Source organism: Phyllobates terribilis, unplaced genomic scaffold (genome assembly GCF_046119375.1).
Source record: "Phyllobates terribilis strain yellow unplaced genomic scaffold, ASM4611937v1 Scaffold_7__3_contigs__length_470593459, whole genome shotgun sequence".
Classification (NCBI taxonomy): Eukaryota; Metazoa; Chordata; class Amphibia; order Anura; family Dendrobatidae; genus Phyllobates; species Phyllobates terribilis.
The window spans coordinates 102,403,909-102,475,997 of record NW_027362767.1 but is presented as its reverse complement, the minus strand read 5'-3'; positions in this window follow the sequence as shown (position 1 = coordinate 102,475,997).

The following is a 72,089-nucleotide window of genomic DNA, read 5'->3' as shown; positions in this document are numbered from 1 at the left end:
ATCCGCACATGAAGCAAGCGAGCAACCTACTAAAAGATTAAAATAAACGTTTCTTGGGAGCCTGCCATTTTAGGATAATAGACAGAATATCCATTTTCCACTGGGCCGTGGGTTACTTGGTAAGAATTATGACTCCAACAGTCAATCAGATATCTTCTGATGGCACATGACTTAAGTTATACGTCTTCATTCAACGTTGTGGGTTCTGGCGAAGTTGCTATTCATTTAGATCAAGCCAGCGGAGTGCTTCCTTAGGATTTTCAAAAAAGGAGGTTCCTCCCAGGGCGGCCACTCTGAGTTTCGCCGGGTAAAGCATGGAGTATGGTATTTGTAGCTGGCCTAGCCGGCGTTTCACATCCACAAATTGTGCCCTGCGTTTTGACACTTCAATGGAGTAGTCAGGGAAAAAGGACACCTTTTGGCCGTTGACGGAGATGTCCCCTTTATCACGAGCTGCCTTAAGGATGCCGTCACGGTTCTTATAGTGGAGCAGCTTCATTAGGACTGGCCGCGGCGGTGCTCCGGGTAACAGCCGAGTAGGAACTCTGTGCGCCCTTTCCACAGCAAATAGAGGGGTCAGGTGTTCTGCCCCAAACAGGGAGAGCAGCCATTTCTCAAAATACTCAGTAGGGTTATTGCTCTCGGTTTTTTCAGGGTTGCCAATTACCCTTATATTATTCCGCCTGAGTCTGTTCTCCAGATCGTCAGTTTTAGCTAGCAATGCCAGGATCTGTTGGTCATGTCTGCGATAGTCACTGATAATTTGGGGCTGTTTATCCTCCAAATGACTAATTCTCCTCTCAGCTGCTGTGGTGCGATCTGTGACTTTCTGCAGCCCCTGTCTCATATAGGAAAGTTCTTCCTTAATCTCACCCATTTGATTACTAAGTGAGGACAGGACAGATCCATACTGTGTAACAACCATGAAAACATCCTTAATTGTAGGCTCTTCTGTCTGCTGGGTTTAGAGAGTGCTGAAGGGGTTAACCTCTGGCCGAAGCTGCAGGCTGTTATCTGAGGTGTCAGTATTATCTGTATTGTCCCATTCTCCTGGGAGAGCAGAAAAGGGATTAGCCATCCCCTTCATCTGTGCCTGCACTGTATTACTCAAGGGGGCTGCTCTGTTTGTCCTAGCATAACTAGCTAGTTTAACTGCAGGGTTCATGGAAATAGACTTGCCTGGTGCATCTGGGTATGTAGAAAGCTTCAGTTTCTCAGCGCCATCTTGAGATTGTCTGTCTGCTCCTGCAGTCACCTCACGGTGCCTTCTGCCTGCTTTCCCAGGCATAAAAAAACTCCTCTGTTGTGCACCGATGGTTACAGGAGCTTAGAGGAAGATGTTATCTCTGGTTTTATTCCCATTTAGGGCCCAGTGGAGACTTTTACAGGCTATTGCTCCAGGAGCTGATCTGTCCTGCAACCGCTCACATGTCCAGCCAAGCCACGCCCCCCCTGTCCTTTTTTTAAACAAAGAAAAATCCAACTGCCACAGGCGACTTAGAAGGTCTAATGTGACCAGCAGCCAGGCTAGTCTCTATGTACTCCTCCAAGGCCTTGCTTTCAGGGATAGTCAGATTAAACAAGCGAATCTTGGGAAGAGTAGCTCCCAGAACAAACTCAATGGCGCAATCATAATCCTATGAGGAGGTAAAACTTGCGACTCCTCCTCTGAAAAAACCCTCCAAAAATCATGACTAGGTACAGGTAATTCCCCTTTTTCCACAGCCGCAATGCGACCATTACAACATTTATCATAGCACTTCGAACTCCAAGACTTAATCACATTAGTAGACCAGTCCAGTAAAGGATTGTGCAGTTTTAACCAAGGCAATCCTAGAACAACCGGAGAGGGTAAATTATCTAATGCAAAAGTCCAAAATTTCTTGGTGAACTCCATTGATAGTGAGGGGAAATGCAGCAACCTTGTGAGTAATACATTTCAAGGGAGTGTTATCAATAGCAATCACAGAAATAGGTGATGACAAAGGTTTGGATTTCAATTTAGATTTTTCCAAAAACCCTTTATCAATCACATTAAGTGTTGAACCACAATCCACAAATACTTGAAATGCAATCAAATTTTCTGGCAAAGTAGTACTCCCTGAAAGAAATACTCCTGCAGAGCGTAAACAAGCTATACGGGCGTAACGGACCTTTTTTTTTTCTTTACTTAAATGAAGCTCACAATACTTAATCAAATGGTCAGCTTTACCACAATAAAGACACAATCCCTCGACGAATCTCCGGTCTCTTTCCTGAGAGGAGAGCGACTTCGCCCCAACCTCCATTGGTTCTCCGCCGTCAGAGCAGATTTTCTGGGGACTAGGACCTGGCATTACAGGAGTCTTTACCTCATTCTGCCTAAATCTCTGTCTCCTATCCACGCGAACAGCTAATTGCATGGCATCCTGCAGAGTCTCAGGTGCGGGGAATGCAATTAGCAAATCCTTAACACTTTCACTCAGACCAGCAAAAAATAGACATTTCAGAGCAGGATCAATCCATTTAACTTCAGAAGCCCATCTTCTAAAGTGTGTGCAATAATTTTCAACATCACCTGACCCCTGAATCAAACGCCTGAGTTCTGCCTCAGCAGATGAGATTCGATCAGGATCGTCATATAATAGCCCCATAGCAGAAAAAAATTCTTCTACAGACCTTAAGCATGAATCATTAGGTTGGAGAGAAAAGGCCCACCCCTGTGGTTCATTGCACAAAAGTGACATAATAAAACCAATGCGCTGTTATTCATTCCCAGAGGACCTTGGTCTCAAACGAAAATATAACAAACAAGCATTTTTAAAGGAAAAAAAATCTTGCTGTTTACCATAAAAAATATCAGGCAGTCCTACCTTGAGTTCCACAAAATGCGCTCCGGAACAGCTACTCACGTGTTGCTGGAGCTCGGCCACCTCCAGAGACAATCCCTGCAAGCGTTGAGCCAAATCCTGGACGGAAACCATGCTGATCCCCGAATTTCTCTCCTTTTAGTTTTTTGGGCTGGAGTTACTGTTATGATCTGCAACATGAACTAAGGAAAGATAGGGGAAAGCTGTCCCTACATTAAGACTAAGCTGAATTCCTACGATGTAGCGGCTGCCTGTTCTTAGCGAACAGACCCGCCGTAGTCCTCGGCTAGTCTGAACGAAGACCTATAGCATAAGGGAAGGGGTCCCTAAAAGGACTAAGGACTGGAACAAAAATGGGACACCTCCTAAACAGAGAAGTTGTTGCAGAACACAAAAAGACAAACTGACAAAAAGGTACTAGAGGTCCCAGAAGGACCAAGCGAACTGACAGAGATAAGCACTAGTGTTGAGCCACCACCGTAGTGTTCGAGTTCGGTTCGGTTCGTCGAACACCCGTGTGTTCGCCGAACTGTTAGTCGAACTGTTCGTCGAACACCTTCGAACACCGTTAAAACCAATGGCAGGCAAACAAAAACACATAGAAACACATAGAAAACACCTTCAAAGGTGTCCAAAAGCTGACAAACTGCTCAGAAGACACAACTAACACATGGAAAAGTGACAAGTACATATAGTCATGCGAAAATAAAAGAGGTGGAGGAGTAAAAGGAGGGGGAGACACAGATATAGGCATGTCATGCCCTTCTAAAATCCAAAAAGTGAGAAGCCGACACGGCCAGTCCGCTCCTGCCCGTGCCACCTCCGTGTCGCCGGGTTTGTGCCAGAGCCGCGGTGAACCCGGACGGCCAGCCCCCCTCTCCCAATACTGGTGCCTGTCCGCTTGTGGGTCGAGCGAGCCCCCCTGTGGTGGAGGCAGCTCTAAGCTTTTTAATTTAAATTGTCTCTCTAATTTGAATGAATACACTTTAAATCCATTTACAAGGATCTATTGGAGGGCAAGTCTCATGCCAGCAGCCGCGGTAATTCCAGCTCCAGTAGCGTCCACTAAAGCTGCTGCAGTTAAAAAGCTTTTATAAGGATCGAGCTCGGCTGTCCACCGCAAGGCATCCTACTGCCAGTCCCAGCCCCTATGCCTTGGGGTGCCTCCTGATGCTCTTCACTAAGTATCCCATGGTCCCGAAGAATTTCCTTTGAAAAAATTAAGTGTCTAAACTACAGGTGGTGCAGCTTGCTTAACAGCCGGGATAATCCGCTGACTAGCAGACACTGCTACTAGGCACAAAGTATTTCCTGGGCTAGATGCAGTTAAAAATTTGTAATTAGATACTCTCGTTGGATGCTGAGAAAGCATTCCATAGAGTCTCCTGGCACGCCATATATGATTCTCTTAAAAAGCTTGGGGTAGGGGTCTAGGGGACCCTTTTATAGCCAAAATCACGGCCCTGTATCGCAATACGTCACCTAGGCTGAAGATAAATGGAACTGTAGCACCCTGAGGGCTCGGTTGCTACAGACGTATTGCACCTCACCCAGAGGTGTGATATCTCACTCTCAGGTAAGGATGGAGTGTGGATCAGGACCCGACACCTGCATGCATTACACCACATTGCCGTGGGGCAGGGCGACCAATATGCCCCTGAGATGGGCACGACAGTCCCTGTCCCTGGCTGGAGTGGGGGGAGGGAACACTGAGGAAGGGGAACCCTGTAGTGCAGGAGCAGGGAGGAAGCAGTTCCTGGGTGCATTGAGAAGGGAGTATAAAAGGTGGGCACCATCTTAGTTCAGTGCAGAGAAGTCTGAGCAGAAGTGGCAGGGAGCAGGGGCTCTGCATGAGCTCTGCTCCGGAGGCGGGCCTAGTAACAGAGGCCCAGGCCTGGAAGAGGGAGAAGGAAGGAAGAGGAGCGGAGAAGGCTCCAGGAACGAGGAATGAAGGGATCCCAGGGGTGCGGACGGGCGAGTCGCCACCGCACGCCCGAATCCACCTGCGTGGAGGGGTCAGGCCAAAGGGGGAGACCGGTCCCCGAACTAGTGGAGGCAGGAAACGACCCTCAGCTAGAAACCGGAGGCTCTGACATTTTATGTGGCGCAGCCCCTCGCTACACCCGCTAGGAAGGCACCACATAGGGTCAGGGAAACTGGCGCCAAGTTTACCAAGAGGAGGCCCGAGGCAGCCGGACAGAAGTGTTGGTAAGAAAGGCCAGACAAAGGACACACAAAGGGGGTCCTGTGAAGTGCTCCAAAGTTATCTGGGAGTTGTCTGAGCCCCTCACCTGGTGAGCACAGTACGACGTGGGCAGCCGTTACCTGCAGACGTGGTCTGGATAATAAGAACTGTGAGTAAAGGCCCTGGACTGCATCACTGACTCCGTGTCGTTACTGCTGCTGCCCTGCACCATCACCCCCATCCTCCGCATACACTGCCCTGAGGCTATACTCCTCCCGTGGGGAGTTATGCTACGCTCTGCTGCACCCACAACACCAGCCTCAGCGTTCTGCCCTGTAGCGGCGGTTCACTCTGACCGCAATCCACGGGTGGCGTAGTCGGACATTTAAACATCAAAACCACATAAATAGTTCCGCCACTGGTTTGACCGCCCTGAGCCACGGAACCGGGTCGCCGCCACGAAGACCAGCATCCACCAAAAAGGGTCCGGCTCCGGGTGTCCCAAGGCCCAGGGGGTGCGTCAGAACATTTTCATCACCTTTCACAATCACCAATGGGACAAGGCAGGGATGTCCTCTGTCCCCTCTCTTATACATCCTAGTGACGGAGCACCTGCTCTCATCAATTCGCCATAACCCCAATATTAGGTGGATTGAGGTGGGAGGCACCGAGTACAAGTGCTCTCTATTTGCTGATGATGTCCTAGTATATATCACTCAATCACATATATCCATCCATGCTGTTATGGCTGAAATAGATCACTTTGTTACATGGTAAAATTTTAAAATCAATGCAGCGAAGTCTGAGGCCCTCGATGTCTCCCTCCCCAAATCCATATAGGATTCCATCCAGTCCAACTTTCCCTTTGCCTGGCCCTCACAGGGTATCAAATACTTAGGAATTCCTATTCATAGAGACCTCTCCCATCTATGTTATCTTAATTTTGGGCCCTTTATTGAACAATTCCATACAGACCACGGTTGGCAAGTTAGAACTGTAAGATTCACTACGTGAACCGCTGGTGTTTTGTGGAAAAGCACATGTACACCGCGTTCCAAATTATTATGCAAAAAGTGTTTAGGAGTGATAAGGGAAGAATTTGTTTGTTTGTCAGTTAAACTCATTGATGGTGATGTGTGTCAGGGCTCTTTATATCACTGTAAGCAATTGCAGACACCTGTGCTAATTAGTTTGGCAGGTGTGTCCAATGAAAGGCAAGACTACTTAAGAAGGCTCTCTCACATTATTAAGCAGCCTACATTTTCTGCCAAAATGGGAAAGAAAAAGGATGTGTCGGCTGCTGAGAAGCAACAAATTGTGGAGTGTTTAGGTCAAGGCATGACTACAATCAACATTGTGCGATGATCAGGATGAAGTGTCTTGGCAATCAAGAAGTATGTAGCTGATTCACAGTACACACGTGTGCGTGCTGATAAGGGCAAATTGAGGACTCTTTCCTACAGGCAATTACGTCAGGTTGAAAGAGCAGCGGCAAAAAAGCCTTGTCATAGCAGCAGACAAGTTTTTGAAGCTGCTTGTGCCTCCAACGTCCCCCGAACAACAAGATGCAGGGTCCTTCAGAGGTTTGCAGCTGTGCATACGCCATCCTGTCGACCTCCTCTATCCACTTCACACAAGCAGAAACGGCTCCAGTGGGCCAAACATTACATGAAGACTGATTTCAAAACTGTTTTGTTCACGGATGAGTGCCGTGCAGCGCTCGATGGTCCAGATGGATGGAGTGGAGGATGGCTGGTTGATGGACACCCCACGCAAACACGGCTACAGCGCCAACAAGGAGGAGGTGGAGTAATGTTTTGGGCTGGAATCATGGGGAGAGAGATTGTCGGCCCCTTTAGGATCCCTGAAGGCGCTAAAGATGAACTCCATAATGTATGTGGATTTTCTCAAACAGCACTTCCTGCCATGGTTCAAGAAGAAGAACCGTGTATTTCACAGCAAGATCATTTTTCTGCATGATAATGCACCGTCTCATGCTGCACATAAAACATCTGCATCTCTGGCTGATATGGGCATAAAAGGGGACAAACTTATGGTGTGACCCCCATGCTCCCCTGACCTCTACCCCATTCCGAACCTTTGGAGCATCATTAAAAGGAGTGTCTATGATGGCGGGAGGCAGTTCACATCTAAGCAACAGCTCTGGGAGGGTATTCTGTCCTCATGCAAAACAATTGAAGCATAAACCATCCAAAACCTGACAAATTCAATGGACGAGAGAGTTCAGAAGCTCCTTTCGAACAAGGGGTCCTATGTGAAAATGTAACATCACCTAGAATAAAGTTTTGAGTTGAAAACTGTTTGATTTCAGTTTCTAACAACCTGCTAATGCTTATAATTTCAAAAATGACCATTTTTTTGGTCTTTATTAAAATGAAAAGGTTGATCGAAAAGTTTGGGGGATCTAAGAGTGTGGCAACCCAGTAGTCATGATTACTTCGAATTCTGACAATATGAGGGTCATGCTGCAGGTAGTGCAGCAAGAAGGCACTTATGTGTCTTGCGCATCTCGGAGCCCCAAAATTATTTTCCGGGCTAGATGCAGCTAAAAATTATTTTTAATTTTAAATCTGGTGGAGCTTATTATAGATGGCCTAATAGGATCAGTGCTGCACACTGCTACAAAGCCCAAATTATTTTCCAGTCAAGATACAGATAAACATGATTAGTAATTTGAAAGCTTAAAACGTTTGGTAGGGTGATTTTAACCAATCATCAAGCTTTTACTCTCCCCAGGATGACACAGGGGTAGAAAAGTCGTTTCGGATCCATGATTTGTTCATCTTTATGAACGTGAGTCTGTCTACATTATCAGTGGAGAGCCGCGTGCGCTTATCTGTCAGCACACCACCAGCAGCGCTGAACACACGTTCAGACAGAACGCTGGCTGCGGGGCATGACAAGATCTCCAAGGCGTAAGTGGCTAGCTCCGGCCATTTATCCAGATTGGAAGCCCAAAAAGAGCAAGGGTCCAGTGACACAGTCGTGGCTTCAATGTTTACTTGGAGATACTCCTGTACCATCGGCGTTGACTATGTGTCAGACTTCTTGTCTCCTGTGGCCTTGCAAAGGATGGGCTAAAAAAGTGGTGAAATGATTCCGCAAAATTGATGTTACCAGCAGATACTGTGGTTCTGTTACGGTTTGAGTGCTGAACACTTGACGGTCCCACGGTTGGCAAGTTGGAACTGTGAGATTCACTACGTGCACCACTGGTATTTTGTGGAAAAGCACATGTAAGATTCTGCAACAGTCTCTGCTGATACTCCTGCATGCGTGCATCCCTTTCTATGGCAGGAATAATTTCTGCAAATTTACTTTTGTACCGGGGATCTAACAGTGTGGCAACCCAGTAGTCAGGATTATTTCTAATTCTCACAATTCGAGGGTCATGTTGCAGGTAGTGCAGCAAGAAGGCACTCGTGTGTTGCGCATCCAGGAGCACCAAGTCCCTGTTGTGTTGGTGGCGAGGTAACAATCATGCTTCCTTCCTCTGTCCTCTCCCCCCAACCTCGCACAACAGAAATGTGATCAAGGTCTCCCTCATCTGATGAGTCTTCCATCAGTTCGTCCTCCACTTCTTCCTGGGCTCCTGCACCTTCCTCACTAGTTTGGCTGCTACCATGCGCCCTGGTACAACCATCTCCCCCACCCTCACATGCCTGCCGCCTTGGTGCTGCCGACCGTCTGGACCTTGCAGATGTTAGCCCTTCCGCATACAACTCCTCCTCCTCTACTTCCTCCACCTCCTCTTGTGCCACCACCTGACTCCGAATTCTGTTTAACATGTGCTCCAGCATGTAAATCACCGGAATAGTCATGCTGATAATGGCATCGTCAGCACTAAACATCTTCGTCGCCATTTCAAAACTGTGCAGAAGGGTGCATAGGTCCCTGATCTGAGACCACTCCTCCAGCGTGATTTGCCCCACCTCTGAATCTCGTTGGCCCAGGCTATACGTCAGAACGTATTGCACCAGGGCTTGTCGGTGCTGCCACAGTCGCTGCAACATGTGCAGAGTTGAATTCCACCGGGTAGGCACATCGCATTTTAGCCGGTGAAGTGGCAGGCCCAACGACTTCTGTAGAGATGTAAGTCGCTGAGCTGCGGGATGCGAACGGCGGAAGTGAGCACACAGCGACCGTGCCCTCTGCAGAAGGCAATCTAGTCTGGGATAGTGGGCTAAAAATTGCTGGACAACCAGGTTCAACACGTGAGTCATACAAGGCACGTGTGTGACATTGCCCCGGCGAAGGGCCGCACCCAGGTTTGCAGCATTGTCGCACACGGCCTTCCCTGGTTTCAGGTCCAGTGGAGACAACCATTCATGAAATTGGTTCTCCAGAGCTGACCACAACTCCTCAGCTGTGTGACTCACATTTCCCAGACATTTCAATGTAAAAACCGCCTGATGACGTTGAGCCCTACTGCCAGCATAGTAAGGAGGTGTGCAGGATCCCTTCTGCGCAGTTAGAAAGCTTGTGGCATGACCAGACAGGCTTTGGGTGCAGGTGGAAGACCGAGAGGAGGTTGAGGAGGCAGAAGCAGTGGAGGAACTTTGACATAAAGAGGATTGACGCACAACTCGTGGGGATGGCAAGACTTGGACAGCAGCCCCTTGTCCTGCTGTCACCATAGTTACCCAGTGCCCAGTCAGCGACATGTAACGCCCCTGTCCATGCCTACTCGTCCAAGTGTCTGTGGTGAAATGCACCCTGTCACACACAGAGTTTCTCAAAGAAGCGGTGATGTTGTGTGCGACATGCTGGTGGAGCGCAGGCACACCTTTCTTTGAGAAGTAGTGCCGACTGGGCATCTGGTACTGGGGCACTGCGACGGACATAAGGTCTCGAAAATCCTCTGTGTCCACCAGGCGGAAAGGCAGCATTTCTGTAGCCAAGAGCTTGCAGATGGTGAAATTCAACCTCTTAGCTTTCTCATGGCTAGGAGGAAATGGTCTTTTACTTGTCCACATCTGAGGGACCGAGGGCTGGCTATTGTGCTTAGACGGGGTTGATAAGGGTGTCCCCGGCAAACTGCCGGTCTGTGAGGAAGATGCAGGCGGACATGTTAGGTTGCCTTCATCCAAAGGTGGTGCTATCGATGTCGGACACCAGCTGGTGTTACCACCTCCAAAGAAAATGATGACCTGCCAATCACGCTGGCTGTTGCGGGTAAAGAGGTGGCAGGTCTGCGCCCCAAAACAGGTGTGACTGCTGTCCCCCCAGTCACAGAGGATGAAGAGGCCGCGGATGCACAAGATATGGCAGACGGTGGTTGGCCCGGCCGGCTAGGCCGCATTGTAGCACACTGAGCTTCCCACTGCAACTTATGCTTCATGTCCATGTGCCGGTTCATGCATGAAGTACTCAAACTATGTATTTTTTGGCCTCTACTTAGCTTTTGCTGACAAATGTTACAGATAACACGAGTTGGGTCATCTTTATCGATCTGAAAAAATGCCCAGGCTATGCAAGGCTTAGCACCCATGCGACCTGAAGAGCCACCACGACTTGTGGTGAGAGGCAGAGTTGTGTTTGAGGATGCAGTTGTTGACGTGCTTCCAGTACTACGTCTCTGTCCAGGAAGGCGCAACCTGACCTCGTCGTCACTAGCATCTTCCTCCACCTCCTCTGCTGACCTCATCTCTTGGCTGACTGTGGGTTGACAGTAAGTGGGATCTCCGACCTCATCATCATCACCCTGTGCGTTATCACACCCGTCGTCCTCAGAGCCAACCTGTTCCTGCCCTGACAAAAAACAAAAGTTGTCGCTCCAATCAGGTATTTGAGTCTTATCATCGTCTTCCTCATTGTCTCCACCAACAGGAGTTACAGTTTGGGAATGAGGGTCTACATTATGGTCAGAACCTTCTGCGTCTGGTCCTGGATCCGACTCATAAAGATTCTGGGCATCAGTGCAGATCATTTCCTCGTCTGGATTCACAGAAGCGCTGGAGTCGACCTCTGATTCCCAGGCTATAGTATGAGTAAACAGCTCTGCAGACTCAACCATCTGTTCTACCTCATACTCAGACGGGCAGCTGGAGATTTGGGAGCTGTGAGGAAGCAAGTGCGATTTGGGTGACACCTTTGAGGACTGGAGTATTTGTGATGTTGAAGTTGATGTGGAGGAGAGCCCACTTAAAGGAGCACTTGATATCCGTTGAAGCACCTGCTGTTTTTGTGCCTCATCTGGAATTTGTAGCGATTGGCGTGGCCGTAAGAAAGGGATCTTATCACATTGTCCGCTAAAAGAAGTAGACATTTTAGTTTTTCTGGAAGATGGTCTTTCTTCTGCAGATGTTACTGTTGCTTTAACACCTACCCCACGGACACAACCTTTTTTCCTCTTCCCAACACGCCTATTCCCCTTTCCACCAGCAGCAGGCCTTTTTCCACTCATTTTGGTGGTTAACTAATTCACAACTCTGGAGTTGTTTGCACAAAAAAACAATGGATGGTAACCGAGCAGAGCTGAGTGGCCAAACTGTGGTATTAGGCCAAAACTATTGGCTGGGTTAGATGCAGAAAAAAATTATTTTGAATTTGCAACCTGATGGAGGTCAGTATAGATGGACTAATAGAGAAAGTCCGACACACTACTAGAAGGCCAAATATTTTTTCAGAGGTAGATGCAGAAAAAAATATATTCAGTTTGCAACCTGATGGAGGTCAGTATAGATGGATTAATAGAACAAGACCCACACACAGCTAGAAGCCCAATATTTTTTCAGAGGTAGATGCAGAAAAAACTATATTCAGTTTGCAACCTGATGGAGGTCAGTATAGATGGACTAATAGAACAAGTCCCACACACTGCTAGAAGCCCAAATATTTTTTCAGAGGTACTGTAGATGCAGATAAAAATTAGTTTTAATTTGCAACCTGATGGAGGTCAGTATAGATGGACTAATAGAGAAAGTCCGACACACTACTAGAAGGCCAAATATTTTTTCAGAGGTAGATGCAGAAAAAAATATATTCAGTTTGCAACCTGATGGAGGTCAGTATAGATGGATTAATAGAACAAGACCCACACACAGCTAGAAGCCCAATATTTTTTCAGAGGTAGATGCAGAAAAAACTATATTCAGTTTGCAACCTGATGGAGGTCAGTATAGATGGACTAATAGAACAAGTCCCACACACTGCTAGAAGCCCAAATATTTTTTCAGAGGTACTGTAGATGCAGATAAAAATTAGTTTTAATTTGCAACCTGATGGAGGTCAGTATAGATGGACTAATAGAGAAAGTCCGACACACTACTAGAAGGCCAAATATTTTTTCAGAGGTAGATGCAGAAAAAAATATATTCAGTTTGCAACCTGATGGAGGTCAGTATAGATGGATTAATAGAACAAGACCCACACACAGCTAGAAGCCCAATATTTTTTCAGAGGTAGATGCAGAAAAAAATATATTCAGTTTGCAACCTGATGGAGGTCAGTATAGATGGACTAATATAACAAGTCCCACACACTGCTAGAAGCCCAAATATTTTTTCAGAGGTACTGTAGATGCAGATAAAAATTAGTTTTAATTTGCAACCTGATGGAGGTCAGTATAGATGGACTAATAGAATGATGCTATGCCCAAAAGATTTTACTTCACTAGGTGCAGTAAAAAAATTGCTATTCTATACACAGGTGGTATATCTTGCAACACAGATAGGCTACTCCACTGACTAACACACTCTGCAATAGGCCAAAAAGGATTAGCTTTGCTAGATTCAGCCAAATGCTGTGAAAAAAACTTGCACAGCACTGGCACAGACCTGCCTGGCAAAAACTGATAGGAACTCATGTAACCTAGTCCTGAAAAGGACTGCAATTACAATTAGTCTTTACTCCCACAACCGATCTATTTAAGAGCACAGACCTCCCTGATAAAAGTCGTAGGAAATGCTGTAACCTAGTCCTTAAAAGGACTGCAATCACAACTATTCCCTACTCCCAAGCTATCTGTATATTTGTGCGAAAATTGGCTTGAAATTAACAAGGTATAGCGCACACAGCAACAGCGGTGCCGTCTAACACGCAGCTGCAGCAGTGAGAAAATGGTGGCGACGGGGAAAATGGCTTGGTCTTATAGGGCAAGGACATGTGACATACACTGCCAATGACACATGCCCTTGCTTTTGTGAAAAAAAGCACTTCGCTCCGTGTGTGCGCTGCTGATAGGCTGACAGATTGCACCTCCCCACTGTAAATGCGGGAAAGAGAAAAAAAAATGGAGATCTTCATTGTTCCTGCAGAGATCCATCCCCTGCCCCTCCCCCCACCCCGCTGTACACTCAAACTGCGTATTAACATTAATTTTCATCATTACTGAGAAAAAATCCAGTTATGATTTTGGTGCACGAACAGTTATCGAACATAACCTCGAACAGCCGAATTTTTCTCAAATTGTTCGTGTTCGCCGAACGGCTCGAACACCGCCCAAAACAGCTCGAATTTGAGATTGGCGAACAGTTCGAGTAGAACAACGCTCATCTCTAATAAGCACCGAAGCACCTGGCTAGAAAGACAGTCAAACAACACTGAAGTCCAGCACAGCCAGAAGGGCGGAGCTGGAATATAAAGGCAGGTGGTCACGTGACAGCAAAGCACAGGATGGGAAAAAAACAAACAGGAGGGTTCTAACACCAGAGGGTAGAGCAGAGTGCAAATTACCTACAGAAGCGAAAGTGTGCTGAAATAGAAAGAGATCCCACAGTGAGTAATCAAACGAAGAAATACAAAATAAATGATTACCGTATATACTTGAGTATAAATCGACCCGAGTATAAGCCGAGGTACCTAATTTTAGCACAAAAAAACTGGGAAAACGTATTGACTTGAGTATAAGCCTAGGGTGGGTGCAGCAGCTACTGGTAAATTTCCTTATCCTGGTAAGCATTGCTCCCTCATCCCCAATCCTGGTATGTATGGCCCCCTCATTCCCAATCCTGGTTTGCATGGCCCCCCTCATCTCCAAACCTGGTATGCATGGCCTCCTCATCCACAATCCTGGTATGCATGGCCTACTCATCCCCAATCCTGGTATGCATGGCCTCCTCATCCCCTAATCCTGTTATTTATGGCTCTCCTCATCCCCCAATCCTGGTATGTATGGCACCCCTCATCCTCCAATCTTGGTATGTATGACACCCCTCATCCCTGAATCCTGGTATGTATGGCCCCCATCACTGCACAAATAAAAAATAAACACTTATACTCACCTTCCTTCCTCACCTCTGTATATACTCACTATAGTCACCTTCCTTCCTCACCATCCCTCTGTGTGATGTTCTGCTGCAGCAGCTCATATCAGCATATGAGCAGCGCATGGTGTCACTGCCATGTGCTCTCAGACACTAATGTGAGCTGCCGGCATATTCACTCCTCTCCACGCCAAGACTATGGGCGTGGAGAAGAGTGAATATGCATTCTCTTTAGCAGCGAGCACTGTCAGCAGGAGCTGTGGCTGAGCGCTCCTCTGTGCCGCTACTAAAAAGAATGAATATTCATTCTTCCATGGGAGTGGAGAAGAGTGAATATTAATCTCCCTATAGCAGCGGGCACACATGGTAGCTGCAGCAGCCAGCTACTGCGTGTGCCCAGCTCCTCCGTCGCTGCAACTCCTCCCCACCATTATCCAGTATATTTCTATATACTCGAGTATAAACCCGAGTATAAGCCGAGGGGGGCTTTTTCAGCACAAAAAATGTGCTGAATAACTTGGCTTATACTCGAGTATATACGGTAAGTACTTACTGTTAAGAGAATATGCCACCTATTTCCTAAAAATAAACAGAAGATAGGTGCAGGATAAAGAACATAAACAGCAGAGAGATAAACCATAGCTGGACTTTCACTGACTGGCTTTAACTAAAGCAGTATGGCTGGATATCCAAATGAGACTATGACCAGCAGGAAATACCAGCAGGGGAAAAGTATATAAAGCCGCACCTGAAAGTTGATAGGGCAGAAAAATGAGTAAATGAAAACACCTGTTACCCTAAAAAGACTGAAGCAAGGATTTAATAAACTAAACACCCAGAGAAAAGGTGTATCTGCTGTGCCTTTGCGGCAAAGAAGCCTACCACAAAGCACAGGCTCAAGGGTTCAAATCCAGACGTATGACAGCCGGAAATAGATCTCCAGGAAAATCTGCCTCCAGAGCTTATTTTAATTAGAAAAGGGGAATTACCAGTGTGAGACATGGAATGACTGATAGTCTACTCTCCTGATCTACATGACTCACACTGGTAATGCCCCTTTAATGTAAAATAAGCTCTGGAGGCCGATTCTTAGGGAGATGTATGTCTGGCCCATAGATCTAAACAGCTCATTTATATATTAAGAAAAACATGGATTACTAGTGAATAACACATTGGATCGCAGATATCAAGGAATCTTTGAATTAACTTCCTATGACCTACATGCCCATATAGATGGCTTAGGAGGGTTGATGCTACTGACAGATTCCCTTTAATAATGACATAAAATGAATTAATCACTTATCCAGTGAGATATATATTCCATGCATGTAATATTGAGAAGTAATCAAAATCAAATCAATTTGAGTAGGGTCTCAAGTGGGGTGTATCCACTACAACAGCCTTAGGTTCCAATAGAATTATGGAAAAAGGCAGTCCTGTTGCTCATCATCTTACTCCTTAATATGTAATACTAGGGTTTGCTAACCGATTTAGATCAGAGTTCTGATTTTCACTATTTACTCATGAATAACTAAAGTATAGTAATTTTAAGGTATCTCAAATATTTAACAGATTTGAGGCAAATGCCTTGATGCAGCCTCATCATGAGACCCAGTGAAAATTCAAATTAATACTAACTTTTATTTCTATAGCGCCAATATATTCCGCAGCACTTTACATTTCAGAGGGGACTTGTACAGTCAATAAAGACATTACAGAGTAATAACTCAACAGATGCAAGAGGAGTGAGGGCCCTGCTGCTCGCAAGCTACAATCTAGGAGGAAATAGGGGAGACACGAAAGGTAAATGGTAAAAGGTGCTGTATTGTATGGTCCAGTCATCAATATAATAAATAGGGTATTCATAACGCTGCATGAACGGGTCATCAGCCAGTGTGTGTACAGTACAGATACAGAGGGCTATTAAGGGCATGGAGGGTGTGTAAATAGATGCTACCATGGTCCTGATTTTGAAGAAAATTTTGTAATGGCAATATGGGAATAGTTATATAAGTGAGGCGAAGCGATAGGCCAGCCTAAAGAAACGTGTTTTTAGGCCACTCTTAAAACTGTTGCAATTGGGAATCTATCGAATTGTTCTGAGTAGTGAACTCCAGAGAATTGACGCAGCACGCGAGAAGTCTTGGAGACAAGAGTGGGAGGTTTGGATTATTGAGGATGTTAGCCTTAGGTCACTAGCGAAACGGAGGCCATGGGTAGGGTGATTGACAGGGATGAGGGAGGAGATGTAGGGTGATGATGAACCGTGGAGAGCTTTGTGGGTGAGAGTGATAAGTTTATATTGGACCCTGTAGCTCAGAGGTCCCAAACCTTTCTGACCTAGAGAGCCACATTCAGCTATGAAAGAGGGTCGCAAGCCACAATTAGCTCTGAGAGAGGGTCACAAGCCATATCCAGCTCATGCCCCACTCACAGTTGTGACGTCCAGGGCCCCCTATTACTGGTATAATGACAGCCAAAGCTTTTCTACTGAGATCACATCAAGGCAGTATGCCAAGCCCCATGGTTTCCTTTCTTACCCCATTCAAATCTGCTCTTCTGTGCAGGGCTACACACAAGAGTCACCATCTAGAGATCTATTATTAATAGCTATTTTCTACACCTAGTGCTAATGCACCAAGCTGGCAGACAGCCACACATTACGGGCCCACGAGCCACATGTGGCACTCGAGCTACAGGTCAGGGACCCTTGCTGTAGTGGATGGGCAACCAGTGCAACAACTGGCACAGTATAGAGGCATTAGTGTAGCAGTTGGAAAGGAATATGATCCTGGCCACTGCATTAAGGATGGATTGGAGACGGGAGAGTTTAGTAAGAGGGAAACCGCCTAATTATATAAACTGTAATGTACTTTTTTTCATGAATTTATGTTTTAGCTACTAATAGCAAAAAGTTTCTTAATACCTAGATAGGGGGTCAGAAACCAATGCAAACAGATTCATATGGCTAAACTGATACACTGAGTTAGAAAAGGAATGGCGACAAGTAAAAGTTGTTAAAAAGAGAAGAGCCAAATGGTAATTGAACAAAATAATACATAAAATGGACTACGCAAAGGAGCTGTCCAACATGTAGGCAACCTTACTCAGAAGTGTTGTGATTTCTAGTGCAGATCTTTGGATACAATCACTCAAGTGTATGATAGAAAGTGATAGAGAAGTCAGAAATTTGGGAGAAAAACAAAGCTATGGTCATCAGAAACACTATCCCTGCTGGAGATTTTACTAACTTTAGCATCACAGGATTTCATTTAAAGGGAATCTGTCACTAGATTTTTACTACCCCATATTAAAACATGATATAGGGGCAGAGACCCTGATTCCAGCTATGTATCACTAACTGGGCTACTTGCTCTCATTTTGATGAAATCATTGTTTAATCTGCTGCAGATCTATCAGTTCTCTGAATGCTGAGCTCTGTATAATCTCGCCCACACCACTGATTGGCAGCTTTCTGTGTACACTGTCCAGAAAGCTGCCAATCAGTAGTAGGGGCGAGGTTATACGGAGCTCACATCAGCAAGTTTACAAGTGTTCAAGAGGCAATCTTCTGAAGATAAAGCATTGATTTTATCAAAACTACAGCAAGCAACCCTGTAAATAACACGCAGCTGGAATCAGGGTCTCTGTGACTACATTATATTGACCTCAGATTAGGTAGCAAAAGACCTGGTGACAGATTCCCTCTAATGCCAAAACTGAAAACACCCAACTAACTAATTAGTGATGATTAGTAGACTATGTACTCAGTCACAAAGTCTTATGGGGTGTAAATAAGGGCTACATTCAGTCAACCAGGGATGGGGTAACATGTTAAGATTAGGACACAGCCAAGGTTCTGCTAAAAGTTTGCACAAACTGATCGGTGGCACTAATGACTGCAACTTGTTTGCTGATTGGCTATAGTTTAATAGGCTGGTAACACAGGCAGACTGCTCTTTAAGGGAATCTGTCAGTAGGATCAAACCACCCAAGCCATTTATATGGCCATGTAGGTCATAGTAAGCAGAATAAAATTACACCTTGATATCTGCAACCCGATGTCTTATTTCAGAGATATCCAGGTTTTTCTTAATATGTAAATGAGCTGTTAAGATCTATGGGCTGAACACTGATATGTATGAGAATCTGCCTTCAGGGCTTATTTTAAATGAAATGGTCATTACCAGTGTGAGACATGTAATTACTGACAGTCTGCTTTCCTGATCTACGTGTCTCACACTGGTAACACCTCCTTTTATTTACAATAAGCTCAGGAGGCGGAGTCTCAGGGAGATCTATGTCTGGCCCATAGATTTTAACAGTTCATTTACATATAATAAAAAAGGGGATTTCTCTGTATTATGACATCAGATCACAGATACCAAGGTATAATTTAATTCAACTTTCTATGACCTACATGCCATGTAAACGGCTTAGTAGGGTTGATCCTACTGACCGATACCCTTTAATGATGTGCACTAAACGATCTGTAATAGATAATTCAGTGTGCATAGGTTGTCATTGTTCTCGGCAACATGATTCCAGTTTGCCTGGAAAGTGCTGATCTTTTGTGCAGTATAGAAGATCATTTCACTTGACGAACAAGTGGATTGCTCATTCATCGGATGATCAGCAGCGTGTTAAGCATGTGACTCTCCAAGGGGGGGATATAGGGGACTCGGTACCCGGGCCTTTACCTTCTTTGTAGGATACACCAAAATAAATGAAGGCAAAGAGACAACTATAAGACCCAAAGTTGAAAAAATGCCAATACTTTAATGAAATATATATTAAAAGTTACATATAATAATCATAAAAACAAGGCACACCACAGATGAAAAAAATGGTGGGATGCCTGGACCCATAGTATGTGTAAGCTGAAAGCTATGTAATCCAGGTAACCAGCATAAATATATCATTGGTAATCAATATAAAACATGATATAAAATATCACAGGCAACAGAGAAAGAGGTGTATATATAAATATATTTATCACAAAGAATAATAACAATCCAAAATTAGTAATAATAGGTAAATAACCTCTGTTGATCCATTATCCCAATACGGTCACATATACAGGTATATCAATGCACAAAGGGACCATACACAAAAATAAGATATAACCATAGTTACCAAAGAGCTCAGGTCAGAGGTCCAAGCACCCACCACACACCCGACGCGCGTTTCGCACAGGAAATGGGACACCTCCTAAACAGAAGTTGTTGCAGAGCAAAAAGAAAAAACTGACAAAAAGTACTAAAGGTCCCAGAGGACCAAGAAATGAAAGAGATCGGCACAGAAGCACCTGGCTAGAGAGACAGTCAAAACAACACTGAAGTCCAGCAAAGCCAGAAGGGCGGAGCTGGAATATATAGGCAGCTGGTCACGTGACCGCAAAACACAAGATAGAAAAAACTAACAGGAGGGTTCTAACAGTACCTCCTCTTCTATGAGGATCCTCCGGATCCTCCAGGCCAAGGCCTATCCGGAAACTTCCTGTGGAAAGCTTTAACAAGCCTAGGAGCAGAGACATCATCCGTCCTTACCCAGGAGTTGTCTTCGGGACCGAAACCCTTCCAGGAAACAAGATACTGTAATCTCCCTCTATGCCATCTAGAATTCAAGATACGCGAAATTTCAAATTTGCCGTCTTGCACCACAGGGGGAGCTGTGACAGTGGCGTCCCTATCAGATACACCAGCCTTTTTCAACAAGGAAACATGAAACACAGGATTAATCTTCCAGGAAGTAGGGACATCTAAGCTAACAGCAGACGGGTTAACAACCTGAAGCACCTTAAATGGACCCACAAACTTAGGACCCAGTTTTTTAGAGGGAATCCTCAACCGCAGGTTCTTCGAGGACAACCAAACCATGTCACCCACAGTAAACAAAACCTCTTTACGTTTCCTGTCAAAATACTTCTTGGACTTCTTGTTAGCCTCTTGAAGATTGCAACGTACATTAGTCCAAACTCTCTCCAAATCACCAGAAAAATTTTCCTCCTCCGGCACCACCGACCCTAATTTGGAGAACGAACCAAAAGACGGATGTCTCCCAGTACAACAAAAAAAAGGAGAACACCCAGCAGAGGAGGATGTATGATTGTTAAGAGCAAATTCTGTGAGAGGCAGAAACTCAGACCACACCTCTTAATTGTCTGCCACAAAACAGCGCAAAAACTGTTCAACATCATGGTTCTTTCTTTCAGTCTGTCCATTAGACTCAGGATGATAACCAGACGAAAATGACAAATGGACTCCTAACCTGTCACAAAAAGCACGCCAAAAGCGAGCCACAAACTGAGGTGCTCTATCAGAAACAATATCCGTGGGAACGCCATGGAGCTTGACAATCTCCTTAACAAACGTCTTAGCGAGTGTCTTGGCACAGGGCAACTTAATGAATGGAACCAAATGACACATCTTACTAAAACGGTCCAAGACCACCCAGATGACAGTAAAACCCTCGGACACAGGAAGATCAGTACTAAAATCCATAGTGAGATGCGTCCAAGGAGCACTAGAAACCTCCAGAGGGCAAAGCAACTCCGCAGCAGGAGTATGCGAAGCCTTTGACCTAGCGCACACAGTACACTGACGTACCCACTTGATGACTTCCTTCTGCCATCCAGGCCACCAAAAACTGCGACTGATCAGTCTCTTAGTCTCCGAAATTCCTGGATGACCTGCCAACAGAGACTCATGACACTCCACAAACAAATCTCTCCTAAAGGCTCTAGGCATGAACAACCCGCCATGAGGAGTGTTAGATGGAGCATCATCTTGAGCTTTCAGAATCCTATTCTCCAAAACGGAGTCCAAAGCTGCCACCACAACTCCTTTCTGTAAAATGCTCTCCTCCTCCTCAGCACCGACCGTAGGAGAGAAGCTGCGAGATAAAGCATCGGCTTTAACATTCTTAGTACCAGGGATATAGGTAATAGAAAAATGAATCTGAGAAAAAAGAAGTGCCCACCTAGCTTGACGGGCATTCAAGCGCTTGGCAGCATCCAGATAGATCAAATTCTTATGATCTGTGAAAACCTGAATAGGAAATATAGCGCCTTCCAAAAAATTACGCCAATGTTCAAATGTGAGTTTAATAGCCAGCAACTCCTGATTTCCAACATCATAATTCAGTTAGGTTTCCGAAATTTTTTTTCGAAAAGAAGACACAAGGATGTACACCACCCTTGTTCTCCTGAGACAAAACTGCTCCGACCCCCACCGATGAAGCATCGACCTCGACCAAAAAAGGCTTGGTCTCATCAGGCTGCATAAGGATAGGGGCTGAACTGAACCTCTCTTTGAGATACTCAAATGCTTCAATGGCCTCAGTAGTCAACTGGACCGTATTCGCACCTTTCCTGGTGAGATCGGTTAGAGGTTTAACAATTACAGACAGCGCCACACGCGCCAATTCTCTGGAATGCACTACCCAGGACAGTTCGATTAATTCCCAATACCCACAGTTTCAAGCGAACCCTAAAAACACATTTCTTTAGACTGGCGTATCACCTAAACACACTCTGTCCATCCCAGCTTTCCCCCATATTAAAATCTTCTTCAACTTCGGGTTCAAACCAACCATGCACATAAAAGCATCTGTCAGGGCTGCACACATACTGGCTGGCGACCAGTCCATGTATTATTATTTATCCTATTCAGTATATCAAGGCTGCATTATACAATATATGTACTTTTTACCTTTTGTCTCCCCCACTTCCTCATAGACTGTAAGCTTGCGAGCAGGGCCCTCACTCCTTTCGATATGAGATATGCTTATTCTGTATTGTCTGTATATGTCCCCCCTAAAATTTGTAAAGTGCTGCGGAATATGTTGGCGCTATAAAAATAAACTATTATTATTATTATTATTATTATTATTATTATTATTACAGAACAATTCTTAATGAATTTCCTGTAATAATTGGCAAAACCCAAAAATCACTGTATAGATTTCAAACCAATAGGCCTAGGCCATTCCTGCACAGCCGGAACCTTCACAGGGTCCATTTCAAAGCCCTCGCTGGAGACAATGTAGCCCAAAAAACTAATTTTCTGCACAGCGAACTCACATTTCTCATGGCTTAGCAAAGAGTGAATTATCACTCAATAACAGCAAAAATTCACGTACACTCTGCCAATGGGACTCCAGATCTGGTGAATAAATCAAAATGTCATCCAATACACAACCACATTCTTACCAATCAGAGGTCTCAGGACGTTATTAATAAGGTTCTGAAAAAATGCAGGTGCATTGGTAAGACCAAAAGGCATCACCAGATTCTCAAAATGACCTACCGGAGTGTTAAAAGCAGTTTTCCATTCATCACCCTCCTTCACACGTAACAAATTGTATGCCCTCCGGAGATCAATTTTGGAGAACCACTTGGCTCCCACTTACTGGTTAAACAAGTCAGGAATTAACGGTAATGGGTAGGAATTGCGTACGGTAATCTTATTAATTTCACGAAAATCCAGACATGGACGTAAACCGCCGTCCTTTTTTTTAACAAAGAAGAATCCAACTGCCACAGGCGACTTAGAAGGTCTAATGTGACCAGCCGCCAGGCTAGTCTGTATGTACTCCTCCAAGGCCTTTCTTTCAGGGATAGTCAGATTAAACAAGCGACTTTTGGGAAGAGTAGCACCCAGAACAAACTCAATGGCGCAATCATAATCCCTATGAGGAGGTAAAACTTGCGACGACTCCTCCGAAAAAACCCTCCAAAAATCTTGAATAGGTACAGGTAATTCCACTTTTTCCACAGCCGCAATGCGACCATTACAACATTTATCATAGCACTTCGGACTCCAAGACTTAATCACATTACTAGACCAGTCCAGTAAAGGATTGTGCAGTTTTAACCAAGGCAATCCTAGAACAACTGCAGAGGGTAAATTATCCAAAACAGCCAAGTCCAAAATTTCTTGGTGAACTCCATTGATAGTGAGAGGAAATGCAGCAGTCTTGTGAGTAATACATTTCAAAGGAGTGTTATCAATTGCAACCACAGAAATAGGTGCTGACTAGAGATGAGCGTTGTTCTACTCGAACTGTTCGCCAATCTCAAATTCGAGCTGTTTTGGGCGGTGTTCGAGCTGTTCGGCGAACACTAACAATTTGAGAAAAATTCGGCTGTTCGAGGTTATGTTCGATAACTGTTCGTGCACCAAAATCATAACTGGATTTTTTCTCAGTAATGATGAAAATTAATGTTAATACGCAGTTTGAGTGTACAGCGGGGTGGGGGGAGGGGCAGGGGATGGATCTCTGCAGGAACAATGAAGATCTCCATTTTTTTTTCTCTTTCCCGCATTTACAGTGGGGAGGTGCAATCTGTCAGCCTATCAGCAGCGCACACACGGAGCGAAGTGCTTTTTTTCACACAAGCAAGGGCATGTGTCATTGGCAGTGTATGTCACATGTCCTTGCCCTATAAGACCAAGCCATTTTCCCCGTCGCCACCATTTTCTCACTGCTGCAGCTGCGTGTTAGACGGCACCGCTGTTGCTGTGTGCGCTATACCTTGTTAATTTCAAGCCAATTTTCGCACAAATATACAGATAGCTTGGGAGTAGGGAATAGTTGTGATTGCAGTCCTTTTAAGGACTAGGTTACAGCATTTCCTACGACTTTTATCAGGCAGGTCTGTGCTCTTAAATAGATAGGTTGTGGGAGTAAAGACTAATTGTAATTGGAGTCCTTTTCAGGAATAGGTTACATCAGTTCCTATCAGTTTTTGCCAGGCAGGTCTGTGCCAGTGCTGTGCAAGTTTTTTTCACAGCATTTGGCTGAATCTAGCAAAGCTAATCCTTTTTGGCCTATTGCAGAGTGTGTTAGTCAGTGGAGTAGCCTATCTGTGTTGCAAGATATACCACCTGTGTATAGAATACCAATTTTTTTACTGCACCTAGTGAAGTAAAATCTTTTGGGCATAGCATCATTCTATTAGTCCATCTATACTGACCTCCATCAGGTTGCAAACTGAATATAATTTTTTTCTGCATCTAGCTCTGAAAAAATATTTGGCTTCTAGCTGTGTGTGGGTCTTGTTCTATTAATCCATCTATACTGACCTCCATCAGGTTGCAAACTGAATATAATTTTTTTCTGCATCTAGCTCTGAAAAAATATTGGCCTTCTAGTAGTGTGTCGGACTTTCTCTATTAGTCCATCTATACTGACCTCCATCAGGTTGCAAATTAAAAATAATTTTTATCTGCATCTACAGTACCTCTGAAAAAATATTTGGGCTTCTAGCTGTGTGTGGGACTTGTTGTATTAGTCCATCTATACTGACCTCCATCAGGTTGCAAACTGAATATATTTTTTTCTGCATCTACCTCTGAAAAAATATTGGGCTTCTAGCCGTTTGTGGGACTTGTTGTATTAGTCCATCTATACTGACCTCCATCAGGTTGCAAACTGAATATATTTTTTTCTGCATCTACCTCTGAAAAAATATTGGGCTTCTAGCTGTGTGTGGGTCTTGTTCTATTAATCCATCTATACAGACCTCCATCAGGTTGCAAACTGAATATAATTTTTTTCTGCATCTAGCTCTGAAAAAATATTTGGCCTTCTAGCAGTGTGTCGGACTTTCTCTATTAGTCCATCTATACTGACCTCCATCAGGTTGCAAATTAAAAATAATTTTTATCTGCATCTACAGTACCTCTGAAAAAATATTTGGGCTTCTAGCTGTGTGTGGGACTTGTTGTATTAGTCCATCTATACTGACCTCCATCAGGTTGCAAACTGAATATATTTTTTTCTGCATCTACCTCTGAGAAAATATTGGGCTTCTAGCTGTGTGTGGGTCTTGTTCTATTAATCCATCTATACAGACCTCCATCAGGTTGCAAACTGAATATAATTTTTTTCTGCATCTACCTCTGAAAAAATATTTGGCTTCTAGTAGTGTGTGGGACTTTCTCTGTTAGTCCATCTATACTGACCTCCATCAGGTTGCAAACTGAATATATTTTTTTCTGCATCTACCTCTGAAAAAATATTGGGCTTCTAGCTGTGTGTGGGTCTTGTTCTATTAATCCATCTATACTGACCTCCATCAGGTTGCAAACTGAATATAATTTTTTTCTGCATCTAGCTCTGAAAAAATATTTGGCCTTCTAGTAGTGTGTGGGACTTTCTCTATTAGTCCATCTATACTGACCTCCATCAGGTTGCAAATTAAAAATAATTTTTATCTGCATCTACAGTACCTCTGAAAAAATATTTGGGCTTCTAGCTGTGTGTGGGACTTGTTGTATTAGTCCATCTATACTGACCTCCATCAGGTTGCAAACTGAATATATTTTTTTCTGCATCTACCTCTGAAAAAATATTGGGCTTCTAGCGGTGTGTGGGACTTGTTGTATTAGTCCATCTATACTGACCTCCATCAGGTTGCAAACTGAATATATTTTTTTCTGCATCTACCTCTGAAAAAATATTGGGCTTCTAGCTGTGTATGGGTCTTGTTCTATTAGTCCATCTATACTGACCTCCATCAGGTTGCAAACTGAATATAATTTTTTTCTGCATCTAGCTCTGAAAAAATATTTGGCCTTCTAGTAGTGTGTGGGACTTTCTCTATTAGTCCATCTATACTGACCTCCATCAGGTTGCAAATTAAAAATAATTTTTATCTGCATCTACAGTACCTCTGAAAAAATATTTGGGCTTCTAGCTGTGTGTGGGACTTGTTGTATTAGTCCATCTATATTGACCTCCATCAGGTTGCAAACTGAATATATTTTTTTCTGCATCTACCTCTGAAAAAATATTGGGCTTCTAGCTGTGTGTGGGACTTGTTGTATTAGTCCATCTATACTGACCTCCATCAGGTTGCAAACTGAATATATTTTTTTCAGCATCTACCTCTGAAAAAATATTGGGCTTCTAGCTGTGTGTGGGTCTTGTTCTATTAATCCATCTATACTGACCTCCATCAGGTTGCAAACTGAATATAATTTTTTTCTTCATCTAGCTCTGAAAAAATATTTGGCCTTCTAGTAGTGTGTGGGACTTTCTCTATTAGTCCATCTATACTGACCTCCATCAGGTTGCAAATTAAAAATAATTTTTATCTGCATCTACAGTACCTCTGAAAAAATATTTGGGCTTCTAGCTGTGTGTGGGACTTGTTGTATTAGTCCATCTATACTGACCTCCATCAGGTTGCAAACTGAATATATTTTTTTCTGCATCTACCTCTGAAAAAATATTGGGCTTCTAGCTGTGTGTGGGTCTTGTTCTATTAATCCATCTATACAGACCTCCATCAGGTTGCAAACTGAATATAATTTTTTTCTGCATTTAGCTCTGAAAAAATATTTGGCCTTCTAGCAGTGTGTGGGACTTGTTCTATTAGTCCACCTATACTGACCTCCATCAGGTTGCAAATTGAATATAATTTTTTTCTGCATCTAACCCAGCCAATAGTTTTGGCCTAATACCACAGTTTGGCCACTCAGCTCTGCTCGGTTACCATCCATTGTTTTTTTGTGCAAACAACTCCAGAGTTGTGAATTAGTTAACCACCAAAATGAGTGGAAAAAGGCCTGCTGCTGGTGGAAAGGGGAATAGGCGTGTTGGGAAGGGGAAAAAAGGTTGTGTCCGTGGGGTAGGTGTTAAAGCAACAGTAACATCTGCAGAAGAAAGACCATCTTCCAGCCAAACTAAAATGTCTACTTCTTTTAGCGGACAATGTGATAAGATCCCTTTCTTACGGCCACGCCAATCGCTACAAATTCCAGATGAGGCACAAAAACAGCAGGTGCTTCAACGGATATCAAGTGCTCCTTTAAGTGGGCTCTCCTCCACATCAACTTCAACATCACAAATACTCCAGTCCTCAAAGGTGTCACCCAAATCGCACTTGCTTCCTCACAGCTCCCAAATCTCCAGCTGCCCGTCTGAGTATGAGGTAGAACAGATGGTTGAGTCTGCAGAGCTGTTTACTCATACTATAGCCTGGGAATCAGAGGTCGACTCCAGCGCTTCTGTGAATCCAGACGAGGAAATGATCTGCACTGATGCCCAGATCTTTATGAGTCGGATCCAGGACCAGACGCAGAAGGTTCTGACCATAATGTAGACCCTCATTCCCAAACTGTAACTCCTGTTGGTGGAGACAATGAGGAAGACGATGATAAGACTCAAATACCTGATTGGAGCGACAACTTTAGTTTTTTGTCAGGGCAGGAACAGGTTGGCTCTGAGGACGACGGGTGTGATAACACACAGGGTGATGATGATGAGGTTGGAGATCCCACTTACTGTCAACCCACAGTCAGCCAAGAGATGAGGTCAGCAGAGGAGGTGGAGGAAGATGCTAGTGACGACGAGGTCAGGTTGCGCCTTCCTGGACAGAGACGTAGTACTGGAAGCACGTCAACAACTGCATCCTCAAACACAACTCTGCCTCTCACCACAAGTCGTGGTGGCTCTTCAGGTCGCATGGGTGCTAAGCCTTGCATAGCCTGGGCATTTTTTCAGATCGATAAAGATGACCCAACTCGTGTTATCTGTAACATTTGTCAGCAAAAGCTAAGTAGAGGCCAAAAAATACATAGTTTGAGTACTTCATGCATGAACCGGCACATGGACATGAAGCATAAGTTGCAGTGGGAAGCTCAGTGTGCTACAATGCGGCCTAGCCGGCCGGGCCAACCACCGTCTGCCATATCTTGTGCATCCGCGGCCTCTTCATCCTCTGTGACTGGGGGGACAGCAGTCACACCTGTTTTGGGGCGCAGACCTGCCACCTCTTTACCCGCAACAGCCAGCGTGATTGGCAGGTCATCATTTTCTTTGGAGGTGGTAACACCAGCTGGTGTTGAGCGCTGTCCGACATCGATAGCACCACCTTTGGATCAAGGCAACCTAACATGTCCGCCTGCATCTTCCTCACAGACCGGCAGTTTGCCGGGGACACCCTTATCAACCCCGTCTAAGCACAATAGCCAGCCCTCGGTCCCTCAGATGTGGACAAGTAAAAGACCATTTCCTCCTAGCCATGAGAAAGCTAAGAGGTTGAATTTCACCATCTGCAAGCTCTTGGCTACAGAAATGCTGCCTTTCCGCCTGGTGGACACAGAGGATTTTCGAGACCTTATGTCCGTCGCAGTGCCCCAGTACCAGATGCCCAGTCGGCACTACTTCTCAAAGAAAGGTGTGCCTGCGCTCCACCAGCATGTCGCACACAACATCACTGCTTCTTTGAGAAACTCTGTGTGTGACAGGGTGCATTTCACCACAGACACTTGGACGAGTAGGCATGGACAGGGGCGTTACATGTCGCTGACTGGGCACTGGGTAACTATGGTGACAGCAGGACAAGGGGCTGCTGTCCAAGTCTTGCCGTCCCCACGAGTTGTGCGTCAATCCTCTTTATGTCAAAGTTCCTCCACTGCTTCTGCCTCCTCAACCTCCTCTTGGTCTTCCACCTGCACCCAAAGCCTGTCTGGTCATGCCACAAGCTTTCTAACTGCGCAGAAGGGATCCTGCACACCTCCTTACTATGCTGGCAGTAGGGCTCAACGTCATCAGGCGGTTTTTACTTTGAAATGTCTGGGAAATGTGAGTCACACAGCTGAGGAGTTGTGGTCAGCTCTGGAGAACCAATTTCATGAATGGCTGTCTCCACTGGACCTGAAACCAGGGAAGGCCGTGTGCGACAATGCTGCAAACCTGGGTGCGGCCCTTCGCCGGGGCAATGTCACACACGTGCCTTGTATGGCTCACGTGTTGAACCTGGTTGTCCAGCAATTTTTAGCCCACTATCCCAGACTAGATGGCCTTCTGCAGAGGGCACGGTCGCTGTGTGCTCACTTCCGCCGTTCGCATCCCGCAGCTCAGCGACTTACATCTCTACAGAAGTCGTTGGGCCTGCCACTTCACCGGCTAAAATGCGTTGTGCCTACCCGGTGGAATTCAACTCTGCACATGTTGCAGCGACTGTGGCAGCACCGACAAGCCCTGGTGCAATACGTTCTGACGTATAGCCTGGGCCAACGAGATCCAGAGGTGGGGCAAATCACGCTGGAGGATTGGTCTCAGATCAGGGACCTATGCACCCTTCTGCACAGTTTTGAAATGGCGACGAAGATGTTTAGTGCTGATGATGCCATTATCAGCATGACTATTCCGGTGATTTACATGCTGGAGCACATGTTAAATGGAATTCGGAGTCAGGTGGTGGCACAAGAGGAGGTGGAGGAAGTAGAGGAGGAGGAGTTGTATGCGGAAGGGCTAACATCTGCAAGGTCCAGACGGTCGGCAGCACCAAGGCGGCAGGCATGTGAGGGTGGGGGAGATGGTTTTACCAGGGCGCATGGTAGCAGCCAAACTAGTGAGGAAGTTGCAGGAGCCCAGGAAGAAGTGGAGGACGAACTGATGGAAGACTCATCAGATGAGGGAGACCTTGATCACATTTCTGTTGTGCGAGGTTGGGGGGAGAGGACAGAGGAAGGAAGCATGATTGTTACCTCACCACCAACACAACAGGGACTTGGTGCTCCTGGATGCGCAACACACATGAGTGCCTTCTTGCTGCACTACCTGCAACATGACCCTCGAATTGTGAGAATTAGAAATAATCCTGACTACTGGGTTGCCACACTGTTAGATCCCCGGTACAAAAGTAAATTTGCCGAAATTATTCCTGCCATAGAAAGGGATGCACGCATGCAGGAGTATCAGCAGAGACTGTTGCAGAATCTTACATGTGCTTTTCCACAAAACACCAGTGGTGCACGTAGTGAATCTCACAGTTCCAACTTGCCAACCGTGGGACCGTCAAGTGTTCAGCACTCAAACCGTAACAGAACCACAGTATCTGCTGGTAACATCAATTTTTCGGAATCATTTCACCACTTTTTTAGCCCATCCTTTGCAAGGCCACAGGAGACAAGAAGTCTGACACATAGTCAACGCCTAGAGACGATGGTACATTAGTATCTCCAAGTAAACATTGAAGCCACGACTGTGTCACTGGACCCTTGCTCTTTTTGGGCTTCCAATCTGGATAAATGGCCGGAGCTAGCCACTTACGCCTTGGAGATCTTGTCATGCCCCGCAGCCAGCGTTCTGTCTGAACATGTGTTCAGCGCTGCTGGTGGTGTGCTGACAGATAAGCGCACGCGGCTCTCCACTGATAATGTAGACAGACTCACGTTCATAAAGATGAACAAATCATGGATCCGAAACGACTTTTCTACCCCTGTGTCATCCTGGGGAGAGTAAAAGCTTGATGATTGGTTAAAATCACCCTACCAACCGTTTTAAGCTTTCAAATTACTAATCATGTTTATCTGTATCTTGACTGGAAAATAATTTGGGCTTTGTAGCAGTGTGCAGCACTGATCCTATTAGGCCATCTATAATAAGCTCCACCAGATTTAAAATTAAAAATAATTTTTAGCTGCATCTAGCCCGGAAAATAATTTTGGGGCTCCGAGATGCGCAAGACACATAAGTGCCTTCTTGCTGCACTTCCTGCAGCATGACCCTCATATTGTCAGAATTCGAAGTAATCATGACTACTGGGTTGCCACACTCTTAGATCCCCCAAACTTTTCGATCAACCTTTTCATTTTAATAAAGACCAAAAAAATGGTCATTTTTGAAATTATAAGCATTAGCAGGTTGTTAGAAACTGAAATCAAACAGTTTTCAACTCAAAACTTTATTCTAGGTGATGTTACATTTTCACATAGGACCCCTTGTTCGAAAGGAGCTTCTGAACTCTCTCGTCCATTGAATTTGTCAGGTTTTGGATGGTTTCTGCTTCAATTGTTTTGCATGAGGACAGAATACCCTCCCAGAGCTGTTGCTTAGATGTGAACTGCCTCCCGCCATCATAGACACTCCTTTTAATGATGCTCCAAAGTTTCTGAATGGGGTAGAGGTCAGGGGAGCATGGGGGTCACACCATAAGTTTGTCCCCTTTTATGCCCATATCAGCCAGAGATGCAGATGTTTTATGTGCAGCATGAGATGGTGCATTATCATGCAGAAAAATGATCTTGCTGTGAAATACACGGTTCTTCTTCTTGAACCATGGCAGGAAGTGCTGTTTGAGAAAATCCACATACATTATGGAGTTCATCTTTAGCGCCTTCAGGGATCCTAAAGGGGCCGACAATCTCTCTCCCCATGATTCCAGCCCAAAACATTACTCCACCTCCTCCTTGTTGGCGCTGTAGCCGTGTTTGCGTGGGGTGTCCATCAACCAGCCATCCTCCACTCCATCCATCTGGACCATCGAGCGCTGCACGGCACTCATCCGTGAACAAAACAGTTTTGAAATCAGTCTTCATGTAATGTTTGGCCCACTGGAGCCGTTTCTGCTTGTGTGAAGTGGATAGAGGAGGTCGACAGGATGGCGTATGCACAGCTGCAAACCTCTGAAGGACCCTGCATCTTGTTGTTCGGGGGACGTTGGAGGCACAAGCAGCTTCAAAAACTTGTCTGCTGCTATGACAAGGCTTTTTTGCCGCTGCTCTTTCAACCTGACGTAATTGCCTGAAGGAAAGAGTCCTCAATTTGCCCTTATCAGCACGCACACGTGTGTACTGTGAATCAGCTACATACTTCTTGATTGCCAAGACACTTCATCCTGATCATCGCACAATGTTGATTGTAGTCATGCCTTGACCTAAACACTCCACAATTTGTTGCTTCTCAGCAGCCGACACATCCTTTTTCTTTCCCATTTTGGCAGAAAATGTAGGCTGCTTAATAATGTGAGAGAGCCTTCTTAAGTAGTCTTGCCTTTCATTGGACACACCTGCCAAACTAATTAGCACAGGTGTCTGCAATTGCTTACAGTGATATAAAGAGCCCTGACACACATCACCATCAATGAGTTTAACTGACAAACAAACAAATTCTTCCCTTATCACTCCTAAACACTTTTTGCATAATAATTTGGAACGCAGTGTACATGTGCTTTTCCACAAAACACCAGTGGTTCACGTAGTGAATCTTACAGTTCTAACTTGCCAACCGTGGTCTGTATGGAATTGTTCAATAAAGGGCCCAAAATTAAGATAACATAGATGGGAGAGGTCTCTATGAATAGGAATTCCTAAGTATTTGATACCCTGTGAGGGCCAGGCAAAGGGAAAGTTGGACTGGATGGAATCCTATATGGATTTGGGGAGGGAGACATCGAGGGCCTCAGACTTCGCTGCATTGATTTTAAAATTTTACCATGTAACAAAGTGATCTATTTCAGCCATAACAGCAGGGATGGATATATGTGATTGAGTGATATATACTAGGACATCATCAGCAAATAGAGAGCACTTGTACTCGGTGCCTCCCACCTCAATCCACCTAATATTGGGGCTATGGCGAATTGATGAGAGCAGGTGCTCCGTCACTAGGATGTATAAGAGAGGGGACAGAGGACATCCCTGCCTTGTCCCATTGGTGATTGTGAAAGGTGATGAAAATGTTCTGACGCACCCCCTGGGCCTTGGGACACCCGGAGCCGGACCCTTTTTGGTGGATGCTGGTGGTTGTAGTCTTCGTGGCGGCGACCCGGTTCCGTGGCTCAGGGCGGTCAAACCAGTGGCGGAACTATTTATGTGGTTTTGATGTTTAAATGTCCGACTACGCCACCCATGGATTGCGGTCAGAGTGAACCGCCGCTACAGGGCAGACCGCTGAGGCTGGTGTTGTGGGTGCAGCAGAGCGTAGCATAACTCCCCACGGGAGGAGTATAGCCTCAGGGCAGTGTATGCGGAGGATGGGGGTGATGGTGCAGGGCAGCAGCAGTAACGACACAGAGTCAGTGATGCAGTCCAGGGCCTTTACTCACAGTTCTTATTATCCAGACCACGTCTGCAGGTAACGGCTGCCCACGTCGTACTGTGCTCACCAGGTGAGAGGCTCAGACAACTCCCAGATAACTTTGGAGCACTTCACAGGACCCCCTTTGTGTGTCCTTTGTCTGGCCTTTCTTACCAACACTTCTGTCCGGCTGCCTCGGGCCTCCTCTTGGTAAACTTGGCGCCAGTTTCCCTGACCCTATGTGGTGCCTTCCTAGCGGGTGTAGCGAGGGGCTGCGCCATATAAAATGTCAGAGCCTCCGGTTTCTAGCTGAGGGTCGTTTCCTGCCTCCACTAGTTCGGGGACCGGTCTCCCCCTTTGGCCTGACCCCTCCACGCAGGTGGATTCGGGCGTGCGGTGGCGACTCGCCCGTCCGCACCCCTGGGATCCCTTCATTCCTCGTTCCTGGAGCCTTCTCCGCTCCTCTTCCTTCCTTCTCCCTCTTCCAGGCCTGGGCCTCTGTTACTAGGCCCGCCTCCGGAGCAGAGCTCATGCAGAGCCCCTGCTCCCTGCCACTTCTGCTCAGACTTCTCTGCACTGAACTAAGATGGTGCCCACCTTTTATACTCCCTTCTCAATGCACCCAGGAACTGCTTCCTCCCTGCTCCTGCACTACAGGGTTCCCCTTCCTCAGTGTTCCCTCCCCCCACTCCAGCCAGGGACAGGGACTGTCGTGCCCATCTCAGGGGCATATTGGTCGCCCTGCCCCACGGCAATGTGGTGTAATGCATGCAGGTGTCGGGTCCTGATCCACACTCCATCCTTACCTGAGAGTGAGATATCACACCTCTGGGTGAGGTGCAATACGTCTGTAGCAACCGAGCCCTCAGGGTGCTACAGTTCCATTTATCTTCAGCCTAGGTGACGTATTGCGATACAGGGCCGTGATTTTGGCTATAAAAGGGTCCCCTAGACCCCTACCCCAAGCTTTTTAAGAGAATCATATATGGCATGCCAGGAGACTCTATGGAATGCTTTCTCAGCATCCAACGAGAGTATCTAATTACAAATTTTTAACTGCATCTAGCCCAGGAAATACTTTGTGCCTAGTAGCAGTGTCTGCTAGTCAGCGGATTATCCCGGCTGTTAAGCAAGCTACACCACCTGTAGTTTAGACACTTAATTTTTTCAAAGGAAATGCTTCGGGACCATGGGATACTCAGGGAAGAGCATCAGGAGGCACCCCAAGGCATAGGGGCTGGGACTGGCAGTAGGATGCCTTGCGGTGGACAGCCGAGCTCGATCCTTATAAAAGCTTTTTAACTGCAGCAGCTTTAGTGGACGCTACTGGAGCTGGAATTACCGCGGCTGCTGGCATGAGACTTGCCCTAAAATAGATCCTTGTAAATGGATTTAAAGTGTATTCATTCAAATTAGAGAGACAATTTAAATTAAAAAGCTTAGAGCTGCCTCCACCACAGGGGGGTCGCTCGACCCACCAGCGGACAGGCACCAGTATTGGGAGAGGGGGGCTGGCCGTCAGGGTTCACCGCGGCTCTGGCACAAACCCGGCGACACGGAGGTGGCACGGGCAGGAGCGGACTGGCCGTCTAGGCTTCTCACCTTTTGGATTTTAGAAGGGCATGACATGCCTATATTTGTGTCTCCCTCTCCTTTTACTCCTCCACCTCTTTTCTTTTCGCATGACTATATGTACTTGTCACTTTTCCATGTGTTAGTTATGTCTTCTGAGCAGTTTGTCAGCTTTTGGACACCTTTGAAGGTGTTTTCTATGTGTTTCTATGTGTTTTTGTTTGCCTGCCATTGGTTTTAACGGTGTTCGAAGGTGTTCGACGAACAGTTCGACGAACAGTTCGGCGAACACACGGGTGTTCGACGAACCGAACCGAACTCGAACACTACGGGGGTGGCTCAACACTAGTGCTGACAAAGGTTTGGATTTCAATTTAAGGTGTAACGGGTCCGGGAGGCGGAACCTCTGAGCTACTATACAAGGGGGCGGCCCTTGTAAGGGAGCGGGTGGCAGTCTCTGGGTGAACGGACAGGGAGTTACGGCAAGTGATCAGGGCAGTCTCTGGGTAAGGGGTAGGTACGACCTGTGATGGCAGAGCCTCCGGGTAGGCTAGCAGGCAGATGGTAGATGTGTGCTCCCAGGTGAGCAAGCGAGAGTCTCTGGAATAGCAGGTGGTCACGGCACGTGACGGCGGAACCTCCAGGCTGGCAGGCAGGTAGGTAACGGAGAAGCGCTCCCAGGTGAGCGGGAAAGAGTCTCTGGAATAGCTGGTGGTCACCGCACGTGACAACGGGACCTCCGGGCTGGCAAGCAGGCAGGTAACGGAGATGCGCTCCCAGGTGAGCGGGCAAGAGTCTCTGAGATAGCTGGTGGTCACAGCACGTGACAACGGAGCCTCCGGGCTGGCAAGCAGGCAGATAACGGAGAAGCGCTCCCAGGTGAGCGGGCAAGCTGGTCCATAGACAGACTGACCGGAGTAGTAAGGCAGACCGTCGGACCTCAGGCAAGCAGGCAGGTAGCTGATATGCGCTCCCAGGTGAGCGGGCAGGCTGGTCCTTTAGACAGACTGACAGGAGTAGTAAGGCAGACCGTCGGACCTCAGACTGGCAGACAGGTAACAAGTATTCAGGCAGGAATCAGGCAGGTAACTGGCAGGTAACTAGCAGGAAACTGGCAGGAAACTGGCAGGTAACTGGCAGGTAACTGGCAGGTAACTGGCAGGTAACTGGCAGGTAACTGGCAGGTAACTGGCAGGTAACTGGCAACGGGACCTGAGGGCTGAAGCACAGGTGAGACACAGGTGCAAACAACATTGCTCGGGCACCTCCATTTTGGAGGAGGTGCCTTATATATGATTTAGTCCTCCGGCCATTGGCCGGGGACTCCTTAGGACGGCGCGCGCGGCCCCTTTAAGAGGAGGGGAGCGCGCGCGCGCGCGCGCCCTAAGCACAGGGCCCGGGAAGGAGCGCGCGCTGAGAGCAGAGCGGGAGGAGGACGCCGGGAAGGAGCGCGCGCTGACAGCAGAGCGGGGAGAGGACGCCGGGCACGGAGCAGAGCGGTGAGGGGAGCAGCGTCCCTGCCTAGCAGAGGGCAGGGACGCCAGCGCTACAGTACCCCCCCCTTTAGGCCCCCCCTTTTTTAGGCCAGACAGAAATTTAGCTAGGATGAGAGGGGCATGGATGTTCTCCCGGGGCTCCCACGTTCTCTCCTCAGGACCAAACCCCTTCCAATCTACCAGAAAAAAGGTCTTTCCTCTTACCCTTTTGGTGGCAAGAATGTTCTCTACCTCAAACTCGTCCTCAGCAGAAACCGGAGCAGGAGGCGTACCTGTAGACTTGGAAAAAGAGTTAAGCACCACAGGTTTGAGGAGAGACACATGGAAGGAGTTAGGGATCCGTAAGTTGGCCGGGAGTTTCAATTTATAGGCCACCGGGTTGATCTGACTGATGACCTCCAGTGGGCCGATGAACCGAGGCCCTAACTTATAGGAAGGGATCTTGAGCCGGACATATTTGGACGAGAGCCAGACTTTATCCCCAGGGCGGAATTGAGGAGGGTCCAGACGTTTTTTGTCAGCGTGTCTTTTCATACGCTCGGATGACAGAAGGAGTGCGGACCGGGTACTCTCCCATATGGAGGAAAATTTGTTAACAAGAGATTCCGCAGCCGGATTGTCCGCCGAGGTGGAGACGGGAAACGGGATCCGAGGATGCTGACCGTAGACTACAAAAAACGGGGATTTGGAGGAAGACTCGCTCTCGTGATTGTTGTACGAGAATTCGGCCCATGGCAGGAGATCCACCCAGTCAGAATGGTGGGCATTAACGAAGTGTCGAAGGTAACTGGTCAGGTTCTGATTGATCCGCTCCACTTGACCATTAGACTGTGGGTGGTAAGCGGAGGAGAAGTCCAGGGTGACGTCCAGCAATTTACAAGTGGCTCTCCAGAAACGGGAAGTGAACTGTACCCCACGATCCGACACGATGTGACGGTGCAGGCTATGAAGACGGAAGATGTGGCGGATAAAGTCTTTAGCCAGCTCGGGTGCAGACGGAAGACCTGGCAGTGGAATGAAGTGAGCCATCTTGGAGAAGCGGTCAGCGACCACCCAAATGACCGTACAACCGGCAGAGACGGGTAGATCAGTAATGAAGTCCATCGCTATATGCTGCCAGGGGGCAGCAGGTACTGGCAGAGGTAGGAGGCGGCCGGCCGGCAGGTGTCTCGGAACTTTGTTGCGGGCGCAGGACACACAGGCAGAAACAAAGTCTATTACATCCTTGTGCAGGTTAGGCCACCAGTAGTGCCGGGTAATAAGCTGGAGGGTCTTTTTCTGACCGGCGTGGCCAGCTAGTTTAGACGAATGACCCCAGTGTAGGATCTTCTCCCGATCAGGTACTGGTACGAACGTCTTACCAGGAGGAAGACGATTTAGACTCACGGGAGCCACCTGCATTACTCTGGCGGGATCGATGATATGTTTCGGATCCTCCTCGAGATCAGACACCAGAAAGGACCGAGACAAGGCGTCCGCCTTGACGTTTTTGTCAGCCGGGCGAAAATGAAGGACAAAATCAAAACGAGCAAAAAACAAGGACCACCGGGCTTGGCGCGGGTTAAGTCTCTGGGCATGCTGGAGGTAAGCCAAGTTCTTGTGGTCAGTGTAAATTATTACCGGGTGAAGAGCCCCCTCGAGCAGGTAACGCCACTCCTCCAATGCCAGTTTGATGGCCAATAACTCTCGGTCTCCTATGGAATAGTTGCGCTCAGAGGAGGAGAAGAGTTTAGAGAAGAAGCCACAAGTTACCATCCTCCCGGAAGATGATTTTTGAGTAAGTACCGCTCCGGCTCCAGAGGAGGAGGCGTCAACTTCCAGGAAGAACTGCTTGTTGCCATCTGGGCGATGCAGCACCGGGGCGGAAGAGAAGGCCTGTTTAAGGGAAAGAAAGGCCTCCTCTGCTTCGGGTGGCCACTCTTTGGGATTATTACCTTTACGGGTGAGCGCAGAAATTGGGGCCGTCCGGGAAGAGAAGTGTGGTATGAAGAGGCGGTAGTAGTTGGCGAAGCCCAGGAATCGCTGAATGGCCTTCAACCCCTCCGGTCGGGGCCATTTCTCGATGGCAGACAGTTTCTCAGGATCCATTTGTAGGCCGGTCTGAGAGATAATGTAGCCCAGAAACGGAAGCGAGGTCTGCTCAAAGAGGCACTTCTCAAATTTAGCGTAGAGATGGTTCTGCCTTAGCCTGAGCAGGACCTGACGAACGTCCCTCCGGTGAGTCTGGAGATCCGGAGAGAAGACCAAGATGTCGTCCAGGTACACCACTACGCAGGAGTAGAGAAGGTCCCGGAAGATGTCATTGACCAACTCTTGAAAGACGGCAGGAGCGTTACAGAGACCAAAGGGCATTACCAGGTATTCATAGTGGCCGTCCCGGGTGTTGAATGCCGTCTTCCATTCATCCCCCTGACGAATACGAACCAGGTTGTACGCCCCACGAAGGTCCAGTTTGGTGAAGATCCTAGCCCCCCTCAGGCGATCAAATAATTCTGGAATGAGCGGAAGGGGGTACTTATTCTTCACCGTGATCAGGTTTAGGCCTCTATAGTCTATACAGGGACGGAGAGAGCCGTCCTTCTTTTTGACGAAAAAGAAGCCTGCTCCCGCCGGGGAGGTAGATTTCCGGATGAATCCTCTGGCCAGATTCTCCTCAATATATTCGGACATTGACCGGGTCTCAGCAGCGGATAAAGGATAGATACGCCCACGGGGAGGAGTAGTACCGGGTAGCAGATCGATGGGACAGTCGTATGGTCTATGTGGTGGTAATGTCTCTGCCTCCTTTTTATTAAAGACATCTGCATAAGACCAATAAGGAATCGGAAGTCCAGGTAGATTAGCTGGGGTAGGAGAGGGACGGACGGGATGGACGGGAACCAGGCAGGTTTTATGACAGTCTTGTCCCCAGCGAAGGACCTCTCCGGTTTGCCAGTCTAGCACGGGTGCATGTCTCTGGAGCCAGGGCAGACCTAGCAAGAGGGCGTGAGAGAGTCCAGGCAGAACATGAAAGGAGATACTTTCAGAATGCAGCATTCCCACCTGCAGGGTAATGGATTCGGTGATGAGTTGAATGGGGCGAGGTAAGAGGCCCCCATCCACGGCAGCGACAGACAAGGGTACAGCCAGAGGTTTGGTGGAGATGCGGTATTTCTCAACCAGGGACTGTGAAATAAGGTTCCCGGCTGCTCCAGAGTCAAGTTGGGCTAGTTCTAAATAACGGTTCTCCCCGTAGATGATCGAAACTGACAACAGCAGGGATGGAGAGGATTTATTCTTGTCTAGGTGGACCTCTCTGAGCGAACCTAGACACAGGCGTTTCCCGACCTCTCCGGGCAGGCACGGATCCGGTGCTCCTTACTGCCACAGTAGAAGCAGCTCCCCTCGGCACGGCGTGAGTCCTGACGGGTTTTGACCATCTTGGTCTGGTCGACCTGCATAGGCTCAGGAGAGTGTACCTGGGGAGAGATGGAGGGAATGACGGGTTTCTGGAAAGTAGGAGCTAAACGTGGAATCCTTCTCTCACGGGTGACCTCTTTGGCACGCTCCTGGAACCGTAGGTCAATCCGGGTGGCAAGGGTTATTAGATCATCGAGAGAGGTAGGAATGTCCCGACCAGCAAGTTCATCTTTAATACGACCGGACAGACCCTCCCAGAAGACGGATACCAGAGCGTCGTTATCCCAGGCCAGCTCCGAGGCAAGGGTGCGGAACCGTATGGCATATTGGCCCATGGTGAGACCCTCCTGACGGAGGCGTAGCAGAGAGGATGCGGATGAGGTCTTCCGTCCGGGTTCGTCGAAGACTTTCCGGAAAGCCGAGAGAAAAGCAGGCAAGTTGGACACCAGGGGGTCTCCTCTCTCCCATAGAGGATTTAGCCAGGCCAGGGCCTCCCCGGTGAGATGGGACATGATAAAGGCAATTTTGGCCCGGTCGGAATTAAACTGATGGGACAAAAGTTCAAAGTGCAGGGTGCACTGATTTATGAAGCCCCGAGCCTGGACGGAGTCGCCTCCGAAGCGAGGAGGTGCAGACAGCCGGGGACCGGGATAGGTTACCATGGTATTAGTGGGTAGCGGAGCTGCCGGGTTGCGAGTCATGGTACTGGCAGTGGCTGCAGGTGGTGCAGTCAGAGTGTCCAGGCGAGTATTGACATTCCGCAGGTGACCCAGGATGGACTCCTGTTGGGACCTTTGACGGGACAGTTCATGACACAGGTCCGTGAGCGAGGGAGCTTGGGTGCCACCGGGTTCCAGGGCCCGAGCAAACTGTAACGGGTCCGGGAGGCGGAACCTCTGAGCTACTATACAAGGGGGCGGCCCTTGTAAGGGAGCGGGTGGCAGTCTCTGGGTGAACGGACAGGGAGTTACGGCAAGTGATCAGGGCAGTCTCTGGGTAAGGGGTAGGTACGACCTGTGATGGCAGAGCCTCCGGGTAGGCTAGCAGGCAGATGGTAAATGTGTGCTCCCAGGTGAGCAAGCGAGAGTCTCTGGAATAGCAGGTGGTCACGGCACGTGACGGCGGAACCTCCAGGCTGGCAGGCAGGTAGGTAACGGAGAAGCGCTCCCAGGTGAGCGGGAAAGAGTCTCTGGAATAGCTGGTGGTCACCGCACGTGACAACGGGACCTCCGGGCTGGCAAGCAGGCAGGTAACGGAGATGCGCTCCCAGGTGAGCGGGCAAGAGTCTCTGAGATAGCTGGTGGTCACAGCACGTGACAACGGAGCCTCCGGGCTGGCAAGCAGGCAGATAACGGAGAAGCGCTCCCAGGTGAGCGGGCAAGCTGGTCCATAGACAGACTGACCGGAGTAGTAAGGCAGACCGTCGGACCTCAGGCAAGCAGGCAGGTAGCTGATATGCGCTCCCAGGTGAGCGGGCAGGCTGGTCCTTTAGACAGACTGACAGGAGTAGTAAGGCAGACCGTCGGACCTCAGACTGGCAGACAGGTAACAAGTATTCAGGCAGGAATCAGGCAGGTAACTGGCAGGTAACTAGCAGGAAACTGGCAGGAAACTGGCAGGTAACTGGCAGGTAACTGGCAGGTAACTGGCAGGTAACTGGCAGGTAACTGGCAGGTAACTGGCAACGGGACCTGAGGGCTGAAGCACAGGTGAGACACAGGTGCAAACAACATTGCTCGGGCACCTCCATTTTGGAGGAGGTGCCTTATATATGATTTAGTCCTCCGGCCATTGGCCGGGGACTCCTTAGGACGGCGCGCGCGGCCCCTTTAAGAGGAGGGGAGCGCGCGCGCGCGCCCTAAGCACAGGGGCCGGGAAGGAGCGCGCGCTGAGAGCAGAGCGGGAGGAGGACGCCGGGAAGGAGCGCGCGCTGACAGCAGAGCGGGGAGAGGACGCCGGGCACGGAGCAGAGCGGTGAGGGGAGCAGAGTCCCTGCCTAGCAGAGGGCAGGGACGCCAGCGCTACATAAGGTTTTCCAAAAACCCTTTATCAATCACATTAAGTGTTGAACCACAATCCACAAATACCCGAAATTCTATCAAATCTCCCTGCAGAATAGTACTCCCAGAAAGGAATACTCCTGCAGAGCGTAAACAAGCTATACGGGCATAACTGACCTTTTATTTTTCTTTACTTAAACGACGCTCACAATACTTAATCAAATGGTCAGCTTTACCACAATAAAGACACAATCCCTCAGCGATCCTCCGGTCTTTTTTCTGAGTGGAGCGACATCCCCCCAACCTCCATCGGTTCCCCACCGTCAGAGCAGATTTTCTGGGGACTAGGACCTGACATTACAGGAGTCTTTACCTCATTGAGCCTGCACCTCAGTCTCCTGTCTATGTGAACAGCTAACTGCATAGCTTCCTGCAGAGTCTCAGGTGCAGGGAATGCAATTAGCAAATCCTTAACCCTTTCACTCAGACCAGCAAGAAATAAACATTTCAGCGTTGAATCATTCCACTTAACTTCTGAAGCCCACCTTCTAAAGTGTGTGCAATAATTTTCAACATCATCAGACCCCTGATTCAAATGTCTAAGTTCTGATTCAGCAGATGAGATTCGATCAGGACCGTCATATAATAGCCCCATAGCAGAAAAAAATTCTTCAGCAGAACTTAAACACGGATCATTAGGCGGGAGAGAAAAGGCCCAACCCTGTGGTTCTATGCGCAAAAGTGACATAATGAAACCAATGCGCTGTGCTTCATTCCCAGAGGATCTTGGTCTCAAACGAAAATATAACAAACAAGCATTTTTAAAGTAAAAAAAAATAATGCTGTTTACCATAAAAAACATCAGGCAGTCCTACCTTCGGTTCCACAAAATGCGCTCCAGGACAGCTACTCACGTGCTGCTGAAGCTCGGCCACCTCCAGAGACAATCCCTGCAGGCGATGAGCCAACTCCTGGTCGGAAACCATACTGATCCTCGAATTTCTTTCCTTTTAGTTTTGTTTTTTTTGGGCTGGACTTACTGTTAGGATCTGCAACATAAACTAAGGAAAGATAGGGGAAAGCTGTCCCTACAGTAAGACTAAGCTGAATCCCTACGATGTAGCGGGCTGCCTGTTCCTTGTGAACAGACCCGCCTTCGTCCTCGGCTAGTCTGAACGGAGACCTATAGAATTAAGGGAGGGGTCCCTAAAAAAACCTCCTAAACAGAAGTTGTTGCAGAGCAAAAAGGACAAACTGACAAAAAGTACTAAAGGTCCCAGAGGACCAAGAACTGAAAGGGATAGGCACAGAAGCACCTGGCTAGAGAGACAGTCAAAACAACACTGAAGTCCAGCAAAGCCAGAAGGGCGGAGCTGGAATATATAGGCAGATGGTCACGTGACCGCAAAACACAAGATAGAAAAAACTAACAGGAGGGTTCTAACAGCTGGGATGTTTCTGCTCCCCACAGGTGGAGAGGGCCCCCGGGGCAGGATTGATGGAAGGGATGCAGGTGAGAGGTGGCCCGGTCGAGTCAGGGGGAATGACGGACACCACACCAGGGATTCGCTTCAGTACCTTTACTGGTGTAACGGCAGGTAGGGTCCAGGGTACTTAATAGGAAGGGTGCACTTCAGAACTATCCCAAGTGAGCGGGTATAAAGCCTCCTGGTCCGTGTCTTCCTCTCTCTAAGCTTCTGGCCAGCCTGGAACTTTGCCTAGCTTCTATGTTGTTTTGCTCTCTCACCTGACTGCTTGGGAGTAGGACTTTACTCTGACAACCACTATCCCTGGATGCTGAGGCCTTCGTGGTTCCTAGTCCTGTAATTGATGGTAGCTTCAGGATGACCAGGGGTCTGGAAGCCTCCTGGTATGCCGGTTGTCCCTACTGGGTGTAGAGAACCCTGTAGGCGCGGACCCGGTGTCCGGCTTGTGCCTTGGGGTGAGCCTGAGATGCTCCTCTGCCCCCTTAACTCCTCTCTCCTTGCCTCGGCCACACTCGGGGCCCTTAGTACACAGCAGCTCACGTGCTGCTTCTTCACTGGTCTAAGTGCCAGCACACTGTCTCTCTGACTGAACTCAACTGCCAGACTCCACCCTCCATATATATCCCTAACAGGGCTCCCTCTGGTGGTCTGAGGTGGAAGGGTGGAGGTGTCTGTTTGTAGTGAGGGCCTCTTGTGGAGAAGTCCATCCGTGCACCCTTTTGGGTCCTGTGGTACCTGTAGTAGCAGGGTGCCACACATGCAATATTATCGTAAAATAAGCATTCCTGGGAACGTTCCTAGGAAAGTTCATCAGAAAACTCATTTCTCAATAATCTTGCAGTATAAATGGACCTTAAAACAAAGACTTAAATATGGTTTTGAAGCGCTTTTCAAGTTCTTAAAACCAATTTGACAAAAACTGGGTGATTTTTCCAACCAAGAACAGTGAAACTGGCTTTTGCTGTAATGAGTTAGAAAACAGTGCCGGTCAGAATGGCAAAGTGCTTTTGGTCATATTGTGGCCTCAAGGTGAGGACCCAGACTAATAAATTATATTATTAATAATAATGGTAATAAAATAGTCTTTCTGGGAACCAACCATCTGGTGGCTAGATAACCTTGTTGGTTGATTACATAAACAATGGTGGTCTCGGCATTGTTTTATGTGTATTCCGTGAATACAATAATATGTTGAAGCTTTAATTGGCATAATCATTAGTGTTGAGCGAGCATCTCACTACTCGGGATGTTCGGCGAGCACCGAGCATTTCCGGGTTACTCGGGCGGGAGCTCGGGTCTCCGCCCTGCACGTTTGGCGCTATTTACAGAGATAAGGAACATGCAGGGATTGCCAGCCAGTCACTGTAATGCCGCAGCCATGTTGTTTGTGGGCATTACAGTGATTTGCTGGCCGCACAGCGTCACCTCGAGTATTTAAAACTGGGCGCCGCATTCTTGGACACAGTCGCTCCGGATCAGCCAGTGTAGGGTAGGTGCTGCTGAGTTAGGGAGAGATATATAGTGTGAAATAGGTAGTGTAGGGTCTCTAAAGCCTGCCAAATCAAACAAACAGTCCTTCTCAGGACTAATATCCATCCCAGATATCAGGCAGGCAGGCTGTATAGGAGACGCAGTGGTCATACCAGTAAACGCTGCATTACAGTCCTGTGTGGTCCTGTTGGTCAAATTGCTAGATTTATCCCCAGGTCTCAGGGGCCAGGAAAAATCCTTTTTTTTTAATCTAAATATCCTTTTTTATTTTTTTCCTCAGTCAGACTGTACAAATACGCGTCTTATTAACCTTTTGGTATCCCCCCACCCCCAAAAAAAAAAAAATTGAGTGTGTCTGTGACCGTTCAGACACCAATATATCTGTTTAAAAGAGTCTGGTGTAGGCCAGAAAAATAGAACTGTGGTTTTGCAGTTCCACGGGTCAAATCTCTGTATTATCCTGCTTTTGGCATTTTTTACCGTAAAAAAAACTGTAATAGTGTCTCCCTGACTGGTCAGACACCAATATATCTGTTTAAAAGAGTCTGGTGTAGGCCAGAGAAATATAACTGTGGTTTTGCAGTTCCACGGGTCAAATATCTGTATTATCCTGCTTTTGGCCTGTTTTACGTAAAAAAACTGTAATAGTGTCTCCCTGACTGGCCAGACACAAATATATCTGTTTAAAAGATTCTGGTGTAGGCCAGACAAATAGAACTGTGGTTTTCCTCTTCCACGGTTCTAATCTCCTTTCTATTACCCTTTTACACTGATAGTGCGAGTGTAAGCTATTTTACTTCCTTTACTATGGGCAAGGTGCGTGGCAAGGGACGTGGAACTGGACGTTCTGGTGATGGTGCTTGTAGAGGACGGGGCCATGGCCAAGGTGAAAATGTGCCACAACCAACAGCCACATCTTCTCGCTCCCACTTCTTGACCGAATTACTAGGGAAGCACACTACAACACCAGTATTGCGAACTGATCAGTGTGAACAGGTTATTAATTGGATAGCAGACAATACTTCCAGTTACAAACTTTGAGGAGTCCACCAAGATGGTGAGTGGCGATGAAGCCATCATTAGCGTCAGCATCCCACTTGTCTGTCTTTTGCAATGCTCTCTGCAGAGAATTAAAGAGGAGGCATTGCAGCCAGAGTATGATGAGATGGATCAAGAAGCCGTAATGGGCGATTACACACAGGCCAGCCTCATCTCATCTCAATGTGCATTGGGTGACAATGAGGGAGAGGAGGAGGAGGAGGAAGAAGAACAGGAGCTGGTATCAAGCGCTGTAGATGGTAGTACCTGTACAACTGTCATACAGTCGGTTCAGCGTGGGTGGCCTGAGGACAGGGGGGAGGAGGAGAGCTTGGTCAGTCGTCATCTTGGTGAGGACACGGAAGTCTTGCCCGTTACCAGTCTGGCACTCATGGCTGACTTTACGTTACGCTGTCTTAACCGTGACCCTCGCGTTGTCAAAATGTTCGGTGACAGTCATTACTGGTTGGTGACACTTTTAGACCCCCGCTACAAGGAGAACTTTCACTCTCTTATTCCTGAGGTGGAGAGGTCTACAAAAATGGGGCAGTACCAGAAGGCCCTTGCTGCAGAACTGTTAAAAAAAATTCCCATCTGAACACGCTAGCGGCAGAGGTTACACTTTGTTGACCAATCAAGGTGTACAGGCGAGAGAGACACAACTCCAATCCAGCAGAGGCAGGGGAACACTGTCAACATTCTGGGACAGTTTTCTGAGAGCTGCCCAGCTTACAGGCCCTGAGGCGCGGGGTACTCTCACAAGGAGTGGAAAGTTTCAAAAGATGGTGAGGGAGTACCTTGCCGACCGTACCAGCGTCATCCGTGATTCCTCTGTGCCTTTTAATTATTGGGTATCCAAGCTGGATACTTGGAATGAACTCGCTGTGTACGCCTTGGAGGTCCTGGCCTGCCCTGCAGCTATCGTGTTATCGGAGCGTGTTTTCAGTGCCACTGGGGGAATTATAACTGATAAGCGCACTCGCCTGTCAACTGACAATGCTGACAAGCTGACCCTTATCAAAATGAACAAGGGCTGGATTGGGCCAGACTTCTCATCACCACCAAATGACTGCAGAGTAACACATGCACCGCTTCACACCCACACATGGGTATACACTTCCTCTTTTCGGCTGTATTTTGCTCTTCTCCTTATCCTCAGCCTCTACCACCACTATATCACCAGGGTGACCGTGGTCCATGTTGCCAGCATTACAAGTTCTTCCGTCCTAATTTTTGGCAGCTTTTGCTTGGAAGGCATAGGCAAAGACTATGGGAGACCCACTCCCCAATAATGGGAATAATGTTTTTAATATACTGTACTGCATGGTTCTTGTAAGGGGCATGAAAACCGTCTTGTTAAGCTACTGTGACCTCCACCACTTTTCCCAGGTGCATTGATATTGTCTTTTTATTCCACTGCAACCTCCACATCTCTTCCAAGGGGCATTAAAACCGTCTTTTTATTCCACTGGGACCTCCACGTCTCTTCCAAAGGGCATTAAAACCATCTTGTTAAGCTACTGCGACCTCCACCATTCTTCCAAGGGGCATTAAAACCATCTTGTTAAGCAAATGCGACTTCCACCACTTTCCAAGGGGCATAAAAACCATCTTGCTAAGCTACTGCGACCTCCAACATTCTTCCAAGGGGCATTAAAACCATCTTGTTAAGCTACTGCGACCTCCACCACTTTTCCAAGGGACATTAAAACCGTCTTGTTAAGATACTGCGACCTCCACCATTCTTCTAAGGGGCATTAAAACCGTCTTGTTAAGCTACTGCGACCTCCTCCACTTTTCCAAGGGGCATTAAAACCGTCTTGTTAAGCTACTGCGACCTCCACAACTTTTCCAAGGGGCATTTAAACCGTCTTGTTAAGCTACTGCGACCTCCACCATTCTTCCAAGGGGCATTAAAACCATCTTGTTAAGCTTCTGCAACCTCCACCACTTTTTCAAGGGGCATTGATATTGTCTTTTTATTCCACTGCGACCTCCACCATTCTTACAAGGGAAATTAAAACTGTCTTGTTAAGCTACTGCGACCTCCACCATGCTTCCAAGGGACATTAAAACGGTCTTGTTAAGCTACTGCGACCTCCACGACTTTTCCAAGGGGCATGAAAACCGTCTTGTTAAGCTACTGCGACCTCCACCATTCTTCCAAGGGGCATTAAAATCGTCTTGTTAAGCTACTGCGACCTCCGCCATTCATCCAAGGGGCATTAAAACCGTCTTGTTAAGCTACTGCGACCTCCACCATTCTTCCAAGGGGCATTAAAACCGTCTTGTTAAGCTACTGCGACCTCCACGACTTTTCCCAGGGGCATTGATATTGTATTTTTATTCCACTGCGACCTCCACCATTCTTCCAAGGGGCATTAAAGCCATCTTGTTAAGCTACTGCAATCTCCACCATTCTTCCAAGGGGCATTAAAACTGGCTTGTTAAGCTACTGCGATCCCCACCAATTTTTCAAGGGGCATTGATATTGTTTTTTTATTCCACTGCGACCTCCATCATTCTTCCAAGGGGCATTAAAACCGTCTTCTTAAGCTACTGCGACCTACACCACTTTTCTCAGGAGCATTAAAACCGTCTTGTTAAGCTACTGCAACATCCACGATTCTTCCAAGGGGCATTAAAACCAGCTTGTTAAGCTACTGCAATCTCCACCATTCTTCCAAGGGGCATAAAAACTGGCTTGTTAAGCTACTGCGATCCCCACCAATTTTTCAAGGGGCATTGATATTGTTTTTTTATTCCACTGCGACCTCCATCATTCTTCCAAGGGGCATGAAAACCGTCTTGTTAAGCTACTGCAACCTCCACCATTCTTCCAAGGGGCATTAAAACTGTCTTGTTAAGCTACTGCGACCTCCACCATTCTTCCAAGGCTCACCAAAACCGTCTTGTTAAGCTACTGCAACCTCCACCACTTTTCCCAGGGGCATTAAAACCCTCTTGTTAAGCTACTGCGACCTCCACCAACCTTCAAAGGGGCATTCAACTCTCTTGTTTAGCTACTGCGACCTCCACCACTTTTTCAAGGGGCATTGATATTGTATTTTTATTCCACTGCGACCTCCACCATTCTGCCAAGGGGCATTAAAACCATCTTGTTAAGCTACTGCGACCTCCACCATTCTTCCAAGGGGCATGAAAACCGTCTTGTTCAGCTACTGCGACCTCCACCATTCTTACAAGGGGCATTAAAACCGTCTTATTAAGCTACTGCGACCTCCTCCAATTTTCCAAGAGGCATTAAAACCGTCTTGTTAAGCTACTGCGAACTCCACCATTCTTCCAAGGGGCATTAAAACCGTCTTGTTAATCTACTGCGACCTCCACAATTCTTCCAAGAAGCATTAAAACGGTCTTGTTAAGCTACGGCGACTTCCACCACTTTTTCAAGGGGCATTGATATAGTCTTTTTATTCCACTGCGACCTCCACCATACTTCAAATGGGCATTAAAACTGTCTTGTTAAGCTACTGCGACCTCCACCATTCTTTCAAGGGGCATTAAAACGGACTTTTTAAGCTACTGTGACCTCCACGACTTTTCCAAGGGGCATTAAAACCATCTTGTTAAGCTACTGCGACCTCCACCATTCCTCCAGGGGGCATTAAAACCGTCTTGTTACGCTACTGCGACCTCCACCACTTTTCCCAGGGGCATTGATATTGTCTTTTTATTCCACTGCAACCTCCACGTTTCTTCCAAGGGGCATTAAAACCGTCTTTTTGTTCCACTGCGACCTCCACCATTCTTCCAAGGGGAATTAAAACTGTCTTGTTAAGCTACTGCGACCTCCACCACTTTTCCAAGGTGCATTAAAACCGTCTTGTAAAGCTACTGCGACCTCCACCACTTTTCCCAGGGGCATTGATATTGTCTTTTTATTCCACTGCAACCTCCACGTTTCTTCCAAGGGGCATTAAAACAGTCTTTTTGTTCCACTGCGACCTCCACGTCTCTTCCAAAGGGCATTAAAACAGTCATGTTAAGCTACTGCGACCGCCACCATTCTTCCAAGGGGCATTAAAACAGTCTTGTTAAGCTACTGTGACCTCCACCATTCCTCCAAGGGGCATTAAAACCGTCTTGTTAAGCTACTGCGACCTCCAGCATTCTTTCAAGGGGCATTAAAACCATCTTGTTAAACTACTGCGACCTCCACCATTCTTCCAAGAAGCATTAAAACCATCTTGTTAAGCTTCTGCGACCTCCACCATTTTTCCAAGGGGCATTAAAACCGTCTTGTTAAGCTACTGCGACCTCCACCACTTTTACCAGGGGCATTAAAACCGTCTTGTTAATCTACTGCGACCTCCACCATTCTTCCAAGGGGCATTAAAACTGTCTTGTTAAGCTACTGCGACCTCCACCACTTTTTCAAGCGGCATTGATATTGTCTTTTTATTCCACTGCGACCTCCACCATTCTTCCAAGGGGCATTAAAACTGTCTTGTTAAGCTACTGCGACCTCCACCATGCTTCCAAGGGACATTAAAACGGTCTTGTTAAGCTACTGCGACCTCCACGACTTTTCCAAGGCGCATGAAAACCGTCTTGATAAGCTACTGCGACCTCCACCATTCTTCCAAGGGGCATTAAAACTCTCTTGTTAAGCTACTGCGACCTCCACCACTTTTTCAAGGGGCATTGATATTGTCTTTTTCTTCCACTGCGACTTCCACCATTCTTCCAAGGGGCACTAAAAACGTCTTGTTAAGCTACTGCGAACTCCACCACTTTTCCACGGGGCATTAAAAGCGTCTTGTTAAGCTACTGCAACCTCCACCATTCTTCCAAGGGGCATTAAAACCATCTTGTTAAGCTACTGCAACCTCCACCACTTTTCCCAGGGGCATTAAAACCGTCTTGTTAAGCTTCTGCGACCTCCACCATTCTTCCAAGGGGCCTTAAAATCATCTTGTTAAGTTACTGCGACCTCCACCACTTTTTCAAGGGGCATTGATATTGTCTTTTTATTCCACTGCGACCTCCACCATTCTTCCAAGGGGCATTAAAACCATCTTGTTAAGCTACTGCGACCTCCACCATTCTTCCAAGGGGCATTAAAACAGTCTTGTTAAGCTTCTGCGACCTCCACCATTCTTCCAAGGGGCATTAAAACAGTCTTGTTAAGCTACTGCGACCTCCACCATTCTTCCAAGGGGCATTAAAACCATCTTGTTAAGCTACTGCGACCTCCACGACTTTTCCAAGGGGCATTAAAACCATCTTGTTAAGCTACTGCGACCTCCACCATTCTTCCAAGGGGCATTAAAACAGTCTTGTTAAGCTACTGCGACCTCCACCATTCTTCCAAGGGGCATTAAAAGAGTCTTGTTAAGCTACTGCGACCTCCACGACTTTTCCCAGGGGCATTGATATTGTCTTTTTATTCCACTGCAACCTCCACGTTTATTCCAAGGGGCATTAAAACCGTCTTTTTATTCCACTGCGACCTCCACGTCTCTTCCAAATGGCATTAAAACAGTCTTGTTAAGCTACTGCGACCTCCACCATTCTTCCAAGGGGCATTAAAACAGTCTTGTTAAGCTACTGTGACCTCCACCATTCTTCCAAGGGGCATTAAAACCGTCTTGTTAATCTTCTGTGACCTCCTCCATTCTTACAAGGGGCATTAAAACCATCTTGTTAAGCTACTGCGACCTCCACCACTTTTTCAAGGGGCACTGATATTGTCTTTTTATTCCACTGCGACCTCCACCATTCTTCCAAGGGGCATTAAAACCGTCTTGTTAAGCTTCTGCGACCTCCACCATTCTTCCAAGGGGCATTAAAACCATCTTGTTAAGCTTCTGCAACCTCCACCATTCTTCCAAGGGGCATTAAAACCGTCTTGTTAAGCTACTGCGACCTCCACCATTCTTCCAAGGGGCATTGAAACTGTCTTGTTAAGGTACTGCGACCTCCACCATTCTTCCAAGGGGCATTAAAACAGTCTTGTTAAGCTACTGCGAACTCCACCATTCTGCCAAGGGGCATTAAAACCATCTTGTTAAGCTACTGTGACCTCCACCATTCTTCCAAGGGGCATTAAAACTGTCTTGTTAGGCTACTGCGACCTCCACGACTTTTCCAATGGGCATTAAAACCGTCTTGTTAAGCTACTGCGACCTCCACCATTCTTCCAAGGGGCATTAAAACAGTCTTGTTAAGCTTCTGCGACCTCCACCATTCTTCCAAGGGGCATTAAAACCGTCTTGTTAAGCTACTGCGACCTCCACCATTCTGCCAAGGGGCATTAAAACGGTCTTGTTAGGCAACTGTGACCTCCACGACTTTTCCAAGTGGCATTAAAACCGTCTTGTTAAGTTACTGCGACCTCCACCATTCTTCCAAGGGGCATTAAAATGGTCTTGTTAAGCTACTGCGACCTCCACCATTCTTCCAAGGGGCATTAAAACCGTCTTGTTAAGCTACTGCAACCTCCACCTCTTTTCCCAGGGGCATTGATATTGTATTTTTATTCCACTGCGATCTCCACCATTCTTCCAAGGGGCATTAAAACCGTCTTGTTAAGCTACTGCGACCTACACCACTTTTCTCAGGGGCATTAAAACAGTCTTGTTAAGCTACTGCAACATCCACCCTTCTTCCAAGGGGCATTAAAACCGTCTTGTTAAGCTACTGCGATCCCCACCAATTTTTCAAGGGGCATTGATATAGTCTTTTTATTCCACTGCGACCTCCACCATACTTCAAATGGGCATTAAAACTGTCTTGTTAAGCTACTGCGACCTCCACCATTCTTTCAAGGGGCATTAAAACGGACTTTTTAAGCTACTGTGACCTCCACGACTTTTCCAAGGGGCATTAAAACCATCTTGTTAAGCTACTGCGACCTCCACCATTCCTCCAGGGGGCATTAAAACCGTCTTGTTACGCTACTGCGACCTCCACCACTTTTCCCAGGGGCATTGATATTGTCTTTTTATTCCACTGCAACCTCCACGTTTCTTCCAAGGGGCATTAAAACCGTCTTTTTGTTCCACTGCGACCTCCACCATTCTTCCAAGGGGCATTAAAACCATCTTGTTAAACTACTGCGACCTCCACCATTCTTCCAAGAAGCATTAAAACCATCTTGTTAAGCTTCTGCGAGCTCCACCATTTTTCCAAGGGGCATTAAAACCGTCTTGTTAAGCTACTGCGACCTCCACCACTTTTACCAGGGGCATTAAAACCGTCTTGTTAATCTACTGCGACCTCCACCATTCTTCCAAGGGGCATTAAAACTGTCTTGTTAAGCTACTGCGACCTCCACCACTTTTTCAAGCGGCATTGATATTGTCTTTTTATTCCACTGCGACCTCCACCATTCTTCCAAGGGGCATTAAAACCATCTTGTTAAGCTTCTGCGACCTCCACCATTCTTCCAAGGGGCATTAAAACAGTCTTGTTAAGCTTCTGCGACCTCCACCATTCTTCCAAGGGGCATTAAAACAGTCTTGTTAAGCTTCTGCGACCTCCACCATTCTTCCAAGGGGCATTAAAACAGTCTTGTTAAGCTACTGCGACCTCCACCATTCTTCCAAGGGGCATTAAAACCATCTTGTTAAGCTACTGCGACCTCCACGACTTTTCCAAGGGGCATTAAAACCATCTTGTTAAGCTACTGCGACCTCCACCATTCTTCCAAGGGGCATTAAAACAGTCTTGTTAAGCTACTGCGACCTCCACCATTCTTCCAAGGGGCATTAAAAGAGTCTTGTTAAGCTACTGCGACCTCCACCACTTTTCCAAGTGGCATTAAAACCGTCTTGTTAAGTTACTGCGACCTCCACGAAGCTTCAAAGGGGCATTAAAACTGTCTTGTTAAGCTACTGCGCGACCTCCACCACTTTTTCAAGGGGCATTGATATTGTATTTTTATTCCACTGCGACCTCCACCATTCTTCCAAGGGGCATTAAAACCATCTTGTTAAGCTACTGCGACCTCCACCATTCTTCCAAGGGGCATTAAAACCGTCTTGTTAAGCTACTGGGCCCTCCACCATTCTTCCAAGGGGCATTAAAACCGTCTTGTTATGCTGCTGCGACCTCCACCACTTTTCCCAGCGGCATTAAAACAGTCTTGTTAAGCTACTGCGACCTCCACGAAGCTTCAAAAGGGCATTAAAACCGTCTTGTTAAGCTACTGCGACCTCCACCATTCTTCCAAGGGGCATTAAAACTGTCTTGTTAAGCTACTGCGACCTCCACCTCTTTTTCAAGGGGCATTGATATTGTTTTTTTATTCCACTGCGACCTCCACCATTCTTCCAAGGGGCATTAAAACCATCTTGTCAAGCTACTGCGACCTCCACAATTCTTCCAAGGGGCATCAAAACCGTCTTGTTAAGCTACTGCGACCTCCATCACTTTTCCCAGGGGCATTAAAACCGTCTTGTTAAGCTATTGCGACCTCCACCAACCTTCAAAGGGGCATTAAAACTGTCTTGTTAAGCTACTGCGACCTCCACCATTCTTCCAAGGGGCATGAAAATCGTCGCTGCCGACGCAGCCATGAGGTAGTGGCCAGCTTCGGCCTCCTCCAAACTAAAAGGCCCCATTTCAAGTGCAAGATAGCAGTATTGTATTGCAGCCTGGGGGTGGGTGGGTGTCAGGCTGCATACTTGCGCTTGCATTGCAAGGAATGAGGGAGGTACAATTGAACACTGCCCTGGGACAAGGACTTGCACAGGGATAGTTGCAAGTCTGCATCTTCTGATGCGGTAAGGATCACTTCTGATGGTCACACTTTTAGGCAGTGACCTGGGTGTCAGAGATGCTTCCTGGGGTCTTCCCCATGCTGTTCCCATGTCTTTTCAGCACTGTATGCATGTGTCACACAGCACATGGCCAGATAAGGTTGTAAAATGTTAAAATTACATATCCCGGTGAATGCATTTGTCACGGTTGAAAGCAATACAAAAGTGCAAAAACACATAAAAAATGCTACTTGTGAACATAGCCCAAGGTGTGGAGGAGTATTTTTGCTTTTGGTTATTTATAGTGTTGAGCCACCCCCGTAGTGTTCGAGTTCGGTTCGGTTCGTCGAACACCCGTATGTTCGCCGAACTGTTCATCGAACTGTTCGTCGAACACCGTTAAAACTAATGGAAGGCAAACAAAAACACATAGAAACACATAGAAAACACCTTCAAAGGTGTCCAAAAGCTGACAAACTGCTCAGAAGACACAACTAACACATGGAAAAGTGACAAGTACATATAGTCATGCGAAAAGAAAAGAGGTGGAGGAGTAAAAGGAGGGGGAGACACAGATATAGGCATGTCATGCCCTTCTAAAACCAAAAAAGTGCGAAGCCGACACGGCCAGTCCGTTCCTGCCCGTGCGACCTCCGTGTCGCCGGGTTTGTGCCAGAGCCGCGGTGGACCCTGACGGCCAGCCCCCCTCTCCCAATACTGGTGCCTGTCCACTGGTGGGTCGAGCGAGCCCCCCTGCGGTGGAGGCAGGTCTAAGCTTTTTAATTTAAATTGTCTCTCTAATTTGAATGAATACACTTTAAATCCTTTTACAAGGATCTATTGGAGGGCAAGTCTCATGCCAGCAGCCGCGTAATTCCAGCTCCAGTAGCGTCCACTAAAGCTGCTGCAGTTAAAAAGCTTTTATAAGGATCGAGCTCGGCTGTCCACCGCAAGGCGTCCTACCGCCAGTCCCAGCCCCTATGCCTTGGGGTGCCTCCCTGATGCTCTTCACTGAGTGCCCCGGGGGCTCGAACCATTTCCTTTGAAAAAATTAAGTGTCCAAACTAGAGGTGGTGTAGTTTGCTTAACAGCTGGGATAATCCGCTGACTAGCAGACACTGCTACTAGGCACAAAGTATTTCCTGGGCTAGATGCAGTTAAAAATTTGTGATTAGATACTCTCGTTGGATGCTGAGAAAGCACTCCATGGAGTCTCCTGGCACGCCATATATTATTCCCTTAAAAAGCTTGGGGTAGGGGTCTAGGGGACCCTTTTATAGGCAAAACTACAGCCCTGTATCGCAATACGTCACCTAGGCTGAAGATAAATGGAACATTTTCATCACCTTTCATAATCACCAATGGGACAAGGGAGGGATGTCCTCTCTCCCCTCTCTTATACATCCTAGTGATGGAGCACCTGCTCTCATCATTTCGCCATAACTCCAATATTAGGTGGATTGAGATAGGAGGCACCGAGTACAAGTGCTCTGCATTTGCTGATGATGTCCTAGTGTATATCACTCAATCACATATATCCGTCCCTGCTGTTATGGCTGAAATAGATCACTTTGTTACATGGTCAAATTTTAAAATCAATGCAGCGAAGTCTGAGGCCCTCGATGTCACACCCCCAAATCCATACAGGATTCCATCCAGTCCAACTTTCCCTTTGCCTGGCCCTCACAGGGTATCAAATACTTAGGAATTCCTATTCATAGAGACCTCTCCCATCTATGTTATCTTAATTTTGGGCCCTTTATTGAACAACTCCATACAGACCACGGTTGGCAAGTTAGAACTGTAAGATTCACTACGTGAACCACTGGTGTTTTGTGGAAAAGCACATGTACACTGTGTTCCAAATTATTATGCAAAAAGTGTTTAGGAGTGATAAGGTAAGAATTTGTTTGTTTGTCAGTTAAACTCATTGATGGTGATGTGTGTCAGGGCTCTTTATATCACTGTAAGCAATTGCAGACACCTGTGCTAATTAGTTTGGCAGGTGTATCCAATGAGAGGCAAGACTACTTAAGAAGGCTGTCCCACATTATTAAGCAGCCTACATTTTCCGCCAAAATGGGAAAGAAAAAGGATGTGTCGGCTGCTGAGAAGCAACAATTTGTGGAGTGTTTAGGTCAAGGCATGACTACAATCAACATTGCCAAGACACTTCATCTTGATCATCGCACAATCAAGAAGTATGTAGCTGATTCACAGTACACACGTGTGCGTGCTGATAAGGGCAAATTGAGGACTCTTTCCTTCAGGCAATTACGTCAGGTTAAAAGAGCAGCGGCAAAAAAGCCTTGTCATAGCAGCAGACAAGTTTTTGAAGCTGCTGGTGCCTCCAACGTCCCCCGAACAACAAGATGCAGGGTCCTTCAGAGGTTTGCAGCTGTGCATACGCCATCCTGTCGACCTCCTCTATCCACGTCACACAAGCAGAAACGGCTCTAGTGGGCCAAACAATACATGAAGTCTGACTTCAAAACTGTTTTATTCACCGGTGAGTGCCGTGCAACGCTCGATGGTCCAGATAGATGGAGTGGAGGATGGCTGGTTGATGGACACCCCACGCAAACACGGCTACAGCGCCAACAAGGAGGAGGTGGAGTAATGTTTTGGGCTGGAATCATGGGGAGAGAGATTGTCGGCCCCTTTAGGATCCCTGAAGGGGTAAAGATGAACTCCATAATGTATGTGGAGTTTCTCAAACAGCACTTCCTGCCATGGTTCAAGAAGAAGAACCGTGTATTCCGCAGCAAGATCATTTTCATGCATGATAATGCACCGTCTCATGCTGCACACAACACATCTGCATCTCTGGCTGATATGGGCATAAAAGGGGACAAACTTATGGTGTGACCCTCATGCTCCCCTGACCTCAACCCCATTCAGAACCTCTGGAGCATCATCAAAAGGAGTGTCTACGATGGCGGGAGGCAGTTCACATCTAAGCAACAGCTCTGGGAGGGTATTCTGTCCTCATGCAAAACAATTGAAGCAGAAACCATCCAAAACCTGACAAATTCAATGGACAAGAGAGTTCAGAAGCTCCTTTCTAACAAGGGGTCCTATGTGCAAATGTAACATCACCTAGAATAAAGTTTTGAGTTGAAAACTGTTTAATTTCAGTTTCTAATAACCTGCTAGTGCTTCTAATTTAAAAAATGACCATTTTTTTGTTCTTTATCATAATGAAAAGGTTGATCGAAGAGTGTGGGGGATCTAAGAGTGTGGCAACCCAGTAGTCAGGATTATTTCGAATTCTGACAATCTGAGGGTCATGTTGCAGGTAGTGCAGCAAGAAGGCACTCATGTGTCTTGCGCATCTAGGAGCCCCAAAATTATTTTCCGGGCTAGATGCAGATAAAAATTATTATTAATTTGAAAGCTGGTGGAGCTTAGTATAGATGGCCTAATAGAATCAGTACTGCAAACTGCTACAAAGCCCAAATTATTTTCCAGCCAAGATACAGATAAACATGATTAGTAATTTTAAATCTGGTGGAGTTTAGTATAGATGGCCTAATAGAATCAGTACTGCACACTGCTACAAGGCCCAAATTATTTTCCAGCCAAGATACAGATGAACATGATTAGTAATTTTAAATCTGGTGGAGTTTAGTATAGATGGCCTAATAGAATCAGTACTGCACACTGCTACATGGTCCAAATTATTTTCAAGCCAAGATACAGATAAACATGATTAGTAATTTGAAAGCTTAAAACGGTTGGTGAAGTGATTTTAACAAATCATCAAGCTTTTACTCTCCCCAGGATGACACAGGGGTAGAAAAGTCGTTTCGGATCCATGATTTGTTCATCTTTATGAACGTGAGTCTGTCTACATTATCAGTGGAGAGCCACGTGCGCTTATCTGTCAGCACACCACCAGCAGGGCTGAACACACCTTCAGACAGAACGCTGGCTGCAGGGCATGACAAGATCTCCAAGGCGTGAGTGGCGAGCTCCGGCCATTTATCCAGATTGGAAGCCCAAAAAGAGCAAGGGTCCAGTGACACAGTCATGGCTTCAATGTTTACTTGGAGATACTCCTGTACTATCGTCTCTAGGCGTTGACTATGTGTCAGACTTCTTGTCTCCTGTGGCCTTGCAAAGGATGGGCTAAAAAAGTGGTGAAATGATTCCGCAAAATTGATGTTACCAGCAGATACTGTGTTTCTGTTACGTTTTGAGTGCTGAACACTCGACGGTCCCACGGTTGGCAAGTTGGAACTGTGAGATTCACTACGTGCACCACTGGTGTTTTGTGGAAAAGCACATGTAAGATTCTGCAACAGTCTCTGCTGATACTACTGCATGTGTGCATCCCTTTCTATGGCAGGAATAATTTCTGCAAAAATTTACTTTTGTACCGGGGATCTAACAGTGTGGCAACCCAGTAGTCAGGATTATTTCTAATTCTCACAATTCGAGGGTCATGTTGCAGGTAGTGCAGCAAGAAGGCACTCATGTGTCTTGCGCATCCAGGAGCACCAAGTCCCCGTTGTGTTGGTGGCGAGGTAACAATCATGCTTCCTTCCTCTGCCCTCTCCCCCCAACCTCGCACAACAGAAATGTGATCAAGGTCTCCCTCATCTGATGAGTCTTCCATCAGTTCGTCCTCCACTTCTTCCTTGGCTCCTGCACCTTCCTCACTAGTTTGGCTGCTACCATGCGCCCTGGTAAAACCATCTCCCCCACCCTCACATGCCTCCCGCCTTGGTGCTGCCGACCGTCTGGACCTTGCAGATGTTAGCCCTTCCGCATACAACCCCTCCTCCTCTACTTCCTCCACTTCCTCTTGTGCCACCACCTGACTCCGAATTCTGTTTAACATGTGCTCCAGCATGTAAATCACCGGAATAGTCATGCTGATAATGGCATCGTCAGCACTAAACATCTTCGTCGCCATTTCAAAACTGTGCAGAAGGGTGCATAGGTCCCTGATCTGAGACCACTCCTCCAGCGTGATTTGCCCCACATCTGGATCTCGTTGGCCCAGGCTATACGTCAGAACGTATTGCACCAGGGCTTGTCGGTGCTGCCACAGGCGCTGCAACATGTGCAGAGTTGAATTCCACCGGGTAGGCACATTCCATTTTAGCCGGTGAAGTGGCAGGCCCAATGAGTTCTGTAGAGATGTAAGTCGCTGAGCTGCGGGATGCGAATGGCGGAAGTGAGCACACAGCGACCGTGCCCTCTGCAGAAGGCCATCTAGTCCGGGATAGTGGGCTAAAAATTGCTGGACAACCAGGTTCAACACGTGAGCCATACAAGGTACGTGTGTGACATTTCCCCGGCGAAGGGCCGCACCCAGGTTTACAGCATTGTCGCACACGGCCTTCCCTGGTTTTAAGTCCAGTGGAGACAACCATTCATGAAACTGGTTCTCCAGAGCTGACCACAACTCCTCAGCTGTGTGACTCACATTTCCCAGACATTTCAAAGTAAAATCCGCCTGATGACGTTGAGCCTTGCAGCCAGCATATTAAGGAGGTGTGCAGGATCCCTTCTGCGCAGTTAGAAAGCTTGTGGCATGACCAGACAGGCTTTGGGTGCAGGTGGAGGACCGAGAGGAGGTTGAGGAGGCAGAAGCAGAGGAGGAACTTTGAGATAAAGAGGATTGACGCACAACTCGTGGGGACGGCAAGACTTGGACAGCAGCCCCTTGTCCTGCTGTCACCATAGTTACCCAGTGCCCAGTCAGCGACATGTAACGCCCCTGTCCATGCCTACTCGTCCAAGTGTCTGTGGTGAAATGCACCCTGTCACACACAGAATTTCTCAAAGAAGCGGTGATGTTGTGTGCGACATGCTGGTGGAGCGCAGGCACACCTTTCTTTGAGAAGTAGTGCCGACTGGGCATCTGGTACTGGGGCACTGCGACGGACATAAGGTCTCGAAAATCCTCTGTGTCCACCAGGAGAAAAGGAAGCATTTCTGTAGCCAAGAGCTTGCAGATGGTGAAATTCAACCTCTTAGCTTTCTCATGGCTAGGAGGAAATGGTCTTTTACTTGTCCACATCTGATGGACCGAGGGCTGGCTGTTGTGCTTAGACGGGGTTGAGAAGGGTGTCCCCGGCAAACTGCCGGTCTGTGAGAAAGATGCAGGCGGACATGTTAGGTTGCCTTGATCCAAAGGTGGTGCTATCGATGTCGGACAGCGCTCAACATCAGCTGGTGTTACCACCTCCAAAGAAAATGATGACCTGCCAATCACGCTGGCTGTTGCGGGTAAAGAGGTGGCAGGTCTTCGTCCCAAAACAGGTGTGACTGCTGTCACCCCAGTCACAGAGGATGAAGAGGCCGCGGATGCACAAGATGTGGCAGACGGTGGTTGGCCCGGCCATCTAGGCCGCATTGTAGCACAGTGAGCTTCCCACTGCAACTTATGCTTCATATCCATGTGCCGGTTCATGCATGAAGTACTCAAACTATGTATTTTTTGGCCTCTACTTAGCTTTTGCTGACAAATGTTACAGATGTCACGAGTTGTGTCATCGTTATCGATCTGAAAAAATGCCCAGGCTATGCAAGGCTTAGCACAAATGCGACCTGAAGAGCCACCACGACTTGTGGTCAGAGGCAAAGTTTTGTTTGAGGATGCAGTTGTTGACGTGCTACCAGTACTACGTCTCTGTCCAGGAAGGCGCAACCTGACCTCGTCGTCACTAGCATCTTCCTCCACCTCCTCTGCTAACCTCATCTCTTGGCTGACTGTGGGTTGACAGTAAGTGGGATCTCCAACCTCGTCATCATCACCCTGTGTGTTATCACACCCGTTGTCCACAGAGCCTTCCTCTTCCTGCCCTGACAAAAAACTAAAGTTGTCGCTCCAATCAGGTATTTGAGTCTCATTATCGTCTTCCTCATTGTCTCCACCAACAGGAGTTACAGTTTGGGAATGAGGGTCTACATTATGGTCAGAACCTTCTGCGTCTGGTCCTGGATCCGACTCATAAAGATTCTGGGCATCAGTGCAGATCATTTCCTCGTCTGGATTCACAGAAGCTCTGGAGCCGACCTCTGATTCCCAGGCTATAGTATGAGTAAACAGCTCTGCAGACTCAACCATCTGTTCTACCCCATACTCAGACGGGCAGCTGGAGACTTGGGAGCTGTGAGGAAGCAAGTGCGATTGGGGTGACACCTCTGAGGACTGGAGTATTTGTGATGTTGAAGTTGAGGTGGAGGAGAGCCCACTTAAAGGAGCACTTGATATCCGTTGAAGCACCTGCTGTTTTTGTGCCTCATCTGGAATTTGTAGTGATTGGCGTGGCCGTAAGAAAGGGATCTTATCACATTGTCCGCTAAAAGAAGTAGACATCTTAGTTTGGCTGGAAGATGGTCTTTCTTCTGCAGATGTTACTGTTGCTTTAACACCTACCCCACGGACACAACCTTTTTTTCCCTTCCCAACACGCCTATTCCCATTTCCACCAGCAGCAGGCCTTTTTCCACTCATTTTGGTGGTTAACTAATTCACAAATCTGGAGTTGTTTGCACAAAAAACAATGGATGGGAACCGAGCAGAGCTGAGTGGCCAAACTGTGGTATTAGCCCAAAAGTATTGGCTGGGTTAGATGCAGATAAAAATTATATTGAATTTGCAACCTGATGGAGGTTAGTATAGATGGACTAATAGAATAAGTCCCACACACTGCTACAAGCCGAAATATTTTTTCAGAGCTAGATGCAGAAAAAAATTATATTGAATTTGCAACCTGATGGAGGTTAATATAGATGGACTAATAGAATAAGTCCCACACACTGCTAGAAGCCGAAATATTTTTTCAGAGCTAGATGCAGAAAAAAATTATATTGAATTTGCAACCTGATGGAGGTTAGTATAAATGGACTGATAGAATGATACTATGCCCAAAAGGTTTTACTTCACTAGGTGCAGTAAAAAAATTAGTATTCTATACACAGGTGGTGTAGCTTGCAACACAGATAGGCTACTCCACTGGCTAACACACACTGCAAGAGGACAAAAAGGATTTGCTTTGCTAGATTTAGCCAAATGCTGTGAAAAAAACTTGCACAGCACTGGCACAGACCTGCCTGGCAAAAAGTGATAGGAACTGATGTAGCCCAGCCCTCAAAAGGACTGCAATTACAATTAGTCTTTACTCCCAACCTATATATTTAAGAGCACAGACCTGCCTGATAAAAGTGATAGGAACTGATGTAACCTAGCCCTGAAAAGGACTGCAATTACAATTAGTCTTTACTCCCAACCTATCTATTTAAGAGCACAGACCTGCCTGATAAAAGTGATAGGAACTGATGTAACCTAGCCCTGAAAAGGACTGCAATTACAATTAGTCTTTACTCCCAACCTATTTAAGAGCACAGACCTGCCTGATAAAAGTCGTAGGAAATTATGTAACCTAGTCCTTAAAAGGACTGCATTCACAACTATGCCCTACTCCCAAGCTATCTGTAGATTTCTGCGAAAATTGGCTTGAAATTAACAAAGTATAGCGCACACAGCAACAGCGGTGCCATCTAACACGCAGCTGCAGCAGTGAGAAAATGGTGGCGACGCGGAAAATGGCTGGGTCTTATAGGGCAAGGACATGTGACATACACTGCCAATGACACATGCCCTTGCTTGTGTGAAAAAAAGCAGTTCACTCCGCGTGTGTGCTGCTGATAGGCTGACAGATTGCACCACCCCACTGTAAATGCGGGAAAGAGGAAAAAAAATGGAGATCTTCATTATTTCTGCAGAGATCCATCCCCTGCCCCTCCCCCCGCCCCACTGTACACTCAAACTGCGTATTAACATTATTTTTCAGCATTACTGAGAAAAAATCCAGTTATGATTTTGGTGCACGAACAGTTATCGAACATAACCTCGAACAGCCGAATTTTTTTCAAATCGTTCGTGTTCGCCGAACGGCTCGAACACCGCCCAAAACAGCTCGAATTTGAGATTAGCGAACAGTTCGAGTCGAACAACGCTCATCTCTAGTTATTTATTTAACCTTATACAAAAGTCTTTACCCTGGAAAGGAAGTTTCTTAACATATTTCACAGGAAAACCGTTTCAGTTTCGTTTTTGAACATTTTATTGTGAGCCCGTAAAAGTGGCTTAATACCTCTGACCACATTGTTGACAGCAGTGACTTGGGGGTCAGAAATGCTTCCTGGGGCGATGCCCAAGCTGTGCCCATGTCATTTGAGCACTGTCACTATCATTTTGGGCACTTTTTATGCTTTCTACAGACTGCCGGGGGTGCCACCGCAAAAATGCTCGGGTCTCCCATAGACTAACATTGGGCTCATTGCTCGGGTCGAGCACCCGAGTATCACGGTGAGCTTGGCCCGAGCTTCGAGCACCAGAGCATTTTAGTGCTCGCTCAACACTAATAATCATATCAGAAACAAATTGCATAGTACCATTGTACAAATTTCAAAAAGAGATGCATACTTTATTTAGTTTTGAAGCCACAATATACAATTGAGTTAATTTTTTCACAAATTCTAGAATCCCTCCAAAGGGAAATGTTACAAAACTTTTTACTACAAACTTGAGTTCATCCTTGGTGTAATAATATTTCCTTGGATAGAATCTGGGTGAGTCAAATGATCTTTTATCACCAAATTATCTTTTTAAATATGTAACTGTGATTACGCTCTTATAAGCCAGAAAAAAATATATAAAAGAATAGTGATGAGCACGTGAATTCTAACATTTTGAGATTTGATTCGCGGTTTGCAAAAAAAAAACTTGCCGGTCATTATTTCCCACACTGCTGAAGCACCAAAGATACTCTCTTCTGTATACTGTGAGCTTTTATGCTCAGTGGGGTCCTCTCTCTTCTGTAGAGTGTAAGCTCTCATGGTCAGTAGGGTCCGCTCTCTCTCCTGTACACTGTAAGCTATTATGGTCAGAGAGGTCCTCTTTCTCTTCTGTAGTACGTAAGCTCTTATGATCAGCGGGGTCTCCTCTCCCTCTCCTCTGTCCCTCATGTGAATTTTGGTGAAGTCAGTGAATTTGAATTTGAAAATGTCTGCTCTTCTCTATATTTAACTGTGATTACGCTCTAATAAGCCAGAAAAAAATATATAAAAGAATAGTGATGAGCATGTGAATTCTAACATTTTGAGATCTGATTCGCGGTTTGCAAAAAAAGAAAAAAAACTTGCCGGTCATTATTTCCCACACTGCTGAAGCACCAAAGATACTCTCTTCTGTATAGTGTGAGCTTTTATGCTCAGTGGGGTCCTCTCTCTTCTGTATAGTGTAAGCTCTCATGGTCAGTGGGGTCCTCTCTCTCCTGTAGAGTGGAAGCTCTTATGGTCAGCGGGTTCCTCTCTCTCTCCTGTAGAGTGGAAGCTCTCATGGTCAGTAGGGTCCGCTCTCTCTCCTGTACACTGTATGCTATTATGGTCAGAGAGGTCCTCTTTCTCTTCTGTAGTATGTAAGCTCTTATGATCAGCGGGGTCTCCTGTCCCTCTCCTCTGTCCCTCATGTGAATTTTGGTGAAGTCAGTGAATTTGAAAATATCTGCTCATCTCTATATAACAATATTTCACAAAAAAATTAATTGTTTAATTGTATTTATTTAGAATCACACTGGTAACACCCTCTCTCATGTAAAATTAGTTCTGGGGGAGATTCTCAAGGAGATCTATGTCTGGCCCATAGATCTTAACAGCTCATTTACATATAAGAAAAACGTGGATTTTTCTCGAATAATACATCAGATCACAGATATCAAGGTATCATTTTATTCAGCTTCCTATGACCAGCATGCCCATATAGAAGGCTTAGGAGGGTTGTTCCTACTGACAGATTCCCTTAAAGATTGCTTTTTAAAAATCTGTCTTAGGCTGTGTGCCCACGTAGCGTTTTTCAAGCCTTTATGCTGCGGAATTTCTGCAGCGGAAACGCTTGTAAAACGCTAGGTAATCCGCACCCCATGGTCCCCAAGGGGATTCCGCATGTTCTATGCACATGCTGCGGATTTTTCCCAGTGTTTATGCTGCGTACAAAAATCCGCAGCATGTCATTTAATTTTGCGGAAGTGCAGCGGAACTCCCGCCATTGACTTGCATTGAGACGCACAGAAACCGCGACTGTACATTTTTACAAGCGGCTTCTATGCGTCTCTATGTGCGGATGGGACCCAGTTCTGGAGGAGAGGAGACTCTCCTCCAGACCTGGGTACCATTGTACCTGTAAAAAAAGAATAAAATAACAAATAAAGTTTATACTCACCTGTCCGGCGGCTTCTCTCTGAATCGCTTGAGGACCTGCGGTGACGTCACAGTCATGTGACCGCAGGCCCTTCACCGCTCTGTCTCGCGAGATGCCGGCAGCCAGGAACCAGACAATAACGAGCGCTGCAGCCACGCCGGGGCCTCAGGGGTGAGTATAGCTTTATTTGTTTTAATTTTTACGGTTCACACTGTATAAATCCATGCTGTTTGCATGGATTTATACAGTGTGACCTAGTTGTCAAGCACTTTCCAAGTGATGCTATCGCCTGGAAAGCGCTTGTCAATCTGCATGCGGAAACGCATGTGAACCCGCATGTGGATCCGCATGTATTCTGCAGGAAAAACGCATGCACAATCTGCATGCGTTTTTTTCTGCCAGGGAGATGCAGAAATGCTGCAGAAATTTTCTGCTTCATTTCTGCATCGTGGGCACATAGCCTTATTTTGCCAAAATTACCAATTATGGTTTGATATTCAAAGACTCTTGAGTTAAGTTATAAAAAGTTTAGCCTCATAGAATGAACAGGGTAAATACATGCTATAATGTTGCTCCATATTGGATAATACCAACATCCTGCACACACTATGTGCTTTTATTGAATGCTCTGTATAGGCAGAAGGAACTCGCCAGGAAGTCAATGCAAGTGCATATGTTTTTTTACAGCGTCATTATATTTTACAAGTAACTAAATCACTATGTACAAAATAGTTGAAGTTCTATAGCAGGAGTGTACACTAATTTATGTGTCATTGGGGGGGGTCTGAGTAATACATAGCACAGAGAACTTCTTTTTGTTAGTTTTTTTCCACGGCTCTACAGCCCTGCACCCATGTTGGTATGGGTCCATTTTTCTAATCCTTTTTAACCTAATTCATCTACATCCAACTGCTAGATAAGGTGTTTTCATGCCTGAAAGCATGTATCTCACAATAACCTTTTTCCCTCCGCTTGACCCTCCTGGGCTTAGGAAACTATTTCACAAGAATGTGGTTTTTTAAGGACTCTTAAAATAATCTGGCAACCGTCTAGATAGAATTAAAGGAGAACAGCAGGCTACATTTAGTCTTCGTTCTTGAATATAATTGGCATGGCACTAATGTACAGTATATTACAGAGTTTAAAATAATTCAATTGTTAGTGTTAAAAGCTTTCACACACATTAGGCTTCAGCTACCTATACAAGTACCTAGTACAGTATGGAGGCCTCTGAGTGGTACAGTACAGTCTCTAAGTATATGTATCTTGGTCTGTAGACTATTCTTCTAGACTTAAGTACCTCAATACATACAGAAACCCATTTTTGTACAATTTGTATGGAATAATGTGGCGCCCTGCAAAGTCAGGCATCAAAAATGTCTGTGAACTCTGATGATGTGAGAAGCCAGCTCTTCAGCCATTTTTATACACATACATCTAATTATTGTAGGGGCTATTGTGAAGTCTGGTGGGTAGAAACTCCTACAGGAGAACTACCAAGCCTATTAAAAGCAACCTGTGCGCCTGGGATTGAGTGGTGCTGGAGATCAAGGAGGCCAGTCAGTGCCTTTGCTGTGGTCGCTGTAGGGACTCCAGTGAAATCTGTGTAGCCGCATGGGACATAGTGTCCTGCGTTTTTCAAAAAGTGCCAGACAACGTCAGTTAGGGATCAGAGGAGAGATGTCTGTATATGATCCTTAATGGTCAGTGGTGGGAAGAGAGCTGAGGTACTTTCCTGTAGGCCTGAGGTGCCATGGATGTCAAGGTCCAGGCTGAGAGGAGAAATTTTAGTGCACGTATAGTGCTACAGTACAGACCGAAAGTTTGGACACACCTTCTCATTTAAAGATTTTTCTGTATTTTCTTGACTATGAAAATTGTACATTCACACTGAAGGCATCAAAACTATGAATTACCACATGTGGAATTATATACTTAACAAAAAAGTGTGAAACAACTGAAAATATGTCATATTCTAGGTTCTTCAAAGTAGCCACCTTTTGCTTTGATGACTGCTTTGCACACTCTTGGTATTCTCTTTATGAGCTTCAAGAGGTAGTCACTGGAAATGGTCTTCCAACAATCTTGAAGGAGTTCCCAGAGATGCTTAGCACTTGTTGGCCCTTTTGCCTTCACTCTGCGGTCCAGCTCACCCCAAGCCATCTTGATTGGGTTCAGGTCTGGTGACTGTGGAGGCCAGGTCATCTGGCGTAGCACCCCATCACTCTCCCTCTTGGTCAAATAGCCCTTACACAGCCTGAAGGTGTGTTTGGGGTCATTGTCCTGTTGAAAAATAAATGATGGTCCAACTAAACGCAAACCGGATGGAATAGCATGCCGCTGCAAGATGCTGTGGTAGCCATGCTGGTTCAGTATGCCTTCAATTTTGAATAAATCCCCAAAAAGTGTCACCAGCAAAGCACCCCCACACCATCACACCTCCTCCTCCATGCTTCACAGTGGGAACCAGGCATGTAGAGTCCATCCGTTCACCTTTTCTGCGTCGCACAAAGACACGATGGTTGGAACCAAAGATCTCAAATTTGGACTCATCAGACCAGAGCACAGATTTCCACTGGTCTAATGTCCATTCCTTGTGTTCTTTAGCCCAAACAAGTCTCTTCTGCTTGTTGCCTGTCCTTAGCAGTGACTTCCTAGCAGCTATTTTACCATGAAGGCCTGCTGCACAAAGTCTCCTCTTAACAGTTGGTGAAGATGTGTGTCTGCTGCTAGAACTCTGTGTGACAGTCTATTCAGTAGGACTATCAGCTGTGTATCCTCCTGACTTCTGCACAACACAACTGATGGTCCCAACCCCATTTAAAAGGCAAGAAATCCCCACTTATTAAACTTGACAGGGCACACCTGTGAAGTGAAAACCATTTCTGGTGACTACCTCTTGAAACTCATGAAGAGAATTCCAAGAGTGTGCAAAGCAGTCATCAAAGCAAAAGGTGGCTACTTTGAAGAACCTAGAATATAAGACATATTTTCAGTTGTTTCACACTTTTTTGTTAAGTATATATTTCCACATGTGTTAATTCATAGTTTTGATGCCTTCAGTGTGAATGAACAATATTCAAAGTCATGAAAATACAGAAAAATCTTTAAATGAGAAGGTGTGTCCAAACTTTTGGTCTGTACTGTATGTGTGTCTTCATACATTTACTTACTACTTTAGGCTTATTCAGACACATAGCTCAATTACTTGTGTTTGTAATTAGCACTAGAGGGTACATTACTTCGAATGATAATAGAATTCTATGTTGGGTTATTAAGAGATTCATGTTTTCTGCTCATCACCATAAATTTAGTAGACATGTATCGCAGAACTGTGATTATGGGGTTTGTGCTAGAAAAAAATTGTTAAAGCAAACAAGAACTAATGCAGTGTAGAACAGCAATACACAGCAGATTCCTTCCTCACTCTTCGGATACTGCTATGAATCAAATCAAGCTAAGATTAAAAGCACCTTTAGGGTATGTTCACACAGATTGTATTTGCCAAAGGATTTCATTGCAAAAAGAAAACAGATATGTCACAGCCTTTGCAATACAAATGGTGAAAGCCGTGGCAAAATTCATGGCAAAACTGATATGGCATATTGCAAATTTGCGGCTTTGGTCTATTCGCACTGTGGATTTTCTCTGTAGTGTGTGAATGAGATTTCATGAAATATCATCAACAATGCTGGCACTGTAATACACGGCAGATTTTCCACCCAGAAAATTCTAATGAAAAATCAGCTGCATATATGAGCTCAGGGAAAATGCCATAAGATATGCTAAAGCCATGCAGACATCTACGTGTAATGCAGATACAGTACGGTGGTATATAGAGTCCCTTCTAGTCTGTAGTGCAGGATGGAGATACTACATGTGCTGCTTTAGAGTACTGCTAAGAGACCACATATTATTGTTTTGGAGCAATATTTCTTTCATACAGAGATCACACATTCTTCATGAAGCAATATTTTTCATACATACTTTTTCTGTTTATCTTATATAAAATTGGAGACACACCAAGCAAAACAATGAGCCATTATACTATATATGTTATGTATGTAGAGCGTAAAAAATGTAATAAAAGTAATTATTGAATTAAAAAAGTCATAACTAAATGTGATATGCAGAAGTAGTGCTGTTGCAGAGTCTGACAATCAGAAGTAGCGCTGTTGCAGAGTCTGACAATCAGAAGTAGTGCTGTTGATTTCAAAACATTCAGCAACTATTAGAAGTAAGACAAGCACATGAGACAGGAAGTGTTGTGCTCCAGAAGCATCCAGCAACTAGAGGGGTCAACACAGTCACAGGAGAAGGGGAGTGTTTTAGGAGAGCCCAAGGGGGATTGTCGGGAAGTTGTTTACTGTCTGGCTGGAGCCGAAGAGAAAGGTGGTGTGTGTGTGTTCTGCATCAAGTCAGGAGTGAAGCTAAGCACGGGTCTGGTAGAGTTCCTGAACTAACAGTGCAGAGTATTGTGAGGCAGAAAGATGAGGACTGGAACAAATGGTGTCACAGGGATCATCTCCCTCAGCAAACCCTCCTCCACTCCTCCATCTCACTGTGCTGTAAAGAATGCTGTGTTCATTAATGTACTTTGCATTGGAACTGTGCTGTCCTGTACTACTGGGAAGACTGTTAACTGCTGTGCTGCTAAGGAAACTGTACTGTTTGTCACTGGAGCCTGTTGCTCATAAGACTTAACTTGCACTGGCTGTGCGGCTTCTTATTAAATGCTACTGTTCTACCGTTTATGAGGACTCTTGTCAAGTGTGTCTGGTCAGCAAGTGAAACAACCTATGTATCTGTGCCTGAGGGTCAATACCCCTGTGTGCCTGAGAGAAGCTGCAGCACATGGTCTATGGTCGCCCTGAGTAATGGTTCCCCCAGGATTCCAAAGAATTCATGTAACCTGTCTTGCCCTTATCTGAACCTAGCGGTAAGCGTGTAACATAACGGTTATTTAATCTTGTGAATTTTGAATTCTCAAGGTTCAGCAAATTGTTCCAAAAAAATGATTTGCAGCAAATAAATTCGCTGCAAGTTCCAGGTCCTGCAATTGCCCTAAAAAGATGAGTTTCACACTCTGAGGTCTCCTAGGACTGTATCCAGCCTATTACAATATCTTTAACACAAATACAGCCTTAGCAATGTGTAAATGATGTCACCATAGAAATGGATGGTAACCCAGTAGTAATCAATAGTGATGAGTTTATGGGCTCGCCACTGTTGAGTACTCGCCCGAGCATCATTGTGCTCAACGAGCTCGGTGAGTTTTTCTGGGTTGCTCGGACGGGAGCTCGGGTCCCCTCCCTGTATGTTTGGCGCTCTTTAGAGAGCCAATGAACATGCAGGGATTGCCTACCATGCATTGTAATGCCATAGCCATGTTGATTGTGGGCATTACAGTGATTGGCTGACCGCACAGCATCATCAGGTGTATATAAGACCGGGCGCAGCCATGCTCGTCACAGTCTACCCCGCAATCAGGCAGAGTAGGGAGAGCTGCTGCTGCATCAGGGAGAGATTTGCTTGTTTATAGTTAGTATAGGTATTCCACAACATATATCTATATCCATTTGAACTAACAGTTCTTCTGAGGACTAATCCAGCTGCATATATTCAGTGGTGATAGCAGGAGTTAGGCAGGCAGCCAGTGTATGTGGCAGACTGCAGTGCATGAAACAGCGCAAGAGGGTCCATTGAACATCCTGTTAGAATAGGTATTCCACAATATTATATATTATATATATATATATATATATATATATATATATATATATATATATATATATATACACATATACATATACAGTACAGACCAAAAGCTTGGACACACCTTCTCATTTAAAGATTTTTCTGTATTTTCATGACTATAAAAATTGTACATTCACACTGAAGGCATCAAAACGATGAATTAACACATGTGGAATTATATACTTAACAAAAAAGTGTGAAACAACTGAAAATATGTCTTATATTCTAGGTTCTTCAAAGTAGCCACCTTTTGCTTTGATGACTGCTTTGCACACTACTGGCATTCTCTTGATGAGCTTCAAGAGGTAGTCACCGGAAATGGTCTTCCAACAATCTTGAAGGAGTTCCCAGAGATGCTTAGCATTTGTTGGCCCTTTTGCCTTCACTCTGCGGTCCAGCTCACCCCAAACCATCTCGATTGGGTTCAGGTCTGGTGACTGTGGAGGCCAGGTCATCTGGCGTAGCACCCCATCACTCTCCTTCTTGGTCAAATAGCCCTTACACAGCCTGGAGGTGTGTTTGGGGTCATTGTTCTGATGGAAAATAAATTATGGTCCGACTAAACACAAACCGAATGGAATAGCATGCTGCTGCAAGATGCTGTGGTAGCCATGCTGGTTCAGTATGCCTTCAATTTTGAATAAAACCCCAACAGTGTCACCAGCAAAGCACCCCCACACCGTCACACCTCCTCCTCCATGCTTCACGGTGGGAACCAGGCATGTAGAGTTCATCCGTTCACCTTTTAATGCGTCGCACAAAGACACGGTGGTTGGAACCAAAGATCTCAAATTTGGACTCATCAGACCAAAGCACAGA